At 39.2% G+C, this 72,089-nt stretch overlaps 1 protein-coding gene across 2 annotated transcripts; it reads right to left on the bottom strand.

Annotated features, from left to right (window-relative positions):
* Window positions 1–45,079: 45,079 nt before the first annotated feature.
* On the bottom strand, window positions 45,080–71,743 carry LOC306875496 (midnolin). 2 transcript variants are annotated; one of them, XM_079426116.1, is made up of 8 exons: window positions 71,462–71,743; window positions 68,951–69,182; window positions 66,484–66,571; window positions 66,330–66,392; window positions 59,881–60,339; window positions 59,626–59,773; window positions 59,202–59,507; window positions 45,080–48,207 (listed from the first exon to the last, which is right to left on the bottom strand). In XM_079426116.1, exons 1-8 carry the CDS (start codon window positions 71,535–71,537, stop codon window positions 47,945–47,947), a joined length of 1,635 nt encoding a protein of 544 aa, XP_079282242.1. In that variant the 5' UTR covers window positions 71,538–71,743; the 3' UTR covers window positions 45,080–47,944. The 2 variants fall into 2 exon arrangements, with proteins under 2 accessions (XP_079282242.1, XP_079282243.1); XM_079426117.1 differs by having other exon boundaries at window positions 59,626–59,746.
* Window positions 71,744–72,089: the final 346 nt, after the last annotated feature.

Genomic DNA, 72,089 nt, shown 5'->3' with positions numbered 1-72,089 from the left:
GTCCTGAAGCATTTCCGGTATAGCGGCATTTTTAAATCTCAGATCTATCAAAACCTACAGCGTATCCTTTTTAAGTCTAGCGAAAACGCAAGTTATGCATTTTTATTATAATTACCCTTTAAATATGACTGAGGTGAAGTTACAAAGAACATTAAAAGTAGTGTTCCGGACGTCTCTGATTGATGCTGCGTGCGTGTACACGAGAGACAGCGGTGAACGCGTGTCGCAGTCTGGATGCTTACAATTAACTCCTGAGCGGAAAAGTTGGGATCATATGTTTGTACAATGGATGACATCAGTCTTATGTTCGGTTAAACTGAAGCAAGACAAACAGTGTTACTTACGATCTTATCATGGTTTGTGCTAAGATGTCCGGGGAGGTTTTTGGTGGACATTTCACTTCCATTGCTGGGTCAGTCTGTATACGCATTCATTTTTATTTGTACAGCACTTTTCACAATACATATCGTTTCACTGCAGCTTTACAGAACATGCATGTTTATTACAACGATAAATGAATGCTAGTAAGCTAATCACTTCATGCCATCATCAGTGCATGTTGGAATTAACATTAGACAAGCATAAGAATATATATATATATTCACAACCTAAAACATTACAAATTATTTTGAGCTTGCAAGGCGCTGTAATTAAGCTCTTTCATTATACATCAATTTGCTTTTCTATAAATGTCCTCTGGTAATGAATATTGGCACTACACTGGTTTGTGAAGTAACATGACTAAATTAAGCTATTGAATTTCATGCTGTTTGGAAGTCTGTCCGCATTGGATGTCGGCACCTTTATAGAGGTTTTCTGAGATGTCAGTTGTAACCTCAACCCTACAAACTTGGGAAATGTTTCCCAAACGCATTTTAAGATTGCAGAAATCATTGGCACCAGTGATCTAAATAGTTGTGGGAAATGCAGCCTTGAACATATTTGTTTCAGAACCCATTTTAATAGGATATAGCATTCACATTGTCAATGTAATAGCATAAAGAAGCACTGCAAGTACAGTTTTGGCTTTACGCCTGTTTTTATTGCACTGAAAATGCTTAAAGTTTAAGTTTATTTATCAACATTTTTTTTAGCATAGGCTCTTTTTAAATAAAACGAAACAACAAAATTAACTTCCCATACCCTCCCACTTTTTTTGCAGAAAGTCTGACAGAATCCAACAATTTTATAGCTTAAAGCTACACTTTTAGGATTCTGTTCTGTGTGGATGAATTAAAACTTGGATACAAATACGACATCCCTCTAAATGTAAATTAGATTTCATGACAATCAAGATTTGATCATTCTCAGTGGCCCACATCTGATAGCATACTTTAGTCAGAAAGTCAGAAATCAGGTCGGTAAGTCAGAAATCACTTTATTTTCTGTATAGATCTGATGTTCAGTTATGCTATCTGTGTGGAAACACTGTGAGTCTTGCCATTACACAGGCAATTATGTGCTGCTTACATTGTGGTGTGGAACAGCTCCCCCCAGATCTTCATGAAAGCAACTAAACATAGCTAGCGTAATCAAAAACTTGACATAAAACAGGCAAAAAGGAGAACAAAAGTTTGTGGTTTGAGTAACAACAGCGAAACTTTTAAAACAATAATTCCTTTCCTTTGTTTTTCTTTTCACTTCACTCTTTTCCGCACCTCAGCCGCAGTGTTTAAGTTCCCGTCATGTAAGAATTCACCACAACCCTCCCTGGAGGATGAGTCTGTTTACGCTTCACACCAAAGGTGCTTTTGAACCACCCCGATGACTTTCTGAACATCAGTAGACGTATGTACACAGAACTCAATGCTGACTTATCAGTATGTTGTGTTTGTTTGGTAAATAAAGCAGTTCTGTGGCAGGATCCTTCTAAGCCAGTTCTCATTTCTTTTTGCATGAGTAGCATTGGGTATATCTGGGATGACGCTCCAGAATAGTGGTTTTTACATTAGACTCCAAGTAGCGACCCAAACATAAAATTCATTAGCAAACAGAAGGAAACAAAATAATGTCCTTAAAATCAACCATAAAATGTATTAACACTTTGATGATTTTCATTGTTTATGAGCTGGTTCTTTTTGGTGAATCAAAATGCAAAGCATGTGCAGTGACAACAAGACTAATGTAGTTTTGATTCTTGACTCTTATGAACTGTCTTTTAGTGATTCAAAAACGTTTTAGTGAATCTGTCTTAAAAGGTAATTTTGTCCATTTAAAACCAGCTTTGTACTGTTAAAAAATGTCAGTAGTTACGTAAAAAATTAACAATGCGCATTTTTTTCTCCATTTCACTGGTCTGAGATATTCCCGTTTATTAGTCCGAAAAAGACTTGACTGTGAGGGAACACCACAGCTCTTTTTCTCTGTTTTCTTTAGTCATGTAGCATTGATTTCCAAAAATCATTTTGCCTTTCTAGTGCAGCCAATTTTATTAAAAGTCCATCTTGCCTGTGGTGAATTAGCACTTTAATCAAATAACCTGAGTCCCTTAACTGAACTTATTAGCAAGAAATGAACCAAAGAATACAAGTCCCATCCCTAATTCTCTTATTGTCTGACAACTTTCACCCATGTAGGCATCTACCGAAATTGATCTACTTTATAGTGTAGTGTTTGATTAGATGCACAGTCTTTGACATCAACAACAAAGTTACAAAAAGCATTTTCTGCTCCCTTTTAAACGTTTTAGAGATTAGTACTGCAGTACACAACATACAACCCCTTTTGTGGGTCTTGTTAGAGAGCGTCACTCTGATGATGGAAAAGATTTGGTGGCGAAAAGAAAACGTCTTCTAATGAGCTAACAGCAACAAAATGCATGATTTTGTTTTCCTTCCTTTCTGCGACTCCTCTCGCATTTCTGAACAAAAATAAACCCTTGTTAGAGGAGTTTGTCTAGCAGAATACACAAGCAAAATCCTCCAATCAGCCCACAGTGTTTTGAAAAACAAACAGAGGAGACATGCTGAACTCCTAAAACGTGCAGATTTTGTCACGCATAAGTCAGGGGTCGAGTTTGAAAAGGCTTTGGTTCATGGTTGACTGGTCTTCTGTGGCTGACTGTTAAAAACACACTAAAATTTCACAAAGAAGAGGTCTGAGAAGTGGGCAAACAGATGACTGCTCTTTCAAAAAGGTTGAAGGGGGCATTTCGCTGAAGCTGTGCTCCAGGAACCAGCTTGAAGGTCAAACCGAATTGGCCATGTGCCGGCTGCTAATGCCTGTGGTGTGTGGTCAGCAGTATTGCGCCCATTCACAGTCTTCACACAAAGGGAATTGCCTCAGCTTCCTTTGCTGGGGACAGTACCCGTTTTCTGCTCATCTGTCTTTTTTTTTTCTTCACAGGTTTTTTTTCTTCACAGAATGGTTGTTCTGGCGGCCTTTCTCAGCCTCTGTGGGTTGATGTGTCAGCGGATGAAGCGCTCTGGTCTCGACTACAAAGGTCAAAATCTAACAGGAGGAAATGGCCTTCATGTACATGTGCATGGCTTTGTTCTAGCCTGCACTAAAATTAGCACCCAGAACTGGATAATACAATGCTTATCTTTACTATATCAGACATGTAAATTCACATCAGTGCCACGTCACGGCTGTCCTTTGGCTCGCCGGTAACGGCCATTTACATACAGTGTGTCCCGCTTATTTGCCTGCGGGCTGTTTTAGCTTCTCGGCGTGTCGTCACGGCATGCCATCTTTTTTATTCCCTTTTTGAACAGACACTTTTAATGCTATGGCTTTCCTCCCAGGCCTGGCATGCCTGCAGCTCCCTCCTATATCGCCACTGGCCAGATTCCCAGCCTGTGTACTCTGGCAGATTGGCCCTGAAGCGTCAGCCGCTTCCTTGCAATAGTAGCAGCCAGAACCGTTAGTCACCAGCCCCGCAGTGACACAGTGATGGCTGAAAGGGCCTGGGGCCAGGCCTGAAGAGGTGGCTGCTCGACTGTATGTGTGCGGCTGATTTCCGGAGGAGGGAGCTTGGCACGCCGAACACCTATATCAACATTTTTCAGAAGCTGGGATGTGAACAATGAGGGGTTTTCAGCACCAATTTCTCCTGTAAAGGCTGACGAGGTGACAATGAGTCACTCCGCATCCCCCCGGACAAGTCTAAGCTTCCAACGCCCTACTCGGCCGTTGCTTTGAAACCCAAACCGCATATGATGCGGGTGCTTTGTAACTGCATATCCGCTGCGATGCGTTTTGACACAGCGAATCTGAGAAGAAAGAAAAACAAAAAATGCAGCGGGGCAACACGTAATGCAACGAAGTTGTGTCAACGAAGCCGAAGGAACAGCGTCGAATGGAGGCGCTGGGCGGGTTTGTTATGACACCAAACAAGGGGCCCTCTGGAAAAACAGATAAAAAGTGCTGCTAATCCAGCTGCTAGAATAATATCCACCTATAAATTCTCAGCACTGTCTTGGTAATTAATTTATGTTAGCAATAATACAGAACTGGAATGAATGGTTGGTCTGAAAAAGGTCGCTTTTCAATATACAATGGTTCATTGTCAAGCAAATTCATATTATCTAGTTTGGTGTAGCTTTCATGTAAAGGAGTCAACCACTGAACATATTTTAGTATTTTAATATTTAAAACAATGGGTCTCGTTCACTAACCGTCCATACACAGACATTTGTGAATGAAATCTGTGTAATAACTTTCGTATTAAATGTATTTAAATGTACAATTTATTTATTAAGAATTTATTAAAGAATGGGCAAAAATCACATATTTTGGGTGGCCTTATATGTTAAGATAAAATTTTATATGTAGATAGATGTAGATAGTAGATAGTTTATATGTAGACTCTATTCATATACAGTACAAGAGTAAGAAAAGGCTCCTCCACACTAAAAAAATAAGCCTTTTTAAAGACTTACACAATTTAATTAATAGTGAAATTCCATCAAATTGAATTTAATCATCCTTACGTATTTTTAATTGAAAAATGGAACAATCCTTAATCAGTTATTCAATTAAAATACATAAGGATTATTCAATTTAATTTGATGGAATTTTACTATTAATTAAATTGCGTAAATCCTAAAAAAAATGATTGTTTGTTTTTTTGAGTGCATAAAAACGCAGATGCACAAACATACTTGCTAATAAGAGGTCTGTGACCTGGATCTATATAAAAGTTTGTGTTTGAACTGGTTTTGAGGATGGCACATGTAGTATTGCTCAACGATCTTACTTATATGTTTGCTGAATGTGACGAAGAGAAAGATTGTGTGGAAGACCCTTACATGGATATGGTTTGGCTGTGTTTTATGTAAATGACTAACCTCATGCACACGGCCGCTCATTTAGAATATTTCAAATTCATTAACATTAGAACAAGGTTGAGAACAAATTCACGTGCGCACGCATGTGTTGCGAATTAGGAGAAAATTGTTCATGAGAAGTTCTCCTGTGCGTGAATAACCTGTCATGAATAATCTACGCAACTGTTAGTGAATAAGACCCAGCGATTTTAAAGTAATTACAAAACCAAACACGCCGACTCGAGCCCTTATTTTTATTGCGTATTTACGATTTCACATTGCCGTCAGATATCCAAATTAGTGGGACAGTGTATAATGACTTTCATGAGGGTTTGTTTAAGGTCAGGACCCTTGTGTGTGTTGACACAGCTGTCGTGGAGGCACTGCGGAAGAAAGACATGGGGAAGTTTATGTAAAGCCAGCCGGAGTGCAGGGTCAGGGTCAATCATTGCATGTATACGTTTGTGCATTAAATGCGAATTTTGGCACTTTAGCTCCTTCGCAACAGACATATTGGCCTCCTGGATTTGGTATTTCTGTTGCATTAGCAAAGTAGGGTGGATAAAGCCGGACTCACACTGTGCGATTTTTAATAGTCTTTTGCGATTGTTGCTTGTCACACTGTACGAACATGATCCCCATGTCAGACTGTAGGATCTCAGTTGTCTTAATGTCAGACTGTACGACAGTCAAGACGCGACAAAAACGGACGTACTCAAGAAGACTTCTCCGGAGTTTTACGTCATCAATACGTGACCCGCGTTCTCTCGCTATAATAGTAGCTAGCAAACAACAGCAACGTGTAGCATTAGTTTGATTAATTACATGCCTTGATGTTAAAAAAAAACCCCGAAAAAGACGACGTGTGTGGAGCAAGTCATGGCTGGGCAAAAGAGGACTTTATGGACTTCCAGTTCTACAGAGCGAACTTGAGGTAATTTTGTTATTCGAGTTTAAACATCCTGCCCCTTAATAAATAAACTTTAAGTAAACTTTACTTTGTACATATATTGTTTTTACAAATAACGAAGTTGAAGTTTGAAGTTGTCGCGCTAATAGCGTCATCAAGTTCAGTGCTCCTATTGGTTCTTGGTTTGATGGTCGTCGTAGGAGATGTCACACTGCAGGAAAGTGTCTGAAATCTTCTGACACTGCCAGAATTTAATCGGAGGAAAAAATTGATCGTAACGGCCATTAATCGGCTGTCGGTGAACATGTCAAACCAGCGATCTAGACAACCGATTTTAGCCTAGGATTATAGGAATCTTTTAGGATGTTAGGATTTTCAAAATTTGTCTCAGACGACCAAATCGTGGCCAAAATCGCACAGTGTGAGCCGGGCTTAAGGTTATGTTTTTGTTAGGTTTGCCAGACCACTTGATGGGGGTAGGGCGGTTGCTACCTGCATTTCAAGGCTCCTTTGTCCAGATTCATCTCTCAACATGGCCCTCAGAGCTGTCACTGGAGCGGCGCCTGTCTGTAGTGTTACAAACTAAAGAAGGGAAGTGAGGATTGTGTGCTCATCAGTTCTTGAGCTCAACCACTAGTGACCTTTGTCCTTCACAGATTTCCTGTAGGTGTGTGCATTAGAATATCTAGTCTCTTACATGCAAAATAAAAACAAAGTGGGTCTTGCATTAGAGGGAACTCTGAATTTCTTTGCTAACTCTTGTACAACAAATTGTTACAAAGGTAAAGAGTTTGTTTTACTTTGCATTACTGTTACATCATTTTAGTGCTCTGGATTCCAAATTCTAATCACACAATATTTGCTTGTAAGTCTTTTTTAATTTTAAAAAGCATAAATCTATATCTTGAATCTACAAATCTTCAATGGCAGTTCAATTTCACTTGCATCCAAAATGCTAATTACACAACTGTTCCTACACAGGTAGCCATCCAGACCCGGTCATATCAATCTTAATAGCAGGCCATCCAGCGATCTATTCAGATATATCAAGAATCTTCGTGACACACTGTAATTATCTTTTAACTTTAAGCCTGATGATGCTCGACTGCTCAATCGTCTAGATGTCACAACATGATGGGGCTCACCTACGTGAAATGGTCCATGAAGACGCAAACTGATATGTGCTGTATCTACTGATCACTTTGGCTCGACTGACATTTCAGTCCCTTTGTCTGCGACTGTCTACGATGAAACGGATGGGAAATTTCTGGACTTGGCAGTGATGACATTTGGATGAATGGAGCTGGCTTTGCATCTGGTGACTGGAAATATTCAATCGTTTCACGGCACTGCACTTTTAGAGCTGTCCACTGCAACTAAAGCAAAATTCAGTTTTGAAATGACAGACAGTATTAATAATAAAAATTTGTCTTTTCCTTTTTCACAGAAATGTTATTCTACAATATTTTGCAGCAAGCACGTCTTATATTGGTACTGAGACAATCAAATCCCTACTGCCTTTCAGTGTCAGTTGAACTTGCTTTGAACCTCTACCCTCTTAACGAAAAAGCAATATCGTGTTTATCTGTGTAATCTCGGTTTTCACACTTTATGTATGTGTGAGTTCAACACACTCCCGGTGTTTTCACCTTTCGTTGAATTCACTGTACATCCTTGCTTGGAGATACTACTGTGTCATGTGACCACTGATAGATGGTGACGAGAAATGGGAGATGCCCGATGTCAGATGTGACCTAAATGTTAATCATTACATATATTTAAATCAATGATTTGGGTCAATTCTGTTTATTCATTGGTCCTTTTGACAGGCGGTATTTGGGCTGTGTACAAAGCGTTCAATGGACTGTACTGTTGTTTAATAATAATAATAATAATAATTAGTTTTTATTTGTCACATACACAATTATACAGAGTATAACCAGCAGTGAAATGTGTGCTCTGCATTTAACCCATCCAAGTGTACACTCAGTAGTGAACATACACTCGGAGCAGTGGGCAGGCAACGCTGCGGCGCCCGGGGAGCAGTTGGGGGTTCGGTGCCTTGCTCAAGGGTCTCACCTCAGTCGTGGTATTGAGGGTGGAGAGAGAGTTGGTTATTCACTCCCCCACCTACAATCCCTGCCGGACCTGAGACTCGAACCCACAACCTTCGGGTTACAAGTCCAACTGTCTAGCCACTAGGCCACGACTGCCCAAACAACATACTACTGTAGTATGTTGTTACCCACATAACAACATACTACTGTTCAGCTGATGAAACGTCTTTCTGAAAACTTTCAGAGAACTCCATATAACAATTTTGTGGAAATGAAGCCATCTAGGTACTTTATACAGTACGTGCCATTTTAAGCCTCATTTTCATCAGCGTTAAAATGGCCTCTAACCTGATTAAGATCTTTTTACTCAGACTTTTAAAGAACATCCTGGAAACTCTTTTCGATGTAAATAAAGTAAATGAGGCCTGGGACTGTCAAGTTGTTCTTATTTAGAATGTTCTTCAAAATTCCTCCTTTTGTGTTCCACAGAAAGAATAAATGATGGTGAGCAAAATGATGACAGAATTGCCATTTTTGTGCGAACTATCCCTTTAAATATCTTAAGTATTTGTTTGCTGTATCTCAATTGTGTAATTATTCCCTCCTAGACGTTATTTTATGCATATACTGTGTGTTGCATTCAAATAATTGTCATCTGAAGAAGGATTTTAGGGATTTCTGTCTGTTTACCTCGAGCCGCCTTAGTGTAGCATTCCTTTGTTGTCGGACCTTGAAAGGGAATATAAATGGTTGCATTTGAGGATTAGAGGCAGGGATTTGTTTAGAGCAGCAGCATGAGATAGATGGCAGTGCTGTGTTCCGTTCTCCGTGAGGTGATGCTTCCCCTTATGACGCACTAGCCGGTGCGCTGACGCGCTCTCTGAGATTACAGTCACTGAGGTAAATGGAGGAAAGAACACCAGGCACGGCCAACAACAGCGAGTGCGTGGGCGTGGATGGCGAGATACACACACGGGACTAGCGCGGTTTGTGAACGCCACGAAGGGATGGATAACAATAAATCCGTCTTTTGATAACTTTGCCTTTCTCTCTACCTTCCAGCCGAAAGTGAGTCACCGTGAGAGATGTGTAAATGTCAAGAGAATTAGCTGCCGCTGCCTTATTTACCGGCACCCACGGACGAACCGCTGACGTAGCTGCGATAGGACAGGTTAAAGATCTTTACAGAGAGAAAAAAAAAAAATAACAAAAACCTCTCCACTCCTTCTCCTGCTGGGGAACGCAGAACAAACGTGTTTCTCGTGCCTCTCATGGTAAACACATACCTGGAACGTCATTATGCATCACAATAGACATCCTTCAATAGACATCCATGCTTTTATTATTGCTTTTAGTTGCATTAGGCAATGTCACCATGACAAATCACCTACTTTTAACAATAGTAACAATATGCATTAGGCTACTTGAGATGCAAAGTAGTTGGGTTTTCAGAATATGTCTTTATAGCCTAATTTAAACATGAATCTGACTAAATGTTGTTAAACAAAGGATTAAAACAAGGAAAAAACATTGGCTTTTTATTTCTTTACTAATTTGTAAATTGTATATAAAATATTTTATATTTAATGTTTTAACATTTTTAAACTCATCTGGCTAAATGTTGTTAAATGGGCTTAAAACAGGAAATAAAAAATACAACTTTTGCCATTTTTATTTACTTTTTTATTTTAATAAAAATAATTTAAAAATGTAATATTTTAAAGATATATTTGACTATCTGTACCTTTGCTACTCAGCTATTAAGGATGTTTAAAACTGACTAAAATAAAAAATTCTGACTTAATTGTCTTTATTTAAGGATGTTTAAATATTTTTACTGGAAATCAAGAGAAAAATGCTCTATCAATAAATCTGTGTGGGTTCATATAGTTTCAAGTGCATAGATGTTATCTCGTCAACATGTTTGCTGTGAACAAAAACGAGCCTGACAGGATTTTTTTCATAATTTGAGCCCAGTCGTGTGCAAGCATGTGATGTGGAGGCGGAGGGGGCTTTATGGAAGATGATCAGGGGGTTGTGAAGAGTGTGAGTTCGGATCAGACACAGCTTTTTACAGTCTGATATTCAAACCCTTTGTCCTAATGTAGCTCTGTGAAAATTGACTCAGACTGAGGGCTGTGTAGGCAACTTCCTGGCCTGAACTCCACTCAATACGCCCACACAGCCAGCCGGCTCTTTTTAGATACTCAACATTAGGTCTGGCCAAGACTCTTCGCAGAGTGTGGACTGGAGGAGACGGAGGTAGGCTGGAAGTGTTTACGAATAACTTTTGTGGCCCCGACTGAGTGCTTCGCAGACCTATCAGCGTAGTGCAAGACGCCACGAAGAGCTGAAGTACAAGTAGATTAAATGCCATTGACTTGTAGTTTTCAATTGGCTCAATATAAACATGATACAATAGAGCAAAACTATTCATGTGGTGACATTATCTGACAACTGTCATCATTTACTCACCCTCATGTCCTTCCAAACCAATAAAGTCTCAGTGTTTTTGTCAATACAATGAAAGTCAATGGGGTCTGATGTTGTTTGGGTTCCACTGACTTTTTATTGGGGTCCAATGATGATTTGGACCCCATTGACTTTCAGTAGGGTCCAGTGTTGTTTTGGACCCCATTATCTTTCAGTAGGGTCCATTGTTGTTTTGGGCCCCACTGACTTTCACTGGGGTCCTATTTTGTTTCGGACCCCATTGAATTTCAGTAAGGTTCAATGTTTTTTTTTTGGTGGTGTTGTTTTTTGGACCCCATTTACTTTCAGTGGGGTCCACTGTTGTTTTGGGCCCCACTTACTTTTAGTGGGGTCAAATGCTGGTTTGAACCCCATTTACTTTCAGTAGGGTCCAATGTTTTTTTGTTTTTTTTTTGGAATCCATTGACTTTCATTGGGGTCCAAAGTTGTTTTGGGACCCAGTGACTTTCAGTGGGATCCAGTGTTGTTTTGGACTCCATGGACTTTTATTGTATTGGCAGAAAACAGTTGCAACATCTTTTTGGGTGGACCATCCCATTAATCAGCTGACAATATCAACATGTTGATTTGTAAGCAGATACTAATCACTCACTGAGCTTGTTGGCTAAAAAAACTATCTGCATTTGTTACTGCATTTAAAAGGCCAGTGTGTGCAGTGATTACATCCACGATTGTTCAAAATAATTGCTTAATAATATGTAGTCTTTTTGTTTGCTAATGAACAGTTATGACATCAAGGGCATTAGGTGCTGTTTACTTATGGCAGTTATGACGAAGATATCACAATGTTCCAAGTGTACAACATTGGGTCACTAATGGGCAAGGCTGCATGCCGTGTATTCGGATCGACTCGTTGTGCAAGTGCACCTAACTAGTGATTGTTTTTGTACTCCAGACATCCTGGTAAAGAGCCCAACTATGCATGGCTGATGAAGCACAGCACTTCCTCAAAGACAAGATGATGCCCACTTCTGTATCAAAAAGAGCATCTCAGTCCTCTAATCAAGAGGACTTCTGATAGTCCTTGTTTTGAGGGGCTCCGATGAAAAGATTCATTGAATTAAGGTGTTTTTCTAATGGAACAGAATGCACATGGATATGCTCATGAATAGAAAAGCTCAGCCAGTCACCATGTTAGTTTAAATTAATGTGAAATCTGCACAAACACACTTGCTTTTAGGATAATTGATATTTACACTGGCTAGTTCTGTGTATAATGTGTGATCATAATATTTTATAATAGAATACAAATGTAGAAAATGGGTTTGAAATAATTAAAAGCCTGTGTACAAAGTAATATATTGAATTATATACTAAGATATACAATAGTTAATAGTTAATCAGTTATCATATTTACAGACATATCACTCAAGACTTACTGATATAAATTTGGAGTACTACTTGTACACAATGCACATTTCGTAATATTAAGCCTAAAATGTGTTTTAATGTCACTATTGATGAGGATTGTATGATCTTTGAATAATATCGGTTTTTAAATGCAAGTGTACCTGAAGTATACTTGCAATAGTTCCACTTTAGCACAATCAGATATACTCCAGTATATCTTTAGTTGGACCTCAGCACTACTTCCACACAATTAAAGTGCATTAAGCACAAATATAGTCGTTCCAGTTCAGCACACTATAAGTATACGGGCTTAGTATACTAAAAGTAGGCCAACAATTGCAGGGTATTTTTATTAAGAACATAAATGTATGTATTTCAAATTCATTTTAGTATATATATTTTTCACCAGGGAGGATATTTATGTATGTTCAATAATATAATGTATATTCAATACTGACTATATTGAGTATGGGCAGTATGATCAGATGACTAGAATCAGGAAACAAATACATGGTGGAAATAGGCTATTTAAAATAAGTTTTAGGGTTAAATGGGAAAAATGGCTGCAAAACTCCAACACATTCTGCATTCTTTGTATTTAACTGATACTACATGACTAAGCTTTAAGCTTAAATCACATGCAGTAGTAATGTCTATAATGTATTGTCTCCATGGGCTCTTTTTGGCACAGGTTTCATGCTTATGCGGGCTGCAGTTTTTAGTCTGGTTATGAAAGCCGGTGAAGACAAAGACATGCTTTGAGCCAAGCCATTTGGAAATTACCCCTCTACCTTCATCCGCCTGCCTAAGATCCCATCCAGAACGTAGTCAGCCCCCACACAGATCTGTGAAAAGCGGTAGGGTTGCAACAAAAGGGCAGCATAAACTTGAACAAAAAAAAAAAAAAATGCATAAACCTGTATAAACTGTATAAATTAATTATTGTATATAGGCTATTGTACATTTTTAGATTGCTAGACAGACAGATAAAGAGAGAGAGAGAGAGATAGACAGACAGATAGATAGATAGATAGATAGATAGATAGATAGATAGATAGATAGATAGATAGACAGACAGACAGACAGATAGATAGATAGATAGATAGATAGATAGATAGATAGATAGATAGATAGATAGATAGATAGATAGATAGATAGATAGATAGATAGATAGATAGATAGATAGATAGATGACTCACTGCACAGAACATATCAAGCCGTTGGACGTTTTATAAAAAGCAACACAATGTTCCGACGGCGGAGCTTAAATTAAACTGGCTGAACAAAAGCATGAATAAGCACGATCGCACACAGCGTTTTCAGAGAGGGATCCCTTTTCTTTTCTCATGCCGGCTGCTTCTCCTCCGTTGCTAGGCGACGGCACTCACGGCCCTCCGCGAGCTCGAGGTGCTTGACATCTACGCGAGGGCCCGTCTGGCTCCTCAGCTGTCATTTGAAATGTAAAGCAAATGAAAATAGACACAGGCATTCTCAATTAGCACGGCAAGGTCTGTCCTTTTTGTGAAATGGCATTAGTCATGAAAGGGCTGTTGTTTATCCTAAAAGGTGATGAAAGCGGCGCTTGCTTCAGCGACTACAAAGGGCTTTTTATTTGGGTTTATTTGATAATGTAATGAGAACTCTTGTGCTTTTATGTGTCATTCTCTGTCCACGTCATTATTAAAAACACCTTTTGCAATATTCATACATAGCTTAGCCTATAAATGCTCATAAGGGAACCCGAGGATAGTTGTCACACTATATTGTAGAGCTGCACGATTAATCGTTAAAAGATTGCGATCTCAATTCAAACACCCATGCAATCTAATTTTTAAATGACAATATTGTCATTCATATTTCTTCTTCAGAGTTTTGAAAGTCAATTTTTGTATAAAAACTTACTTTAAAGTCTTAATAGCAGGGGGTATGTTGTCACACTATATGGGGTAGGTTGTCACATTGTCAAATTTAAATTTAAAATCATTGTATTTTACTATATTGAAAGTATACAATATATAATTAATACATTTTAACATATAAAAACATTTAAAAAGCACAGTTCAAGTTTTCATTTACAATCTGCCCTTTTTTTCTAACCCAAATGCTTTAGCAAATATATGATATGGAAATTTTAGCTGAAAAACAAAATTCTTTAAAGTTACTTTCATTTAAAACTGTTTTAAAAGTAAATGTTTGAAACTGACACGCAAAACCAATGCTGCAACATGCAACCCTGGTCTTCACCATATAAACAGCTAAAGCACATATCTTCTCAACTCCTTGTATTTCTTGTATGAGGAAGAAATAACATGTGGTACCATCACTGGGTGTGACATGGTTACAAAGTGACAGTTAAAACACAAAGGATGCATACATACAGATAGGCGTGATATCCTGAAAGTTCACCCCAAAATAAAAACCCTCAGGCCACCCAAGATGTAGATGAGTTTGTTTCTTCATCAGAACAAATTCGGAGAAGTTTAGCATCACATCACTTGCTCACCAACAGATCCTCTGCAGTGAATGGGTGCCGTCAGAATGAGAGTCCAAACAGCTGATAAAAACATCACAGTAATCCACAAGTAATCCACACCATACAGTCCATCGATTACTTGTCTTGTGAAGTAAAAAGCTGCATGTTTCTAACAAACAAATCCATCATTAAGGCAATTTAACTTTAAATTATCATTTCTGGCTAAACTACAAGTCCATATTCCATAATATAACACTTCCTTTATTAAATTTCTCCAAATTTACATCTTGTATGGCAAATTTTCATTTTTGGGTGAACTATTCCTTTGCATTCAATTAAAACATCTCTCTCACACTCACTGTAAGTAAGAAATAAAACACAAATGCTAACAAACACACAAGTGCTAGCCTGCTAACACACACTAAATCCTGTTCAAACAATCCTGCCACTCTAGAAAGGCCATATTTTATGAGGTCAGGGTCAAAGCCCCAAAAGACATGTCATTTCCCCTTTTTCCAGATACAGGCGAGTGAGGAATCAGGAGAGGAGTTGGTTTCAGTCGCATGGGACAGTAGGGAGTTGACTTCCTCTGAAGTTTAAACGTAAAGGTGATTTAAACCAAACAACTAAACAAGGGAAGCTGCACATTCTTTCCTCTGTGCTTATAGCTCTTCGGAGAATCCAATCTCCCCTTTTGGCCTCCTACTACCTTGCTAATTTCTTACATGGGTTTACCTGCAATAACCATTATATGAAACTGTCAATATTTCTTATTGTTTTACGCTAATGAAGCCTTTGTAATTGCATCAGATTTTTTTAGGGAGAGCAGCAAATTTCTTCAATTTAATGGTGAAGTAGAAACAAAAGTGGCACCAAAACAAAACAGAATCAAAAAAAAAACAAACTAGATTTTTCCATTTTGTTGTGTGTCCATTTTGTTGTGTTTTTCCATTTTGTTTATATGTAGTACATATAAAATAGATTAACTTCAATTAAACATTACAACTACAATTTAGTTAAAAAAAAAACACTTTACATGTGCTTAAATTTGCATGTGCATTTAAAAAAATGCACTTGAGAAACAGTCATGGAAGTGTCTCTATTTAAGTGCACTTAAGTGGCCTTTTATTTCATTAATATTCTATTATCTGCAAGTGCCATATTTAAAAATATATATATATAATTACAAAATTTGAAGTACACTCCAAGGGCACATTCAATAGAATTAAGCACACTTATTTTTCACAAGTTTTATCCTTTGAAGTACCAATAATTGGGAAACTCAAGCAAGTTTTGGAGTCGACATAATAAAATCATGATTTAGTGATTTAGTCCATTCATTGCAGAAAGCCGTGTGTTATCATGTCCAGTCTCTCAGGCTGTTGGCTTGTGTCCAGGAGTTAATAACAGACAGGATATCTCATAAGAAATGGGAAACAGGCCCGCTTGAGCAAAACCAGGGGCTGTAGTAAACTAGACTGCAGGAGAGTGGCTCGTAAACATGAGGGATGGATTATGCTAAGGGCCCGAGCGGACCAGAGGGTCAGAGGTTTGTGCAAGAGATAGTATGGAGTGTGAAGATTGATTGCTGTATTTAGCCTCAGTCATTTATCAGTCAAGTCCTTTATAGTTATCAGATGCAGTTGGAAGGCACTAGCAAAGGGCATCAAATTATAAAGACTGGAAGTAAAAGGCTGTCACGGTTTGTGTGTGCGTCTGCATTTGAGAAGTGCAGATTTGGTCAGCTTCACCCCCTGCGGTGCGGCCAAGTCCCTATCTCACCCCCGCAGATGCCAAAGCGACAACCCGCCTCCACGTCTGCGTCTTCAAGGGCTGCACCACCTCCTCAATCCTCCTCTACCTAACACCTTGTCACATTCCCTACTCTTCTACCTCATGGTCATCTGAGTTCAGGCGGCTGCTTTCAAAAGTTCACGTGTGCTTGAGTGTGCAGGCTCTGTAAATAGCACTCGCTATTCTTGGTTGAGGAATTAAAGTCCCAGATATTGCATGAAGAGTGTAGTTTTATTTCCTATGTTGATGTATTTTGTGTTGAATCAGGATGTTTGGGAGTGGCATATCATAGAGATGGTTTATTTGAAGAGCTAAAAGCCTTTTGCTAATATCAGTCAGGAGTTTATAGACAAAAAGTTGGACACGCCCCTAAGTGCAGGATGAGTCATCAATATTTTTTCTCTTTTACCAATGTTTTTTCAGCTTTTGGGAGTGTATTAGCATATAGTTGGCATCAAAGCTAAGTAGCTATCTGTCTACAATCTGTCAAGAAAATATACAGCTCATTTTAATTAACATTAGTATTATGGCAATGTATTAATATAATCATGCAATGAAAACTGTGGATTTATTTTTCAGTTTTGTTTACTTCAAACTGCACATAGTTAGCTTCAAAGCTAAAAGATATATTAAGTACACTACAAAATTGTATTTTTGTCTTTCTTGAAAACAAGAAAAAAAATCTGCCAATTGGGTAAGAAAAACTTACTTGTTTTCTCTTTGATTTTTTTATTTTTTTATTTTTCTTAACCCATTGACAGATATTTCTTCTTGCTTTAAGCATAAACATGAATAATTTTGATACATTTTTCAGAAAATAATGTAAGTAATTATTCTTCTGAAGTAAATGTATCTTGATTTAAGAATGTTTAGATATTTGTGCTGTAAAACAAGAAAAAATACTAAGAAACAATTTTTTTAATCATTGCAATGTAGCTTTAATAAGTCTTTATAACTGAACAAGTATTATGCTAATGTATTAATAATCATGTAGTGACAAAAGGCTGATTATTTATGTATTTCTTTTGTTTTCCGTTTCCCTATACTTGCTACTGTTTCTCTGAAAAACGTTTTTTGTAATTTTTTTTTTTACATTGATTTTATTCATTCTTTTGCTTGTAATTTGTTTCTTTGTTCATTTATTACTTACTGTTTACTTGAAGTAATTGGAACTTAAATTGATAATTAAATGAAATGAAAAATCTTTAAAGGAAACATTCCATTGTTTTTATTTAATATTTATATCAGTATTGAGCTTTTCTAAACAAAGCAGTATGCTCAATAACAGTTCGTGACAACTCTACTGCTGCGTTCCCCTCGAATGTTGAGAGAAGGTTGCGCCGAGGTTAAATAAGCAGCGAAATCCAAAGAAAGGCAGGGTTGTATAACCAGCGAGCAAACAGTTAGTATTCTGCCTGGCTGCCCTATGATTTTAAAAGTACATCTCCAACATTAAGAGAATGCTTGTTTGTTGAGGGAGAGGCTCGGCTTGGTCTCTCTCCATTCGTTTTTGAGAGAGAAAGACAGTGAGAGAAAATGCCTATGGGATATCCAAGTTCCTCTCCTCTGCAGCTTAACCGTGCGGCAGCCCACAGAACCACAAGTGGCCTCAGGGCACAGGGAAAGGATGGGAACTTCTCCCCAGAGGCCCGCAAGGTGGGCAGCAGACACAGCAAATAAACAACCCACACTTCTCGTGTGTACAAGGCTTGGTAAGGTCCTTAAGGATGGTCGCACATCTCCACAAGTCTCTCTCTCTCCCGAGTCTCCAAAAAACAGCGTTGCCACCCCCTTAAAAAAGTCTCCCAAGACAGGAGATCAAAGGCTGCCAGCATGCGATCTTTGTCATTCTCTCTCTCTGCAGCCCACACCGTGGTGTAGTTTCTTGTTTTCAAAGTTTTTTCTTTAAATACAATAAGAAGAGCACAACAACAATGAACAATGTGGGGTCTGTCGCATGTGCTTATCCCGAAGGGGCTTAAACTCAGACGGGAAATTTCATTAGGAGTGGGGAGGAAAACGAACAGATAAACATTGTTCAAAGAACCTCATAATGCCACAAAAGTGCATTCCTGCAACTTTCTCAAAAGTTGGACAGTTACTTTGAAAAGGATTCTGTTAAATGTGCGTGCAAGCTCTAGATCTCTCTCTCCCTCTCTCTCTCTCTCTCTCTCTCTCTCTCTCTCTCCAGACACAGCAGGGTTGACCCACTTCTGCACATTTATACTAGTTGGCCCATAAAGACTTCTTATAGCTGCCTGTATCAGAGCTATACTGATGAATAAAACATTGCATCTTGACATCCTAATCATTGTAGTAATTAGATAGTAATTGGTGCATGGCATGCAAGTGTATTTTCAGCTTTAAAGCTGTAGAACAATGAAATCTTCAACTGTTTAAATCTGTTTACATCTATAGGCCTATATTAGCAAACAACAAGCTAACTTGTCATTAACTGTATGTTACGAGACAGTGACATGTATGAAAAAAGCATTCAGCCTGGGTAATTTTCTCTGTATGAGCTGTGCACTCATCACTTCTTATTATACCAGTAATAACCCTTAGGTGCTTACTTGTCATTTAGCAGACGCTTTATATCCTAAGCAACTTATATTATGCTAATTGCATGGGAAGTCCCCTTGGATCAATTTGAGTAAAGATTCCTGCTCAAAGGCACACAATGATGATAGAGTAACTAAAAATATTAAGTTGATCTTGTTAACAGGACATTTAATGCATTATATGTATTTATAGTTGCCTGGTTCGGAGTAATTGTATGCTATTCTCTCCGTCTTATTTTAGACTGCAGTGCTGTAACATAAGAAGCGTATTTCTCTTGGGTTTCACTCCAGCCACAGAACGGGGAATCTGAAAAGCCACAGACACAGTCATGTTCCACAGAAACTTTAACAGCTAGAAATATCAGTACCCATGAGACCGCAAGTGCCTACAATGCCACTCATGAGAAGCCGCAGTGCCCACTGGACCACCCCGAAATCCTGTCCAGAAGCTATAGGATGTTGTGAGAGGCTGTTTCTATACACTGATCAAATTCGTTATAGAAACCATCTTCGTTTAGAAATTGCTATTGAATTTTCAAATGAATTACACAAAAACAGCAAGTAACAAATTGAATTAAAAGTGAAATTTTAAGTAGAAAGACTGAAATTGTATTTACTTGTAAAACATACTTTAATAATAAACTTTGCATTTTTTTTCCAATGTATGTAAATATGCATTAAACAGCCTTTTTAGCAGTGATGTTGCTTTTTCCTGGGGTTGTTTTAGCGTCTTACGCCATGATTTTCACATTTTTAAAATGCTGTGTCTAGTTTAGAGTTTGAAAATCAGTGCAACAAAACAATTTTAGACAATAAACAATAGACCAATCTGATGAATCAGGGGACAGGATTAGCATATTTACATATATAATTAACATATTTACATCATTTATTTAATATTATCAATAGAGAACTGCTTTGCCTTAAAATGCAGCTTGAATGTGGTGATGTGAGAACAGATGATTATAACAGAAAACTGTCTTGTCATTGTCAAATGCGCCCTGATGTTAGCACAGTCTCCTGCTAAACAAGAAGCAAATATGCTGCCCAGAAACTCTGCCCAGCAACCACCCATGCTAATGACAAATGACGAGGGTCAAGTAGTCGTGCCAACCCCACCCATCAGATGTCATGTTGATCAGCACTTCTGATGGCAGGCGGGATTATCGAGAGAGCATGTCAATATGTCTTTCTCGTGCACCCCCACACACTGACACAGCAGAAGCCTCCTAGTACTCCACACAATTGATTTGAGCAATGCAAGGGCATCACTCACGTGGCAGGAGATGAAGAGGTTGCCACCATACTTGAGCTGCTCTGCACTCTTAAAACAATCCACGCATAGGTCAATCACAATGGGTGCGAACTTCTTCTGAAAAGACGGTATATGTAGTCTTTAGCATGCTAGTTTCTCTACTAAACTTGAGGTTAGCAAGAAGGTCAATAAGTCTCACTAGAAATGCCATATTCTGTTTGGCCAGCATAGGTTTGCTGTTTCTATGCTGGTCCACCAGCATAAACCAGTCTGGACCAGATTTGAAATTGATGCTGGTCTAAGATTGTCCTTTCAGCAGGTATTTGAGTTTTTTTTTTGTTGTTGTTGTTGTTGTTGTTGCTTTTAAGAACTAGAGTTATTATGGTTATCCAAAATTAAAACCATAAAATACATTTTAATTACTTGAAATAAAATATTTAACAAAAGAACATTTATTTTATTTCAGCTAGTTGCCAAAATAGCTTTTCTCGTTTTCATTTAGTTTAATATGGTGTACTAAAATGACTAAAACTAAAACTGAAATAAAAGTTAATAAAAATTATAGACATAATTGGCAAAACAACAAAATGTGTATAAATCTTTTACTGAAATTAAAATGAAAACAGAAAATTGAAAAATAAAAACTCAAAACTGTTACTAAAAACTAAATGATACTAAAATAACACTGTTAAGAACTTGACAGAAGTTATTATAAAAAAAAAAAAAAACATCTTAAAATTACTCAAAGTATTTTTGGGCCAAAATGACCTGCATCAATCCAGCATAAATAAAATGGTCTTTTCAAATGGTAATTTCAGGTTGTTTCTTGTTTTTAAGAACCAGACAGGAGTTGTTTCCTTTAATAACATCTTAAAACTTTTTAAATGAACTATTTTTGTCCTTAGTGTGCAGCTGAGACGTGTAGTGTAAACAAACACGTCTCACAAATATTATGCAATATTATGCAACACTTGGAACATGACAAAATAAACATAACTATGCATAACTGGAAATAATGAGAATGTCTAAGTTTACATCTGTTAAGGGATTTCTTTCTTTGCTTTTAATCCACACCCTGTTCTTCCCTGCAGTTTTCTTAATAAAAGCAGGGGAATGTACCCTCAGGGAAACATGCTGCTAAAAACATTCAAGTGCCTCACGAACCGAAGCTGAAAGGAACACCCTACCCAAGAAGCATGATGACGCATGTAAATGTTTGTGTATTCTTTTAAACAAACGAGACCATAAGGGTAAGAGGTTAGGACAGTTGTTTGTTATTCATTTTGACTAACAAGAGTAGGCTGTCAAACTCCAGACCACTCCGATACTTTCCGATAAGTTCAAATCTAAATCTTAAGTCATATATTTGTTTAGAATGTATTTGTCTATTTCTTTACAGAGTATGTTACAAATAAATAAACGTTGTGCATCTTAAAAAAGACTGAATAGCTGTCAATTTCATAATTACCGCATGGACAACTGGTCACATAGAGCTCCATGAGATGCTGTAATATGAAATGCGTCTCATGAACTGAGCTCACAGCCTTTGGGAAAATACATAGAGCAAGTGACAAGCAGAATAATGAGGACAAAGTGTTCTCTTATATACGCATGCAGGGATTTGTGCATACATGCAAAAACAACACACACCAACACTTACCTAATCAATTCTGTGTTGCATACCTTCTCGGCACGGCCCTCGTTCAGAGGAGTGGCCTTTCTGTTATTTGTGCTGGCGTGTTTGGATGAGCCCAGACCCTTGTTAATGTACATAATTTACCATTACCTTTATCCTGATGGAATCTTAATTGTGCTTTTACAGTGCTTTCGAAGAGCCATTCATCAGCGTCACAACCGCACGCCCACATTCACAGGTGCGTACGCACAGGCTTAATGACATTTCCTTGAAATCAAAGTGAATTTGCTGTTTTCATTTGGAATTTGCTAGCCCTCTGTTGCTATCGATCTGTATCCCAGCATGCCCCATGAAGCCGAAAATATCACAGCAGTCCAATTCACGTTGTGTTTTTAAGCTTTATCCATGTTTATCTGCAAATCTAAATGCTAAGCTTGCTTGACTAGCATAATTATTTGCAGCAGGGTGAAATAGAGTTCAATGTCAGAACATCAGTTTATTATAGTCGGAAGTTATTTAACTTGTAGAGCACACTGAGACTCAGCTGTCCATTTAACTGATTAAAATAGAAACTACTTTTGAACTTATCACAAAAGGCCAAACGGCTACATAGCTTTGGCAGAAAAGCACCCTTTTAACCCATGACATTTAGATGAGTTCAGTTCATTCAAAACTGCTGCTACTAACTGCTACTTCCATATTACAGGTGAGTTACAGGTACAACCTCACAACATTTTTTCATTTTTCATTTTTACATTTTCTATGCGAAAAGTTCTTGAGTGTTTTTTGACTTGTTTTCCAATAAAAATATTGAAATATCCTTAAAAAGCTTAGGAGGCAACATGGCATAAGATATTATGACTTGTTTTCATAATTCATCTTTACTAAAAGTTTACTTTTGTCTCCACTGACAGCTTTGAACAATGTAGTAGTTGCCAGGTTGCTCTGCAGTATCTAATCCATGTTTGCATGTTTTGTAGCACACTGCTATATGGTTGTTGCATGGGCGGATTTAGTGAATTGGGGGGTCTCAGGAAAATATAGGAATGGGGCCCTATACATTTGCACACATTTACCTAGATCAACCTAGAGGTTCCTTTTTTGTCGTGATGCTTGCTGTTGCACAATGGTGCCCCATAGTTGTGTCCAGTGTTTCTACATTTTTCATGTACATGTTATAATGGGATTCTTTCATTTACATTTACATTTTTTCATTTAGCAGACACTTTTATTATTTCATGTTGTAGACCACTAAATAGCAATTTACCATTGAGATACAAGTAAAAAAAAAAAAAAAAAAATTATAAAATGATAAACCTCACATTTGATCCGTTAAACCATTTTTTTTTTAAGAAAAGAGACGAGTCAGAAGTATAAATTATTATATTATTTAAAACGGTTTTATGTGGGTGGATTTTCGCATTGGTCTGAACAAAAACTGGGGGATCACGTGACGCTTTCATGAGCCAAGTTGCACATTAGCTGAGCTCTGTGTATATCACAGTCTTTCACTGTTGTCCATCTTCTTTTTCTACATTTGGGGTAGTTTTTTCGTTTGTCGTTGGTCTGGAGATGTGTAAAACTCGCTTGTCTCTCGCCATCATCCTCGCCAATTAAGAAAAAAATAAAACCAGCAGCCACGGCGGGCTGAGCCGACATTGAAGGTAATATGGCGGTCACTATAAAGCGATTTGAGGACATTTTGAAGGCTGAATTAGCAGCAATGCGCACCGAATTTGCCTCTCACATAACCACAATCCAGAATATATGCTCTAAAGTTGACTTTTTATTCAGGGAACAGAGAGAGCAGAAAAAAAGTGATCGGCGAACACACTATGCGCCTGGATGCCCTCGAGTAGCAGGTGACTGATTTACAAGACAGCAGCAGATGCAGTAATCTCCACCTGCTGGGACTACCTGAAGGGGCCGAGAAGGATGACCCGACTGGCTTTCTGAAATGGTCACTGCCGATCTGGATCCCATCACTTGTGGGCAGAGATATCGAGATATCGAGCGTGTGCATCGAGTTTACTCCAGAGCTTCAACGGATCACTCCAAACCGAAGTGTTTCTCTTCAAACTGTTATGCTACAACGACAGGAATTTGATTCTAAATGAAGCAAGACGGTTCTGTGAAAGCAGGTGACGGTGCAATGTTGAGCTTCTTCCCCGACTTCTCTCCCGCGATGGCAAAGAAGCGAAGCTCCTTCAGTACAATACGGAAGGAATTGGAAGAGGCAGGCCTGCAGACCTTTCTTCAGTATTCAGCTACTCTGAAGGTTGTCATGAAACACGGCGAGACCAAACTAATGCACTCACCGGACGAAGCGCATCAATTCCTGAACTCCATTCCTGCTCCTCATTCTCCCGGGATGGATGTGGCATAAGGGTTTGATTAATACCGAATGACTCGACTTCTGATTTACTGATCTAGAACTTCATGTGTCAATCGCTACGTTCTTCATGTAAGCAAGGAAACTTGGTATCACTAATGTACAGTTTTCAATGTACATGATACAATTATGTTTGTTTCCTCGTTATGGAAAGTACACATACTCTTTTTTGTTTGTTTGTTTGTTTGTTGTATCAACAAACTGTATCACTGTATCACTCGTGTGAATTCAAAGTTATTCTGTTCTCTTATAATAGGGCTAATGGCGGTGTTCTAAAGAATGACACTGGCTGTCATGTTAATGTCACTGATTAAGACAGGGGAGGGTGGCAGCCTGGGGTTTTTACCCCAGTCTCTAAAAGTTTTATGGGGTGGATTTTCTTTGTTAATGGGTTTTTAAAGGCAGACTTGAGTTAGTGGTACAACTTTCTCTCATTTGTTCAGGTCACTTATTTGTTTTATAGTAATGACTGAAATTAGTATAATAAGTTGTGATGTCAGTGGTTTAAATGGCTCCCATAAATGTACAAGTTTTTTACAACTACTGCGTCAAAAAAAGGTTGACATTGCTTTGATCCAGAAAGCTTGTTTGTGGATGGATGATGTTCATAGATGCAATAATAAATATTACGAGGTGGTCTCTTTTGCTGCGACTGACAATAAAACTAAAGGTGTTTTGATAACTGTTTGAAGAAATTTAAATATTTCCATTTTAACAGAACAGAAATGGTGATAATGCTGACAGAATTGCCTGTACATCCCTTGTGAAAAGTAATTCTCCCTGATAATTCTGTTGTTTCTGCTTCAGTTGTTTGCTCTTTTCTCCTCGTACAATCATGCAAACCATTGTTGTTTTTGTATTCATGTATGTTTTTGTTTGTTTGTTTCTTTCTTTCTTTTAATGTACTTGAGTTTGCCTTTTAAATAAAAAAAAATTGTTCACAAAAAAAAAAAAACTGCAGACTGGATTATTGAAAATGCACATTCATTCTCTGCCAGTAGGAGGTGCTTTTGGAATGTCAGAAATATAGCGGTTGCCCGGGTAATGGCTGCTCATCTTATAAATGATATCAGGTAAAATGAAAATGCCATTGAAACTTTTCTGAAGGCAATCAGTTCCCTTCAGAGGTTCATTCTTATAAAAACTTGAATTAGTGAGAATGAGAAAAGTGTGAATATAGCCTATATTGATGAGGAAAGTCCACTGATTAGTTACCAGCGTAAGCCTAAATTTAATTTTAGTCATTTTAACTTGGGGCTGTCAATCGATTAAAATATTTAATCGTGAATTAATTGTCATGAGTTAACTCGCGAATAATCGCAACTTAATCGCATAGTTTTATCTGTTCTAAAATCTGCCTCTGGGTTGTTGGGGTGTTCTTAGTGGTTTCTAAGTGGCACAAGTGAAAAGAGCCAAGTAGGATATTCTGGTGGTCCCTAGACCCTGTTGAATCCAGCATATGCTGGATAAGTATGTTTTGAAGCATGGCTGCTGGTTCAAGCTGGTTAGGCAAGGAGCAGGGAGCAGCTCAAACAGCTCAAATCAGCAGCCTGCTTCAAAACATACCTAACCAGCAAATGCTGTTTTTTTCAACAGGGGATGTAGTCTAAGGAATTGTTTTCACCTGTTTTTATTTTAAGTCTCATTCCTTAGACAAGTAGCTCCTTTCACAAGCAAACTTGTTAAATCGTTCAGGTCTGTAAGTTTAGGAGTTTTAGATAAAAGAACAGTGATGCATGCTTTAGCAAACACCACTAATGAAAACCAGTCAGCATCATTGTGAAAGCTGTTCATTTTTCAGTTTTGGGAAGCACACTTCTGTTTCTGTTATTTTCCTGCGGCATAATTCAGTTTCAGTTGAAACTACTACATATTTAATGAAACTCCAGTTGTACTTCCAAGATTTTTCGGGAATTAATTCAGTTGTAGAATGTGGTTGTCACTCCCATAACCAACCGTTGTGTATACAACGATTAGCACTGAGAAGCGACAACTGTGTTTAGCTGCTGTGTCTAAGTAGCCATGTAGCAGCTGATAAGGACAAGTTTAGGAACAGGTGACCTCTTGAAGGGTGAAATGGGTGCAAAAAGGTCCAGCTGACCCATATTTTGGCTTTTATAGTGTCAGGGATACTCATTGATCTCAACGGTTGCCATTGATCTCAGGTTGCTTGACCCAAGGAAGCACCTCTCTTGACTCTCCCGACACGGTAACCCCAAAGGCTATCATAGTTTCCATCGGGGCTGTTCTTCTTTCTTCCAATGTTCTCCACGGGTGACAGCACACCTGTTTTGGAGCCCAGACAAGAACAAACAGTCATTTGTGTGTTCTTTGCTGAGAGTCAGTGTATTGCTAAAATGCTTGTTCTTGTTGTCTGGCTGCCTGGTCCATCTAAACCTCATGCTCACAGCATCTGCCAGGCTATAGATCAGGCCTGACAGCACTTCCTGAATGCTGTGACGCTGCAATACACTGTAACCTCCCTGATCTGCTACTGCAGGTGTCCTTAGGGGAGGGGTGTGATTCTTTTACATAAGCAAATATTTGGTCAAACATGCAAGCCCTTTGGGGTATCGCTGAGAAATGAATTCTATTGATCCTCAAATCGAAAATGTAGTTGGTGACAAAACTGGAGAAGGGGATGATGGAATCAATATTTAGGATGGGTCACAATGGACAACTAGTCGATTGTTTGTCCAACAACCAGCTAGTCAATTAATGAGGTCTGACAGTATACCTAGATTTTTTTCTTCTAATATATTGTAGTTTTGCGGGTAAAAATCATAGAAAACTGGAAGTACAGCCATATATTATTGTCAGATGGACGTCTTTAGCTATAATGTTGCATTTAGCATCTTACTGGTTGTTGCATGCTTTTGAAATTTTCTTGCTTTTGATTTTCTGTGGAAAAACAACTACAAAAAAAAACTATAAAACTGCAAAAAAAGTATACAACTACAAATAAATTCCACTAAGAATCTTCACCAGATGATTTTATTTTGGAGAATTGCCAACAAATAAATATATGTGCTTCTGATTTTAAAGCAAAGCACAGAAGTGTGTTTATCAATGATAAATGTGCAGCTCATAATACATTGTTTCAGGGTCTCAGAGCAGCTCGATTCACAGTAAATGAACAAAGCATGAGGCGATGAAACAGCGGATCATGACTTGCACACGTGTAAATGAACACAGTGATGCGCTTCACTACAAAACCAGAATTTTTAAAAATGAAATTTGGGATGAAATTTTCATATTAAGTCATAATGTGACTTGTGCAGGTCTTGCCACAAATGTTTCAAAAGATACTGTTTCAAAAAACTGCCTTATGTAAACAGCCCAATCGAGGTCAGGTGAATCCAAAACCAGGCTAATTATAAAGGGCTTTCTGTTAAAACTAATTAGTCGTAACTAATTAGGCCGGTTTCACGTTCATCTGGCTCCATATATTGAATTTTTGTCGTTTTGAACGAACCTATTCTATATGCACATCCAGTGCCTGTTAATAGACGTTACCACCACTAGCTCCATTGAAAGAAGACCTGTATTGGAGACCTTCTTTGGCTTTTGTTGCCCTTGAAAGAATGCTTTGCACAAGGCCTGAAAGAGCCAACTGTTTCTTTGCGCATGCCCCCAACGCCCCTTACTCCAATAAGGAAGGCTAGTAGAACTGCAAACGGTTCACATATTAGTTCAAGGTATCTGGTTGCCTGGTATCTTGTTTTACAAAAAGCCTGCAAAAGACAGATTGGTTATCAGGACCAGCTGTCTCAGACACGACGGCCCTGCTCTCCGGGAGGCCGGCGGACTTGTAGATGCAGGCCAAGAGCAGATGGACAGAGTCCAGGATCAATCCGGTGAATCAATAGCCGGCGTCTGACTTGAGGAGGGGGGTTGGGGGAGAAAGGTGAGTTCAAGCAAGTGATACGAAATTGAGAGGATATGAGCAAGAGGCACTGATGTCACTACCTGTGCATTTCAATAGGGGGCATGAGATGTCAACAGCGGCAGTGGGTTTGTAGTTTTCAGTGGCTTACAAATAAGACATACATTTTCAACAGTTTGGTACAGTTTCTTTAGAACAAAACAGACACTTTGGAAGATCAGAATTTCTGTGAGAATGATATATTGCAAAACAGTCAGAATCTTCTCAGAATCGTTGTCTTGTTTTCTAGTGAAAATATCTAAATATTCTTAAATCATTGAGAAACAAAATTAACTAAGATACAGAGTTTTGCTTTCAGATTTTTTTTTTTTTTTTTTTTTTACAGTTGTATGAATTTATGCCTAACAAGAAAATAAATCTGCCAATAGGGTTTGAAAAATAAACTTAATTCAAAGGGAACACAAGATTATATTTCTAATATAATTGAAATAATCCACATATGAGTGGATATTCTTGCTTTAAGCAAAAACTTACTTTATTTTAATAAATCTATCAGAAAACATCAGAAGACTTTTCAGAAGACTTAATATCTTACATCATTTTTTTCCCCTCAGGCTATAGTTTTCTTCTCAGTGTATCTTGCTTTAAGAATATTTAGATATTTGTACTGGAAAACAACAAAAATACTGAGTAAGAAGATATTTTTGCAGTGTAGTGAGGTTTTTGTCAAATTAGTGACAGCGTACTTATTCAAAAACTAGAGGTAAAAACAAAAAAAAATCCCCCAACTTCCTCTTACATTGTTTTTTCTCTCTCTCACGCTCTCTTTTTGTATGAATACAAACCCTCATCCGTCTTGAATAATCTGAAAACTAATTTGAATCACAGACAGAGCAGAAAACAGGGTCTGGAAGCTAAATTGGTCAATAGTCCATCCATCTTCCTGCATGGATATGTTGCCTCCATGAAACAATAAGAGACTGGGTCAGACCGGGGTGCTCCCGAAACCGGGAACAAGACAACCTGGTTTCAGCCTTGTCTGCTCCCCTCCCCCTTTTGCAGTGTCATCTGTTTTGTGTTAGCCATGTTAGCTGCCCAGACTCTTCTCACACCAGCAAAGACTCACTAAGCTAAAACTCTGTTTCATAAACTGACTCACTAGTCAGTTCAAAAGTTAGTAAAAGGAAAATACGCTTTGACTGATCGTAAACTTCTTGTGTGTGACTCTGAATGACACAAACTTAGTTACCGGTCACTAGCAGGGCAAGAAGAAAAATACAGTTTGTGAGGCGGAAGTCAGAGGGAGGGCACTAATGCACAGGGTTTCCTGTTAGGGTAATGAGTACCCACAGTTCCTTGCTGAGAGAGGAAGTAGTGTAAATAGAGGGATTCCCACTTCGGCAACGCAGTCGTTGTCATTGAGATAAGAATGGAAATTTCACAATGGCTGTCGTTTGGGGATTCCAGCCTCCCTGTTCTCTCCCAGACGCATGCCTTGCCTGTGCAAATATCTTCTGGGTTTGCCTGCTTACCCGGTGGGAGATTCTGCTAATTAAAATTGGTGAATGCATGAGAGTCACGAAGCACAGGAAATTCTGGTGTTTGTTTTTATAGTTAGTCTGACACAAAAACATTATGCGTCTGATTAAGTAAATGGGGACATAGTTGCTAATAAATGATTACTGAAGATGCTAAAGTCTGCATCAAATAGAAATTAACCCTATTTTCTAAATTAATCATATTGACCTTATTGTGAATAAAGGCCTGTTCACACCAAGGATGAAAACTATAAAGATAATGATAAAGATATAGTTCTAAAAATCTCTCTCAATATTAAAGAATAGCAGAGTCCACACCACAGCTATAACAATAAAGGCAAATAATATAATTGGAATCACATATTTATGTCTATCTAATATGTAGCACCGTGTCCTGCGAGACACAACATTTAGTTCCACTATATGTCCACACATGTACCAGAATGACAATAAAGCTTGACTTGACTTGAAATTTTAATAAAAAATTCTCTATCATTTTGTTGCTTAAAGTCCACCTCTTTCTTAAAATTGACTGCAATCTTGCTTTCAGATCTTCCTGCATCCAATCAACAACCGAAATATGTGCCCTACATTTATTTTTCCTTTTTTTTTCTCAATAATTAGTTTGACTTGGATGCACAAAAAGAAAGAAATTGTCACTACTTCAATTTTATCGTGACTTTAAATGAAAAGAGTGTATTTTTTATGTTAAATGCAGTGTTTTTGCTCTTTTTTTTAGCATCACAACCAGCCCGGCACAGCAGCAATGACTCAAGCAATGGTGTGAGATTGGGGCGGGGCTATTTGTTTGACCCACCAATGGAAGACAGGAGAAATATTCAGGAAAACATTTTAAAAATGGCGCACGTGGCACAGAAATGACTCACTTCAACTTTAACAAAAGAGTTCATACATAAAGAAAAGCAGCACTAAATTAAATCGCAAAGCTTTTTAAAGCTCTATTTATACCCCTCGGCAACAGAATCTTTGCAGCTTATTAGAATGGCAGCATATTATGATTTAGGGGCCTTTTCAAACATGTCAAAAGAGTCAGCTGGTGCTGCTATAACACCTAAAAGATCCAAATCTAAATCCTTTGTGAATTGATTCAGCTCTTTTGAATATTTAATGTTAATGTAATGGCTTGGTGTAACAAACCAGACCCAAATCTCTATTTACCGTGTCAAGCCGTCATTGATTTAATTTCAGGATTTATAGAAACATTCTCCTCTCCTGGAGGCAAGGATAAACGACATTGCTGTAAAGAGCAGGCGAGGCGCACTGTGAGATTTTCTTTCTCCTTTTTACATTTCAAAGCATCTATCTCATTTGAATTATTTACTCGGGCACGTGATGGAGAGCCCAGCAGAAGGGTATTGATTGGACTGATTTAGGACCTGCTGCTTGGCTAAATGCAATTCTCTGCTGCACTGATGCGAGTGTGGGAGGTCTGGCCATCTCGGAGTCCATCGTAAAAAAAAAGGCATCAATCAATCAGTATGTAATAAGGTATGGGTGTGAAAACCTGCTCTGGTTATTTAGCTAAACACAGGCAGCTAAATGGCTATGGCGGTATAGTCATTTGCTATTCTATAAATGCACACAACAAAAGGATTGTACAGTTTTAGGCTCCGTTCCAAAACCGAGTTAGCAGTAGGCAGATGGCTTTTAAGCAACCTAACTAAAATTAAATTTGGAATGCTCACAAAATTGATTTCAGTAGAGTTTGGTGTTAGCATGTTGCTAAGCTAACAATATTCTAATAAGCATAATAATACACCACACACAAATTATATTTTTAAATTGATTAAACTATTTAGTATTGAATGCAACGCATTTACAGTTCATGGTAATGCATTCTCAGATTGCGTTCACTGCAAAGTATACAATGTCGCCTTGAACTTGGCCAAAAGAATTATGTTAAAATTTAGCGTAATTATGTTAACTGCCTACTGGAACAGCATAATGCCTTAAAATACTGCATATTGGAAAATATAGTTGACAATTCTTCAAGGGCACTTTGGGAAAACAATTCTATAGTTACCGAATCGCAGTTTGCACTGAGGGGACGGGAGTGATGATTAAGAGAATAGCCAGAGTGGGTCAAAGGATCATCTGTCCCTCTCCCTTCTCAGGCCAATGTGCACAGATCAATACATAATATCTTACAAATTGAATTCGACCTGGATCGACCCAAAGAGGCGGGAGCCTTGCTCTGCGATTTGTAGACAGCTTCACTGCAAATCCTGCTGATCAGCAGGGATGAAGTGCATATGTGCGTGTAAATGTTTGCGTTTTGGAGAGTATAAATAGGTTTGTGACATATGGAGAGTGTGAGTAATGGAAACAGAGAGGGAAGTACGGCATCAAATGCACGCATTCATAAATACTCTTGATTATTCACATAGCATATAAGCTGCAGTGCTGTGCTGGAGAGTTCCTGTTTCTGACTTCCTCTTTTAGTACCATAAACATGCCTGTTTTAAGGCTAGTTCACACTGCTTCAACAAACACCAGCAGGGTTAAAAGGCTAGTTCGCTTAAAAATGCGAACTCAGTTATCGTTTACTTACTCTCATGTCCAAAAGCTAACAAAAAGCATGATAATTGAATTACAAAAATGGTCCACGACTTGTGTGCAAATATTCCAAGTCTTTTGAAGCTATATGAAAGCTTTGTGTGAGAAACAAACTGAAACTTAAGCCATTAGCCAAACTTCTGCAAAAATTTGCAGATAAAGTACTTCCATTGTCAGTAGTGTATAGTGTACATTTCAGTCTGTTTCTTCCTAACCAAGTGGCTTTATATTGGTTAATGTGGTGAATTTGCATGCTAAAAAGTTCCACAAACGTGAATGCAATGCGAAATCGTGTCAGCAATTTTTGCCTTATAAGTGAGGTTTCTTATTGAAATGACTGCATTTTGCACAATACAGAATTTCGCTGTGCAAAGGAAAATGTGACTGCACCTTTACTTATTGAAAGTCTTGACATTAGTGTTATCTTTCCTTTTGCATTTATGGAAGCAATAGCAATGTCCAATTCATGAACAAACCATTCTTTTGAGTCATATCTTTGAATCACTTGATCTGGTGGACAAAAATGATCTAAATGATTCTTTTATAAATCAGACTGATCTGGGCTGTATTTCTCAAACATTGTAAACTTAAGTAGACCATGGAAACTGTTGACCCCAAAGGTGGCTATGATCCACTTGAGCTCAAAACATCAGTTTTGACATGAACGCCTCTCATAAAGCTATCAGATATTCAGTCACTGCAGCTTTGATGCAAAATTGCAAATATATCGCAAAAATAAGACAGAAAATTCTATGTGCAACTTGTGTAAATTCTTCATTTTACAGGTTATTCATGGTGCTCTCAATGCATATGTGGTTTCAGTCAGTTTCAGTGCCAAAGATTTAGTTAAATGCAGTGTTATGAAACCAAATGGGGGCAAAGCTGCAGCAACAAGGTCAACTGAATAAACGCAATAGTATCCCCGTCTATACCTATATGTGTACATATATGTGCCTTTATTCCAGAGTGCGTGTCAGTGTGTGTGTAAATGTGAAACTAGCTCGGTTCCAGCGACGCGTCTGATGAGCTCTTCGGGTGAGATGACTGTTTCTCTGAATCTATTCAGATACTTACCAGAAACCATTTCAAAAACTTAAAAAAGTTTGTCGGACATGATTTGAAAGAAGGAAGGCACATGCTCACTTATCTCTAGTACGACACTTTTTGTTTTTTCAGAAACCACAAAGAGTCATTTCATAAATAACCGCATGATGCATTTCTCAGGGTTAAAGCGCAACTACGATAATTGTCGCAATGCTTGCAATCTTTGCGTCACATTAGAATAAATGGGCTCTCATGTCGGCGTTGGCGTGCAGGTTGTTTCTGCATACGCTCGCCAAGGTTAAAGGCATATTCATTTGAGTCTATCCAATTGACATCTTGCAATCAATGGAACAGAGAGGCTCTTGGCCAAGCAACACACCTACTCCCATGAGTCTTGGCGCACAGTGTCCGCCACCCCATCGGTCACACGATCGCCAATGTCTGAAAGACCATCTCCACATTCTGCACCGACCCGCTTAACAAAATCTCTATTGATTGAACCCTCCCCCCTTTCCATAGAAAGGCAAAGACAGCACTCCAGGGTTCTTGAATGATCCCTCCATGAACAATTAAATCCAACTGAGAGATGTTTATTTTGAAGCCTGGCGAATGTTCCTCAGATGCTAGAGGACTTTCTTGTTGCCCAGAGGGACTGAATATGGTGGATATTAAGTCTCTGATGGAGACATGTCTGAAAGTAGGTCATCAAAATGATGTAGCAACAAAAAATGGTCTGAATTTACATCTTCCAGTCATTTATTATGTGCAGTAGAGGCTGATGCAACAAGCAAATCTGAGAAACTTTGAAGGGTTCCTCTGAACAAAGAGATCTTGAAAAGGAACAAGATGCACACAGTGAGAATAGATATATGTATTGCACAAGATTTCATTGAGTAAACACACCCAATAATTTGAAGTTTTGAAGGTGTGAAAATATTTTGACAGCTGAATATGCCTAGGATCTAATTAACACCTGATTTTTTTTTATTAGGTACTCATAATTCTTATAAATGGCAGGGCGATTTAAACAAATTAACTCAAAATCCTGAACCTATTTACATGAATACACATTCCTGCTTTTACAGCATACACTTTGTTGCATGTTATTTCAAATAAATTATTATTGTAATCATTCATCATTCTCTGAATCAAGTCCTTCTTTTCAACCCTCGCCTCCAACCACCTGGCTCCATTCTGGTAGGTAACGCCCACTTTTTATGATCCAATCAATTCCTGATCAATGAGTCAAATTTTGGCCAGTTACCACGAGCTGGTTAGTGCCTGCTGGTAGGTGTTGCAACTACAACATCTGGACCAAAAAAGCATGTTTTTCCATTGATGGACTTTGTTTTTTTTTAATGTAATGATAATATATGGCAAATATTTCTACATTTTCTTATTAAAGCCTATTTCCACCACAGATTATCTCACAATTCTGACCTTTTTGTCAGAACTGCAAGTTTCTCAAACTTTTTTTGTTTTGTTTCCATCATGAAATAAAAATATTAAGTTTATGTCTCACAATTACAAGAAAAAAAATCTGAATTGTGAGAAAAAAGTCACAATTACCTTTTTCTTTCATTCCGTGGCAGAAATAATCTTCCATAGAGTAAAAGCAGTCATAAAATGACATAAAATCTTTCATATCAACCTTAAACTTGAAACTTCACTGAATTCAATGATGAACTGCCTTTAACTAAAAATTGAGTGTTTACTATTGCCCTTTGCATTATTGACACACTATTTTCCTATTTGATACTGTAAAGCTGCTTTGACACAATCTGTATTTTTAAAAGTGCTATATAAATAAAGGTGACTTGACTTGACTTGACTTAAACTTGAAGTACAAGTAAGCCAGTCACCAGTCTTAACTATTAATTTATTAATATAAATGACTTGACATTAGATGCTAAGTATTTTATTTGTTTACCCAGTGGGACATGGCTACTAGTTCTTCACACATCAAGCGAGAAATACTTTAGTATGTCACTCAACGCCCAAAGCCTTTACACACACAGCACCTGTCCTTAGTCCTTCATCAGCATATTTCTGTGAGCTGAAGTGGGTGGGTAGGTGTTAAGACAGGGCTGTGTGGGAAGCCAAGATGTAAGATTATCACAGAAGAGGACTAACCTGCTTGGGGGGGGGGGTTGCTTAACAAGGAAGGGGGGTTGTGCAGCTGACACATAAACATCAGCTGAAATCCAGACATACATACTCACTGATAGGGAGGAGACGGAGGGGCCTCATGGTGTGGATGATAGTGTTTTGGTTCCCTCTCTCAGCTTCTCTTTCAGTCATCGGCAAACACACAACACAACAAATCATACCTCATTTCAGTACCCAGAAGTCTTTGGCCAGATGACATTTCTTTGATTGCAGCTTGAAAGGAAACCATTGACTCATATTATTCATTCAAATCAAGTATTGTCAACAAGAATCTAGAGCGTAAATTTCCAGAGGACTCGTGATCGCAGCGCTGTTCTTCGAGCCGCTTGGTTGTTGAGAGAAGACGAGGCGGTAAAGGTCAGAGGAAGGTCACTGGGAGCGTTGTCAATCAGGTTCTTCTCATTGATCGAGACTGCAAATAGCTTTCAGCTCTTTATGACACTAACACAGTACAATTAACAAGCAAACATTCAAAATCACTAGTGAAGATGACATTTAAAGCCATTTACTACAGTCTGGTAATTGCATTGTAATAGACAGCTTTGAAAAACAAACATTTCTTGGACAGTCCAACAACAGATCTTCATATTTTAAATATATTTTAAAGTATATATAATATATATATACAGTGCCGTGAAAAGGTTTTTGCCTCCTTCCTGTTTTTTTTTTTTTTTTTTTTCATATTTGTCACACTTAAAAGATTCAGCTCATCAAACAAATTTTAATATTACACAAAGATAATGCAAGTAAATACAAAATGCAGTTTTTAAATGATGATTTCATTTATTAAGGGAAAAAAGCTGTCCAAACCTACCTGGCCCTATATGTGAAAAATTAATTACCCCCTCCTGTTAAATCATGAAAGAACTGTGATTAACCACATTATTTTAGAAAGCTTGGAACTGTGGTGAACCTTCCCAGGAGTGGCCGGCCGAACAAAATTACTCCAAGAGCGCAATGACGACTCATCCAGGAGGTCGTAAAAGAACCCAGAAAAACATCTAAAGAACTGCAGGCCTCACTTGCCTCAATTAAGGTCAGTGTTCATGATTCAACATAAGAAAGAGACTGGGCAAAAATGTCTTCAATGGTAGAGTTGCAAGGCAAAAGCCACTGCTGACCAAAAAGAACACAAAGGCTTGTCTCACATTTGCCAGAAAATATCTTTATTATCCCCAAGACTTTGGGGCAAATATTCTATGGACTGATGAGACAAAAGTTGATTCTTTTTGGAAGATGTGTGTCCCGTTACATCTGGCATAAAACCAACAAATAATTTCATAAAAAGAACATCAAACATTGTGGTGGTTGTGTGATGGTCTGGGGCCGCTTTGCAGCTTCATGACTTTGACGACTTGCCATAATTGATGGAACCATGAATTCTGCAGAAAATCAGAAAATGCTGAAGGTGAATGTCCGGCTGTCGGTTTGTGACCTCCAGCTCAAGCGCACTTGGGTTATGCAGCAGGACAATGATCCCAAACACACCAGCAAGTCCACCTCTGAATGGCTCAAGAAAAAGAAAATTAAGGTTTTGGAGTGGCCAAATCAAAGTCTGGACTTAAATACAATTGAGATGCTGTGGCATGACCTTAAACAGCCTTTCATGCTCGAAAACCCTCCAATGTGGCTGAATTAAAACAATTCTGCAAAGAAGAGTGGGCCAAAATTCCCCCACAGCGATGTGAAATACTCATTGCCAGTTATCACAAACGCTTTATTGCAGTTGTTGCTGCCAAGGGTGGTACAACCAGTTATTACATTTAGGGGGCAATTACTTTTTCATGTAGGGCCAGGCAGGTTTGGACAGCTTCTTCCCTTAATAAATGAAATCATTATTTCAAAACTGCATTTTGTATTTACTCGGGTTATCTTTGTGATATATTAAAATTTGTTTGATGAGCTGAATCTTTTAAGTGTGACAAATATGAAAAAAAAAGTCAGGAAGGGGGCAAAAACTTTTTCATGGCACTGTGTATATATATATATATATATATATGTGTGTGTGTGTGTGTGTGTGTGTAAAACAAGTGAATATAGATTTACATCAATAGTTTTTCATTTCTTTTAAATATATGTATATTTTCCAAAATATATCTTCAGAATACATTTTGCATCACATAAAATTCCTCTAAGCATATTTATATTTTCCAAAATAATTTTCCATTACATACATTTCATCAAAATATATATTTCAGGATTAGAAAGGAATTTTCTTGCATTTTGGCTACATTTTTGCATGGTTTCAACAAAATATATTTTCAATTTGAAAAAACATATTTCCTTAAGCTATGCCATTTACAACATATATTTAGCATTCATTTTAGTCAGAGTCAGAAAATATAGATTTGCCGCCTGAAAGTAAACTGAAATACAATTATGAAGCTCACTATGTCAGTTCATTAATCAAAGAATGCTGTTAAACAGTCTTAAAAGAGCACCATCTGCTTTTTAACTTGTGGTGGAGGTTATGCCAGAGAAGTCCCTTATATTTAAATGCCTGACCTGAAAAAAAGACTTTCTGAGAAGACAGTGCCTTTCCAAACATCAGGCCATGGCTCTCGTGTAGCATTTCTGAGCGAGCAGTCTAAAGTTCATCCCCTCCTTTGTTTATTTTATGTCTTTGGCAGCTGTTCTCACTCGCTCTCTCTGTGCGCGAAATGACGTCAAAAGACAGCGATTCGCGAGAGCTCCACCAAGGCTCCTTCTTTCAGTTCGTTACCATAGCAGCCGTTCCCACTTCCTGCCAGGGTGAGGTTTCCTGTGTTCATTCATTTCTTTTCTCTCTCTTTCTCTTTTTTTTCTAGGCCTCAGCTGGATTTAAAGCACTCTGTTTACAGTACCATAAAAGGACCTTGATGCATTAAGTCGAAGGATCCTGCTTCAGTGGAATCTGTAAGTCAGATACCATCCATACTGTTCCTTGGCATAGATTGTAACAAAAATATATTTTTAGAGTGGCTCTGACTGTGCAAAAGCTGCCACCACAATGCTAGAGTGCCATGGGTGGTTGCCAGAGTTTTGTTATGTGGTTGCTAAGGTGTTCTGAGTGGTTGCTAGGGTATTCTGGGTGGTTGGTCAAGGGTAAATTAAATTATGCTATTTTTCACCAATTTGTTTAACAATTTATGCAAAAATTTGTTAAAAATAACTCGAATACACTTCTTCTGTGGGGCATAAAGTCAAAAATATATTTTTATGTGTTCAAGGTGCAACAATCTGTCATCTTCCAGTTGAATGTCGTGAGTCAGGTTAGAAAAGTACCTCACCTCTCTTCAAAAAGCCACACAATTTGAGGTATCATTCATGTCCACAAGCACCACTAATAACTGACATTTTTCGTGCAACCTGCAGCCCACTTTCATTAAACGTGACACTTCTAGCACTTCTCAGACACTTGTACCCTTCAAGCACAGTACAAGGGACGGCACCTTTTGAACAATACAGGTCACCCCTGATATCTATTATGCAGATGAAGAAACCGCTGAAGGGAGAAGCACTTTATGACAGCCTTCGGCAATCCCTTAATCAACACCTGCATGTGTCGCATTAGTAGCTTCTTTTCCCAAGGCCACAGGATCCAGCTGCACAGATAAAGGGTTTACGTTACAACACCCGTCTTTCTTGGCTTGCACTTCTCCTCACAAGCGGAGTAGACGTGTCTGTTTCAGGTACGCGTGGGTTGTCTGTATTTTCCACTCAGTCAAACCTCAAGGATGTCGAAGTCTCACCGTGAGAGGCACGAGACTACAACCACAGGGTTAGTTAAGGCAGTTGCACAAGTTCTCTTGGATCTTGCACAGTTGGATGCTGTATGAACATCTTTTGCAGGGGTGTTCCCGAGGTGTCAGGGAGGGCTCCATGCCAAACTTTAAATGCCAAGTGTCTTTAAATGGCACATGAGCAAACTAACAAGGACGCCAGCTGTTCTTCACAAAGTAATGATATCCTTTAAGTTATGTGCCTGTAAAAGTTGCTCCTAACTGATGATCTGAGACCAACTTCCCAGGGCTGACATTTAACCAAAGAAGGTTGAAGACGATTCTTGGAGCCGACAGTCTGAAGACCCTTTAGGAGATGCAGATTGGTCATCTTCCCACCTGTTTGAGACTGCAAGGATGCCTTGGCCTTTCTCGAAGAGTGCCACGATAAATCATGTCATTTGCAGAGCAGGCCTTCAGAGGCCTTGAGCAGCAACATGTTACCCTATTAGTTTCGAAAGCCTGTAATTAGACTACAGATCATTTGGCGAGCTTCTGCCTATAGTCGAGGAACAGGTTAGGTCATGACCAGTAAATGAGAGGCAGCGATTATTAATTTCTAGGGTAATGTTTGTGGTGTTCAGTCTGCATGCTGAAGCGAAGCGGTTTTGGCCTGCCGAAGCATGTGTCATGTCATCACGCCTGTTAAATGTCGCATGCGAGGGGGCTCGAGCAGAATTGTACTAGAAAGACGAGGACAGACCACACTTAGCTCATCCCACATAGGTGTGACACAAAAAAAATCTCCCATCACTAATTATACAAACCACATACTGTTAATTTAATGTCATGGGAACTGGGGTAACAAGGACAAAGCACATGGGATTTTCATGCACGGTCACTGACGAAATAAATGCCATCTGATATATCCATTACCACAACACAAGGTGGTTTTTACAAGTCTGGTTCCATGCTACAGAAACACTCACTGTTAATTCACCATGGTGGTGGACCAGGGTCAAAGGTTAACCCTGATGTTGTGACTGGACAGCTGGAAAAGCATGAGAACCATCCAGAACAGCTTAGTGGAGTCCAAAAGCAGTAGAGAAGGACAGAAAGGAAAAACTATGATGGTATTAAAGGTCCATTCAGCCTCAACAGCTGCATAAATAAGATGAAATTTTAAACAGATCACCGTTCTTCTCTTGCAACTAATCAGGAAACTAACAGACATGGATGGAGAGCAACAAATTGCCTGTCAATAAATCACTTGAGAGTTTTCACTTTGTGTACTCACAAAGCAACCGTTCTGTAAACATACTGCAAAACTCCCATCATACATTTCAGTCTTGTTTCACATATAACTGAATAATAATAATAATAATAATAAACTTCAGCATGAAAAATGGGCTAGTTAATATGCCTGAACCAAAAATGAGTAAAAGAATTATCTTACAAGTGGGTGGTGGGTGACAAAACATGTCAGCTAAATAAAATAAAATAAAACATGAATATTAATTGTGACAAATGTAGCAAAAGTTATAGTGACAACCAGTCATTTTTCATGCAATGTTTGTGTTTTACACAACCCCTTTTCCTTAAATGCAAAATACAATGATTATGTCCCAAAATGTGTGGAAATGCATCTAAATGTACACAAATCACCATTTCTGTATCGATCAGCTACGCTAAACATCGCAATGTCAGTGTCACATGACCTGTCTCAGCTGTGCCCAGTCGAACCATGGAAAAGTGTTCATAACTCAACCTCATGATCTGCAGTTTGTGGTTTAGGTCTGTGGCCACAGGCTCATCTCTGTTCCCCATTGCTAAGTTTCGTTTTAAATGCACATCGCTAACATGCACTAACTGCAGTTTTCTTCTCAACAGCTGGGTGTGGAGGCAGATGCAAAGCTAAGGCAATACATAAAAGGGCTGTCTGCTTCTGGGAAACTCATCTGACAGAATAGTTTTAGCGTTACTGGAAACTTAAAAGGTTAGCCTTCTAGCTTTGCTTGGGCAGCAGTTCTTACTATGATAGCAGTAGGACGTACATTGTTCTTGTGCTTGCATGCACTTGGACTCAACTTTTTATCTCTGTACATCCTATTAATTGCCAGTGACAATTTCACATGAGTTGCATAAGTGGAAAATGTATGTGAACCATATGCTACTGTCAGATGCTAAAAGTGCTACAAGACCACGGATATCAATGACAGTGGTTGGCTAATAGCATTTTGGTGGCACAGCTTACTCGAATTCATTTTGAGTTCTTTTTTTTATCAGTTTCTCTTTTTTATTATGATTATTTTGAATTACAAGGAAAGTGGTTCCAGAGTAGATGAATCATCTGAGTTGGTGCTGAATGAATAAATGAATCAAGTTCAAAGTAGCTTTGAATGAATTGAAATGGAAATGTTAGCTGATGCAGGCAAAAGGGTAGGAACTATTAAAAGTTGGATTTTAAGATTAGTCCATGGAAGGGGTTAATGTGTGCTAATGCTACATATGATAACTAGCCTATCTGTAAATATCATTACTGAGGGAAGACCATAAGGAACTTGGGGAATTGGTGGGTTTCCCTCTTTTGTCAACAAAAACTACACAAGTTGCTTCTGGCACACCACATATGTAAACAGCCATAATTCTTTTATCATAAATAGCAGCGGCAAAAGATAAATATATAAGCAGATACGTAGGCCTAATTTAGCAGATTGGGTTGTTGGCATACAGTGTATCCTACAGTGTGACATTTGTTATGCTTCATCTATGTACCTTGATCTATCTATCTATCTATCTATCTATCTATCTATCTATCTATCTATCTATCTATCTATCTATCTATCTATCTATCTATCTATCTATCTATCTATCTATCTATCTATCTATCTATCTATCTATCTATCCCATCCATCCATCCATCCATCCATCCATCCATCCACCCATCCATCCATCCATCCATCTATCTATCCCATCCATCCATCCATATACCAACCCACCCACCCATCCATCCATCCATCCATCCATCCATCCATCCATCCATCCATCCATCCATCCATCCATCTATCTATCTATCTATCTATCTATCTATCTATCTATCTATCTATCTATCTATCTATCTATCTATCTATCTATCTATCTATCTATCTATCTATCTATCTATCTATCTATCTATCCCGTCCATCCATCCATCCATCCATCCATCCATCCATCCATCCATCTATCTATCTATCTATCTATCTATCTATCTATCTATCTATCTATCTATCTATCTATCTATCTATCTATCTATCTATCTATCTATCTATCTATCTATCTATCTATCCCGTCCATCCATCCATCCATCCATCCATCCATCCATCCATCCATCTATCTATCTATCTATCTATCTATCTATCTATCTATCTATCTATCTATCTATCTATCTATCTATCTATCTATTTATCTATCTATCTATCTATCTATCTATCTATCTATCTATCTATCTATCTATCTATCTATCTATCTATCTATCTATCTATCTATCTATCTATCTATCTGTAAATGGAATAGAGGTAGGGCAGCAGTTTAGGACAAACTCAAGTCACAGACTAAAATATATGAACAAGAAACAACATGGCAGGTATAAATGTAAATGTATCCATATTCCTACCTTATTTTTAGATGAATAGCTACGTTATATCTACGTTTAACCCATGTTGCCAGATAACGTTTGTAAAAAATGTGGGGGATTTGTTGTCTATGGATTTACACTATGTTTCAAAAAACATGAAAATATATATGTTTTGTTGTTGTATTAATCTGATTTAGTTGAGCTAAATCAACGGCGTTTAGGTTCTTTTTCAATTCAGGTGCAGCTTTTCTAGCGCATTAATTCGCCCACATGGCAACCAACCAATGAAAACGTGGAATAATAATGACAGTTATAGAAATATATATTTTATTTGGTAAATAATCTTTATGTTAAGCGTTGTGCACCTCAGGTGACAAGGAATTGTACATTAATATCAATAAGCACTCTTTGGAATGGCTTGGGTATGCAGCTATTGGTACATGGGCCGCACACGCTTTACTATTAGACAGCAATTAAAGTCTACTTCATTTGTGAACTTAAGACTAAAAGGTGATTCATGGTAATTATCAAAGCACACTTTTACATCCGCATAATTTAGATTCATAATAAATAAGTTGAACCAAAAAGTTTTTAAATTTGCCTTGACCTAGAAAAAGTGCAAAGTATTTCTTATTCATTTTACTACGCATCTTAAAACTATGTTTATTCAAAGTTTTAATTCGATTTCGAGTCCCATATTTTCAATTTGGTTTCACACCTGACTGTAAATATAATCCATGGATTTACTTGTAGCAATAACAGCAGAGCTAAAAACACTCAATGAAATATAAAAAAGATGTTTTATAATTGTGTTTGGCATTGCAGATTGAAGAGACCCAGATGGAAGTCACCCACATACTATTTGTGAGATGACCCCACTCACTGGTAGGGATTTTAAATAGAGTAGTAAGAATTAGTGTGCGTGGTGTGTGCTAGTAATCTTCCTCATTTGAAAACCAATTTGAACTCCAGTGTTCTTGTCTGTTGCTTTTATTTTTCTGCAGATGGCTTCCTCTTATGTTCTGAGATATTTTATTCTCAGTTCTTTGGGAAAGAGTGGGAGCTTTGAGCTGAAGACTTCTCCTTAAAACAGCAGGTGTCTGTGCACCACTTGCCTACTGTACCAGCCAGTCCTGCGTTCACCCTCAATCTGTTATCTCGTCTCAGCTCTCGGGAGGACGGACTGCCTGACAGATGGGTGGAGCGTTGGGGGAGTCTCAGTCGCCGTCACTTCGCTCGATCTGGCTCTGATCTGGCACCCCTGCGGTTGAGTGAACAGCAGACACATATAAATCTGTAGCTTTCATCAGGAAACCGCGCAGCCGCTCTGAGACCCCACCATACAGTACGTAGATATACACCACTCTGATTATAAACTAAAAAGAAGTGGTTAAAAAAACATAATTATCCTGTTCCTAAACCTAGTGCCCTAATATTAGCATTTTATTTATTTTTTTGGCAAACAAACACAACATTTTAAAGCATGATGTGTGTGTTCTTGAAACAAATTTCATTCCAAAAGTTATGCATTTTTAGCTATTCTACCTCAAGATATCCAAGTTTGCCTTTCAGACAACGTTATGTCAGTATTAGTGAAAACATGAATAAAAAATTTCAGACAAAGCATAAGTAGCCTACTTTGGATTATATAAAAAACCTATCATTCAGTACTGAAATGTATCAATAAAGTTAATGAAAATTATTTTACCAAATATTTGTGTGTACAATGCATTTTTATGCTTATTAAGAGTATTGTGCTTTTAGATTAATGTCAAAACATGATATTTTTTGACATCTAGAGTAGCTGCTTATGTAGAGCGGCCCAAATCTCTCTCTTATGATAGCGTTTCATTGTAAGATATTTATGACCCTGGACCACAAACCCAGTCTTAAGTTGCTGGGGTATATTTGTAGCCATATCCAAAAAATACATTGTATGGGTCAAAATGATTGATTTTTCTTTAATGCCAAAAATCATCAGGATATTAATTAAAGATCATGTTCCATGAAGATATTCTGTAAATTTTCTACCATAAATATATCAAAAGTTAATTTTTGATTAGTAATATGCATTGCTAAGAACTTCATTTGGACAACTTTAAAGGCGATTTTTTTTGCACCCTCAGATTCCAGATTTTCAAATAGTTGTATCTCGGTCAAATATTGTCGAATCATAACAAACCATACATCAATTGAAAGCTTATTTATTCAGTAAATTTAGAAAAATTTACCCTTATGACTGGTTTTGTGGTCCAGGGTCACACACACATATATATATATATATATATATATATATATAACAACTGCACATGGGATAAAGTAAATGAGTCACACATACACAGAAAAAATATTTTTTCTTTCAATTTATTACCTAAAAAAAGAAAATGTCCTATCACAAGTCACACTGAAATGTATTGCTTAAGAAAAAAATATATTTAGATATTTTCAATTTTTTTTTTACTTGATTATTCCATTATATTCCACAAAAACAAAACAGGGCAAAGCAACGCCCTTTTTCCGCCTTCCGCCCACTTAAAAAAAGCACAAAGAAATACATAATTCACAGTTACCATTTTGGTTTCATAAATTAATACAGTCACACATGTGCTACACCGGTCTATAGCTAGAACATTGTAAATTGTTTTTTTTTTTCTCGACTCTTGTAATCAGTTTTCATTGGCTACAAGAAAGAACAGGCAACTTAAATGATGTGATCAGAACTCCAACAAACTATTGAAAATGCCCCCCGTTCCCTCCCTCCACCCTCATTCAATTACCCTATCCTAAAACTCAGATCATCTCCTATGCTTTTTTTAAATTTTCACTTTTTTTTTTTACTGTTGTACATATAGGTGAGGCACACACAGAGTATATTTCATACATATATAAAAATTAAATAATGATTTTCTTGGGGAAGAGGGAGAAATAGTCCACTGAAATCATTTAACTGAGAAGAAGGGAAGTGCATGTTGTCAACGTGTCCTTTAAGGACATCTCAATTGGCACTTTGTTGCTATAGCACTGCAGTTGAAACTTCCTTTTTTTTTTTTTCAATTAAATCAGTAAATTTGTTGCTTCTTAGTAGGACAGCAGGGTTCAAGGGACGTAATCAAACAAACAATGGAACACACTGATGGAACCTGTTTGAACTCCAGGTCGTGACTTGTAACAATCAAACCATAAAAAGCACAATATTCTACCAGAGCTCCTATAAATTGATAAAAACCTGCATAAATGCGAATAATTTGTTCAGATTTTTTCGTACACACCGAAGGGGCAAAACTTTAAGGCACTGAAGCCTTTACATAATAGAGCCTCCACCTCCTAAACACAAAAATTGCCCCCGAAAAATGTATGCTTTAACAAAAACACAGGACAAAAACAACAAAACATCCCTATGTTGTCCACCACTCTGCAAGTGTTTCGATAATGAAGGTTAAGGCCACTTGAACAGAAAAAAAAGGAAAAGACAATGTTCCCCTTCAGGTAGGTAATCTCATTGCAAACTCAGTGAGTGCAACATCGATGTGGTTCAGGACATTTTGACGTTTATTTCCAAGTAGTCATTAGGGACGAACGTCGGTTTCTAACATCCCTGTTAGTCTGCATCTGGACAAGGTTGATGGGAGTGTTGGGGTTTGCTCTGAGGATCCCTTGAATGTTCCATTGTTCCTTAGTTAGTCCAGGAATGATCCATGTACAGTAGAATTCCAGTCCCATTTTGGTTTGCGACTGATATGTAACATTACGTTCCTAATTCGAAAATCCCAAGTAGCTGGAGCAAATGTTTTTGTTTTGTTTTTTCATTTTCACAAATTCATGCTTGTATATCTTTTCTTTTCAGCACCAGTATCTCAGTATTGTTATTATTATTATTTTCTATAAAAAGGATCAGGATAATTCACACTTTTGCATGCAAAGAGAAGTCCCATATAGCAGCAGAACCGTCTGTTTGTGGAACGCCTGATAGAATATGTCAGTTCGTCTATGTATGAGGCACTATCAAGAGTGTGAAGGCGGGGGAATACGTGGATGTTTACGTGGGAATCTTCAAAGAGGTCTGGCCAAATGGACAAATAAATATTGTTAAAACTGTATCACAACTGTAAATGTTTACTGGGATAAAACCCTTGAATGGTGGTTTGTTTTAGTCAAATGCATAAATGAGAGATTCCACTTTGGCAGAGCAAGCCATTATAATGCACAATTGTAAACGATTCCTCTGGCACCCCACCACTCTCTCTATTATACACATTTAGACAGTAACAGGAGAGATACAGTGTGTATTTAAATGATTATATAACATCAGATTCATTTCACAGCTTGACTCGAGCCTTGCTGAGCAACTGCCGTTTTACATTTGGTTGGTTTGTTTGTTTTCGCGGAGGTAAAAAAAAAAGAAAAGTCACTTTATATATTCGAAAAACAACCGACTTCACAAGCCTCGTGTCTTCAATCACATCAGTATATTTTCCTTTCGTTTCATGTTTTACTTTCCTACTTGAACCTCTGATTCTACACTGAAAGCGCGTTTTTTGTATTTCTGAATATATTTATATACTAAACATGCACTGTGCCATCTCTTGGTTATGTTATGATATTTCAAATCACAGGTGTGTGTGCAAATGAACCTCCTCATCTACAAGATAAAAAACCTGAATGCTTTGTGGGTAATGCTACATATTTTGTTTCATAAATCATCATGATTCAAGAAAAACAGGACTTAAAAACAAAGAAGGTAACCCCCTTCAAATGATTCTTGAACTGTGAATGCCCATTTGTAATGAAAAAAGGAAATGTTTTTGTTAGTTCATCGTGCCTGTATTTGGCCTGTATGGATCTTCCCCCCCCCGGGGTGAAAAGAAAAAGAAAAACAAAAAAAGGAAATAGAAAAACAAATCCCAACACCGATGATGTCTGCTATGCTCATTTGTGTTTACTTCTTGGACGTTCTGAGTCCAAATTCTGTCTATTCATCAGTCCAATCCATATCCAAACATCGTCATTTAGAAATTTAGTCTATTCCAAGATCATAGTCTATCAAGGACGTAAGGTAAGTAAAAGTCTGTGAATCTTCCTTTGTGTAAAGTCTTTGTGGTCACAGGATAGACAAGGAGTGAAACCTACGAGATTCTGTGCGTCGTCGGACACAGTCTTCGGAAATTCTCCTCTCCAAAATGTAAACCCCGGTCTTCCTTGATAAGGATGGCGCAACTGTTGCTGCTTTAGGCCATGATGAATTCTGATTTCATATCAGCTTTGACATCGGGCTTCCACACAGAGTCCTCAAAGTCCAGGTCCAGGGAGCCTTCGCTAGACATACTGCTGTTACTGTTGCTGCGTCCAGCCTTGCGGTTGGGGAGCCAGTGGTACGGGGCACGGGAGTCTCGCCGGGCCTTCCTGCGCAGACGCTTCTGCTGCATGAGCAGCTGCAGTCGCTCTACTTTGCAGCGTGTGGCTCGGTTCTCTGTTTGACGCAGTCGTTCACCTGAGGAACCAAGAAGAAAAAAGCAACAACAGTTAGAGTTGAGCCTTGAATTTTTTGGTTCAGGCTAACTGATACTGGTAGTTTAAGCTAGCTAAAGATGCTAAGAATGTGCAAAATTACATTGTTCTGTAAACAAAGTTTCATAGGGTTTGTCTAAACAACTAGCTGATTCGAACTCAACAGACTAAAACAGAATGCAGGCGTCTTGAGATGGATTACACACGATTTTAAAATTGCAACAGTTTTGAGACTCAACAAAACATTGTGTTACAACAGCCAAAGATGCGGCAGCACTTTTAGGGGTAAGAAACTCTGGGAACTGGTTAACCACTGACTCCTCCCTAGCTGGCACACCAAGGCTTCCTGGCAAAGCTGGTTGCCCAAGAAAGACTTGAAGGTTAAGATGTCTTGTGTGGACAGAATCTGCATCTGAACATTCCATGCTAATGACTAGCATCCAAAACACAACATAAGGTGGTGACTATCTATGCTAGCCTTTTCAGCGGGGAAATGCTGGTGCAATACACATATTTGGTCTAGGACAGAATGACTCAGTGCTTTGGATCTCAACTGCTGATCCTGCTGAATGTTATCAAAGAACGGGCGTTGGATAAATAAACTCAAGTCTGAGCGGTGACGCTGATGTTCTTAAAAAGGCATGCTGCGATTACCCCACCCCATTGCTCTCTCTCTCTGTCTCTTTAAATCGGTACAGAAATAAGCACTCTCCACTGCCGTCTCATTTCAGAAGAGAACATCCCAGTATGTGGCAACAAGTCCTCTCTTCCCTTATCAGAAACGGTTCAAAATGTGTGGCGTGCCCTTGAGATACGCAAAAGGGAAGAAGTGCGTTCTCACAAAGGAACCCACACTCCCGTGAGGAGACTGACGCCCACACGTGCATGCGCACACGTATTCCCAAGCGATATGATCTCGACTTTGTTGTTTCTTTAACAGGAAGCAAATACCTTGCACTTTCTAATCTCACAAACAATGCTAGGGTTTTAGCTGCTAATGTGCCAATTAAGGGGAAAAAACACGAGGGGGTTTTCCACTCCACAGCGCAACCCTAAACCTTTCATTTATAAATATATTCAAGAGAATGGAAGAGAAAAAGAAACCACAATCTATTAGCCAGCTCCATTAGGAACTATCCCGGAATTAAATAATGAAATAGCAGGCTAGAATGTCAATAATCCCGAGCATAGACGATCTTTCATCGCGCGAGCTCCACCACACATACACACACAGCAACAGCAGCAGTAGCTTTTAACATGGATCGATGGCAAATTAAAAAGACCTATTGATTAAACCTTAGCTCTAGCGCAGCAATCCATCTCCAGGCGAGGACACTGCTATTGGCTTTCAATAGAAAATGCAAGCGAATGGAAATTGTAAGCGAAGTAAGTCGGGCCCTTTTTTCCCCCCTTTCTTTTCCTGGCCTGAGCTCATTGAACGAGTAATCACCCACCCAACCCCCCAATACCAAGACCCCCATACGCACACACAGTTCACCCCTCCCCAATGCCTCTGGAGAGCAAGACAGACAAGTAGGTAGAGAGAGAGAGAGAGAGAGAGAGAGAGAGAGAGATAGAGAGAAAGACATGCTCTGGAATTCCACCCAGAATGCAATAGAAAAAGAGAGCTGATGCATATTCTCGTTCGCTAATCAATTTCATCCACCTCTCCATATCAAAATGAAATCGGTATTTCGTGTGGGCTCAATTTCCCCCTTTACTTAATACCTTTCCATGGTGGGCAGGTTTGAGCCATCTAGGAATGATTTGCGCTATAAATGTAAGTGGTAGTTTTAATCATTTGGATATTCGTAGAGAAAGAACAGGCTGTACAAACAACAACAGCAGAGATCTGCCAAACAGTTCCTTCTTAACCTGGTTAGACAAATGAGATTTGGAGCTTGATCTGGCATTTTAGCATGATTAGAGAGGTTCTGGTCTAATAGGACTTTATGGGTTATGAAGGTCTTTGCTTGACTGCACAAGCTCGACAGTTACACTATTCAGAAAGGGTCTCTACGCTAATGCTTTTCTCCTTCATCTGCTCTCTCAAAGACTCTCCCTGCAACTCTAGTCCTCAAAAGTAGGGCAGCCACCTCACCTTGCAGCCTGTCAGCTCTTCTGTGCATACCAACTGGAGCTGGTGAAAAAAAAATAAGGGACCGAACTACAGAAATTTGGGAGAAAAAGAGCAGAGGAGCTCATTAACAGCACTGGGCACGGCATGCCACTGTCAAGGTATTGTATGAAGCTCACAATGGTTTCAAAGACATTAAGGCAGAGCCTTGGCTACTAAGCCAAGTTCCTTTTTGTTCTTTGTGAGAATCTGTGGCCCCAGCCAATGTCCTTTCCCACACGGTTGCCCTTCCAACCAGATCCACGGACACTGTAAAAACACATCACTGCTACTTTGGCACGGCTTGGGGGCTGTGCTGCAAGGAAAAACTAACTTAACCTGAATGTTTCGAACAACCCCCGCATCATTATCAGGATAAACATGGCTGCCTGAGGGGGAGACTCTGTGCACCCGTTTAGAGGGTTATTATTAGGCTATGGCGTGGCTGGCCGGCCTAAAGCCATCCCAACAGATCCGCCTGAGTTGTCGTGAGTGCAAAAAGAGTGAACGGCTGTGGTGGGGGGCTGGGATACACTAGGAACAAAGGCAGAACAAGCAGTGCAAAAGCTCTCCCTTTTCTGTCCCTTGCTTCCAAGACCGCTCCCTGCGCCAACGTTTGGACACATACACATACGGGGGGTGAGTTGACAAGAACAGAGAGTTATTTTGCTGCCAGCAACGATTGCAAGTGAACATCATGGACAGAAAAAGCCCCTCCCCCCTGCATTCACCCTCTCTAACCTTCCCTTCCTCCCCTCATCCTCCTTCGCCCCTACGCCAATGATGCATTGTCTCAGAGCAAACCGTGTGCTGCAGTGTCCTCACTGCAAACTCAACATTCTCAGGCCTGCGGATCACTTTGGGGGGGGGGCAAAAAAAGGCTTGTGACAAGCTGCCCGAGCCTCAGGGGAAAGGAGTGGGGGGAGGAAAGGACAAAACAAGCCCAACCCCGTCTCCTGCCGCACAGCTGTTTGGGCCCGTACATGAGATATACACCTGGCCTTCCTTTCTAACCCCCTCCCCCAGCCCCCGCATTCACTCACGCCCCTCCTCCTCAATACGGCCTCATGACGGAGGCCTCAGAGGAACATAGAAAAAGAGAGAAAGAGACAAATGAGAACAAGCCACAGAGGATAGAAGAGATTACACAAAAAAAATCCCCCTGGAATCTAAAAAGTAGCAGCGTACTGGTGAACAAAAGATGGGATGTTGCACTCGGCTCATGCTTTTTGAAGGGACTGAGCTGATGTATGAGAATGTATTGATTCCCACATAGAGGAAGAAAGATTCAGACTGAGTGTTGATGGCCATGTGAGGGGGAAAATGGAAAGGAGGAGGATTAAGAATGAGGAGAGAGAGAGTGAAACGGAGGGAGGATTTTTACCCAATCGATGAGGCTGTTGGTCTGTCTGCAGGTATTAGGTCAGTTGAGCAGGGTTTTGGGTAAACATTAAGCCCAACCCAATGTGTCGGCCCACACTACAGTGATCAGGCAGTCTCTACAAGCTTCCCTTTTGCCATTGATCCATTAAAGATCAGCTTAATTAACACTTGTCTTTGACTTGTTTATTTGTTTGCCTTGATAAGTCCTGTGATCTTTTCGAGTCTGGGTGCTGCAATCACTCTGCATCAAGGGGAGATGTCTTGGCAGCGGAGGAGGAAGTCACACAAAAATATGTCTCAGAGTTAGTGATCGACCGATATTGATTTTTTATAACCGATACCAATTATTTGCATGTCTATGTGCCCGATAACCGATATGCAGAACCGATATTTATTTACTGTTATAGAGTAAATAAATTACTGCGTGAAGTAAGTCCATACTTCACTTTGGTTTTTCCTCCTTTCAGTCATCTTAACAAAAAATGTTTTGAGAATTAGCAGTCTTTCATGCAGGGCTCTAGACTCATTCTTCCCACTGATCTCACTTTTGCAACAACATTTGATTAATCAATGCATGCTGATGAACTTTTATCATAGTTTATAGTTATAGTTTATAGTTATATGTTAACGAAAGTTTTCAACATTCAACTCGTTCTTTTTCATCTGTATTATTTGTGATTTAAATTTTGTGAACAGGAATTCCTTTTTTCGTGCGCTTTTTACTTTCAAATTTGCGATCTTGGGGTCACATTTTACAAGAAAAGATCATTGTCTGTTTTGCTTATATCTATACACCTTTAACTTTTTAAGACTAAAACAAAAGATGGATTCATTGTTATTCTTAATTAAAAAGCGCAACAACAATAAAACAGTACGTTGACAATGACAAACTCTTACATAACATTTATCAACAAAAACGAATAAGACGAGGCATGGTATAGGACACACCACATGCTGTACTATATACCTAGTATATTACAGAATGTTTAGCAAACTCTGAGGAAGCAAATAAATATTAATATATATATTTTTTTTAATTAAGGAAAGCCTCCATAGCATAACCTGAGGTAAACAGCAAAGATAACAAGCTTCTCAAAACGAAAACAAAAAGAAAAGTAAAACTAAACTGGCTGTAGCTGACAGGACTTGCATGTTTTTTCTACAAGAATACCACCACGTTCACCTTCTCTGGTTTAAGAAGCGATCTTTTACTTCAGTTTGAAAACAAATCCATCCGTTGCGCTCCATCCGCGACGCGCACCTTCACGCTCGTGCTGATGCGGCGAGTATAAACCAGGCTCTACCCACTAAGCGCTCGTGCTGAAAGCACCTCTCTTCACGTGATCAGTGAGATCTGACTCCTGCTATAATGTGCTGCGGCTGGCAGCGCGTGCTGTATGAAGCAGACGCTTTGGAGTAGCGCAGACCTGGCACTAGTACAAATGCGACCACGTCAATTTTTAACTCGCAAACAATTACCATTTTGGTCGCAGTCTAGAGCCCTGTCATGTTAAATTTAATCTTCGTATTACAACAATAAAAAACCTTTTATTTATAAAAAGCTTTAGTAGCAACACTAATATTAGCAGTAAGCAAAATGAACATAGAAAGTCTAATGTTTTCAAATGGAGAAAATAAAGGAAAGGAGTCATATCAACTTCATTTTTAACTAATGAAGTTTTAGTAGGTTTATAAGCTGTTTAATAGGATAAAGAGTGAAGAATAATTCACTGGATAATGTTAATTCACGGAATAATATTCTCTGGAATATTGGAATATAACAAGCATTGTATTTTATTGAATTTCTCAACTGGCATGCTCTAAATTATGCTGCTGACAGCGTGGTTTATCTATGCCTTTACACAGAACTATAGGCTACTCAAACTGCGATCGATCGCGGAGATAATAAATAATTAATTTCCATAGAGTTGTATTAATTTAGATGTTTATAAACGAAATAATGGTTATATAGTAAGTGTTAATACAATTTAGGGTGCTTCAAAAAAGTGAATCTTGTTAAAAGTTGCATGCGGTGTCCGAGCTGGAGCATTTCTTGAGCATCAACCCGCTGAGTGAACTGCAATATGAAAGCGGCTTCACGAGACTAATGATGAGCATATAGACAACAGAGAGAGAATTACATTCAATGCTTTTCTTTCCAACATGCAATCATTCATGGCTGTATTATTTAATTCATGCAAAGTTACGTCTTTATTGGGAGAGGACTTGACGGATTATCTATGTGACTCCGACTTCACGAGACTAATAGACCACAGAGAGAATTAAATTCAGCGCTTTTATTTCCACCATGTGCTAATTCATGGCTGTGTTATTTCAGGCAAAGTTATAGCCTATCTTTATAGGGACAGGGCTTGACAGAGTATCTTATTTATCATATTTCTTAGAGCCAAGTTGCATTTAAACTATATATCAGGCATTTATGTAATACATCTAATTTGTGCATTAATGCCTGTAATATTAAATAGTTTACTAACTACAGCAAATCAAGTACCTGCACGCCATTGCTGTCTCGTCTCCCCTCAGATGCGCTGCAATTGCGATCCTGCGCGCAATTCTGAAAACGTCCACAAGATGTTTATCGGGGAATCCGATATTACAAAACCGATATTCGATTATGGAAAAATGCTTAAATATCGGGAAAAATATCGGTAAATCGATATATCGGTCGATCTCTACTCAGAGTGTCAGACATCAACCTTTGGCATCTAATACTTATTTTTCATCCAGATCATTAATTTACCAAAAAATATATTTAAAATGCAATTCACATGTACAGTAAGTTAAATACACCTTCTCTATGATGAGCATATTTTTAATTTTGGAATTAAAATGTATTACAATATATTTTTGGAGGCATATAAGTAAAAACTGTGAAAAAAGAAAAAAAACTGTCCAAAACTATTCTGATATCAAAATACAAAAGTGTTTTCTAAATATGTCAGATTTTTAATAATAATAAAATAATAGTAATTTTTAATAATATTGATACTTCCTAGAAATAAAAATGTTATTAAATATTACAACAAAATTACTTAACTGCTTATTAAATTGAAAAACTTTTGCCCACAAAATGTAATTCATGTTGTGTGAAACAAATAAGTGAATTGCCATTAAACTGAAACTAGATAGATAGATAGATAGATAGATAGATAGATAGATAGATAGATAGATAGATAGATAGATAGATTACATTCTTAAGAACGTGACACTAGGGGTGTGCGATATGACGATTTTTGATCGTGGACGATAAAAATGTCTCCACGATCTGCTTTTTAAGAAATATCGTAGTATCGCGCTACCGCGCACATTGTCAAATACAGTTCTGGCGCCGCCGTCTCTATGTACTGTACAACAGGACATACAGCAGTAGAGTTACTCAGACAGGACACTGCACTTATTCGCGATCGCAAAAGTACATTATTTGCATACAAGCCTTGCTGGTTAAATGTTTAATTCGCGCGCTGGTCTGACGTGCGCTTGTTCTGAGCGGATACACCTGAAGCACGCGCGCTAAAACGCCTGTCTAACAGCGCCTGATTACTCAACTAAGTTATATTTTGCGCTAATACTGTCAAAACACACAAGGTTTACATACAGACTGAGTTGGTTATCTCTAAAATGAAAGTAAATAGTTAAGAGAGAAACGGATGCGTGCCTGTACTATATATTAGATGCGTGCAGCTCTTAAAGGGACAGGACACTAAACGTGCTGTCGACTGTCATTAAAGGGATAGTTCACCCTAAAATTTAATTTCTGTCATTATTTACTCAGTGGAAAACCAAACAGTTGCTGGTCCACATTGACTTTGATAGTAGGAAAGAAAAATCCTATGGAAGTCACTGAGGACCAGCAACTGTTTTTTTTTTCCACCTTCTTCAAAATAGCATTTATAAATGTTCAGCACAAGAAAGAAACTCATTCCGGTTTAAAACAACTTTTGAGTAAATGATGATATAAAAATACAACATTATGACAGAATTGACAGACAGATGACAGAATATTAATTTGTGGGGGAACTATTCATTTAACATTAACAAAACAACAAAAGCAAAAGAGAAAAATCACTCACTATTCTTGACTGAAAAACTTTAATACAGTTGCTTTAGGAATCAGTCTATGTAGTGTTTTATTTTTATATTTGTTCATTCAATTTCATTGAATGCTCTGCTAAATACACCTAACCTGGAAATAAAGCACTGTTTGTTTTATTTGTATATCATGTGTATTTGTAATGTGTATCTTTGTTCTTATTTTTTAATAAGAAAAATAAAATAATGACAAAGATTTTTTTATCTTCGCCCACTTTGGCCTAAATATCTGCCATGCATCTTTGTCTTTCTAGTTTGGCTGTAATGCTCAGACAACTTGTAAAACCAAAATAGTAAAACTAACAAAGAATCGTGATAAAAATCGTGAATCGTGATATTTCTATAAAAAATCGTGATATGATATTTTTCCCATATCGCCCACCCCTACGTGACACGTGTTTTAAAATGGATAAAAAAAATAAAAAAAAGATTTTCAGGTCCCACTTTATATTAATATATATTAAGTGGCCTTAATTACTACGTACTTGCATCAAAAAAATGAGTACAATGTACTTATTGTGTTCATATTGTATACGCAAAACACTCCTGCTGCTACTGAGGTGGGATACAGGTAAGGTTAAGGACAGGTTTGGTGGTATGGGTAGGTTTAAGAGTGGGTTAAGGTGTAAGGGATGGGCCAACAGTGTAATTACAAATGTAACTAATAACTAATGTAAATTAATTACCTGATGTAATTTCATGCAGGCGTTTTTTATTAAATAAGTACAAGTATAAGTATTGTGTACATTTGTATGTAAACAATAAGTGTACATACAAATGATTAATTTAAATGTAAATACATATATTAAGTGGCCTTAACTACTAAAGTGGGACCGATTTTCTTTATTGTGGCCACTCCTTAACACATTTATAGCATTTGCTCTGACATAACTTGCTTTACTCTCCAACAAAACACACTTTTACTGTTCTCAAGCCTCTGCAATTCTCCTGTTTAGATGTACTCGGTGATCAGTAGGTGCTCCTGTCCTATAAGCCAGCTGTAGCAAACTCCCAAAGAGCTGGGTTGGCTCTGGGTTGGGAGTAGTGGGTGCACAACACAGGACAGACATTGTGTTTGGCCATCTGCACCCCTAGCAAGAACTAAACCAGGGAAGCGGTCAAACCCTGACATCTCCATTGCTTTTTTGATACGATGGCATCAATGACCCTGCAGGGAGCTGTGGTCTCAAATGACCACAATTTGCATACTAAGAGCAATAAAAGGCATCGGATATGGCTTGCCATGGCCCCCGCCTGATGAGCAGCTAAGGATAGTCGGCCTGGGGGGTTTCTTACATGCTTGTTGGCAGTGAGCAAGGAGGGGGAATTAATTATTTAACCCCCGGTCTATCTGGGCAGGTTTGAGCACCGTAGTGACATGGTGAGAGCCCTGGGGCATTTGATCAAGCAATCTGCACAGAAGCAAAACTGTCTCTTTTGGGTTAGGAAAAGAGCTTGGCAGTGTTTAAGCACCAGGGAGGCCAGGACAAAGAGGACTGAGATCTTGACATTTCACATCGCCCCAGTATGTACACAGCAGCCGGGAGCGTTTGCTTTCGGTTGGATTAAATGATCGAGGGAAGGAATTTGAGCACCCTTCCTTGTTCTTTCTTTCTCACTCTGCTAAAATACAGCCCCACCCTGACGCTCTTGCACAGCCCAAACTAAACTAATCTGAGCTGACAGATGCAGAATGTTGAGGGGTGAACGCATTCCTGCACTATTCTCTCCCTACCAGTTTAAGACCCGTTTTGCCCCCCTTTCCTCCCTTCATTTAGTGCAGTGGCCAGGCAATACCAAATCTAAAGGCCATCCCTAAGTTTTACCCTACAGGCTTTCATTCTTTCTCTTCATCTACAAAAGGCAAGGCTGATGTACTACTGTAGTATTAAAGCACACTAGGGCAAACAAAGGGGGCTAAGAGACCCCAATGAGCACAGGAATTTGAGTCAAGAATGGCGACCCTCTTCGTACCCTCAGCTTTCCATCCCCCATCTCCTCCCCAACCCCTCCGCAAATACTGACTACAGTCTGTCAAAGCCAAAAGTCTATAAGAATCTAAGAACAGTGTGCATAGATAGATGTTTAAACAAGTGTGGTGGGGATATCGGGTTCGTTTGGTCTGCAATCACATCAAGTAGACAGCTGCTAAAAGTATGTGACATTTCAAAGGGGTCATGAAAGTCACTGAAAAAGGTCTGTCAAAAAAGGTCTGTCCCATGTAGGCAAGTTGGTCACCAGGTGCCAAAGCATATAAGTCTTAAAGAGCTCAAGCACCATGGGTAGTAAGGTGGTTTTGTCCAGAAAATAGCCATAGCACCCTTCCCTTTTCTCCGTCATGCCCAAGAGGAAGCGCCAATTAATCAGTGGGCAGTCGCTGGCCGGATATAAACAACAATTTTATGAATGGACTCTTGGTATTATCCTCTTGCTGACTTTCAAACACAATGAGCATTCTCTTGGAGCTCATATTTCTTGCGTAAATCTCTATTTAAAGGCTGCTAGGAAAACAAGTGTCCATTGACTAGCCCTGGCCCTGACTGCTGGGATGGTTTTTGCAGACGAGGCAAGAGTGGAACCAATAGGATGGCCTATTTACTTTCAATGTGGGGGAAGTATAAAGACCAATGATGGAGCATTATGCAAGCGGAAGAGGGGTTATCACACAGGAAAAGTATGTATCGCCTCAAAAAAGGTGTAGGATTCCCTACCCTTTGTGAAAATCGAGTGACCGAAGTTATTCCACCCCAGTAGTTGATGATATGTTTTCATATTGTACGGCGTTAGCTTGGTATGCTTTTAATCTAGTCTAGATTGATAACAGGCCTGCGCTTTGAACAGCGCTAGGATGATATTTCTTCATTATCTCTGTACTCTCTAACAGTGGTGTTTCATGACAGAGCAGTTCAATTTCCTCCTCAGCGCTGAAGCGAGCTGCCCCAGATAATCAGTTTTTACCAGACAGAGCGGGGTAACTGCCACACGTCTGTGAGTGCTATCTCGCTTCGTTATCTCTCTCGCTCTGGCTCTCTGCCTCTTTCCTCTTGGTAACAGAATAGTCCACCCCCATTCTTTGCCTTTCAGAGGAAAGAGGACACCGTCAGCACAGAGACAAAGCCAGACATGCTGTGGCTGCTGGAGCATGACTACAAGGGCCTGAGAGAACAAGCCTAGCTCTTCCTCCCGCTCTCTAACATCTTCACTTTTCTTATCCTTGCACCCTTGTCTTGGACCTTCTGAAACTACGTAAACACTGCCTTGGATATGAATCTTGAATCTCTGGGCTAGATCCTAAATACTACTGGCTACAATAAATGCTCTAGGAAATGAATCTCTGCAGAATTTCTGACAAATGCAATAAAACTTACCAGGAGGCTTGCACATGCGGATCTGACTCTGGCACTGCACCAGTGGGTGGAGGGTGGGTTGGGTCTCAGAGGGCACTGTAGTAGGCAGGCTGCTTAGTCTGGGGGTGTGGGGAGGTGAAGGCGGTGGCGACGGTGTTGGTGAGCTGGGGCTGTTGCACTGGGTCTGGTAACGGAGCTGCGTGAGCGACGGTGGCATGCCCTGGTAATGCCGGGTGGCACTTAAAAGGTCATTCAAGATTTGAAGGATGGTGCCTATGTCTCGCCTGGGACGTCCAGTGCTGTCCTGACAGTTGGGATGCAAAGTGCCTTAGGAAAGAAAAAAAAAACCAATAGAACTTAGACATAAATTACAGATATATAACTATTATAGATATAACTGTTGTATACAGAGTCGTCAAATATTAAACTTATTGTGAAGTTGTACCTGAAAATGTCCCAGAAAAGACTCCAGGAGCATGGTTCACAAAACTTTCGATGATAGCCCCTGGCTTGCGGGATCGCGAGGGAGTGTTACAGTTGCCAGACGTCTTTGCTGGGCAGTTGGCCTGTGCAAGACATGGGCCAGTGGTCAACTGCAAGTATAGTTTGCACATCTTAATAGTCTAATTGGTAAATGTGATTCGTCACCATTTTTATACAAAATTACTTATTGGATAAGGTAGGACAAACAGTGACTAACCTCTGGACAGGAAGCTGCAGGGCTAGGGCTGCTTGGAGAGGTGGGACAGGCCGAAGATGGCTGCTGGGAGTGAAGAAAACTTCCAGGGAGTTGAGAGGGGTGCAGTGGAGGGCTACAGTGCCCTGAGGCTGAGGTGGGGTACATGGGGGGAATGGATGGGATAGAGGGGGAAGGTGGGAAGGCCGCTGGGCTAGATGGGAGCGTTGTGCTTGGATGATGAGGATGTGGGTGATGTGGGTGAGGGTTGTGAGAAACCCTTGCCATCCCAGAGGCAGAGCCTGAAGCTGGATGAGACTGTCCTGTCGTGCCCTCTGAACTCCCACGTGATATCAGATGCCTATGCTGTAACTGTGGGCCGCCCGAGTGCTGCGCTGCCAACTGCAGTTGGACAAACATCATATGATCGCCTACTCGCAGAGCCAGGGTTAAAGGAGACCGGCCAGACAGGAAGTCACTGACCTGTGAACAGGAAATGAAGAGGGGGTGGCTTTAGTAATTCCCTTTGCACTGCTCTAAACTGGAAAAGAATTTGGCAACATGACTGAATGCCTTTTTATGAATAAGCAGAAGTATACAAGAGGCACACACACACAAAACACTCTACCATTCAGCACACCCACAAAACGCTAACTTCTGTCTGGCCCCAGGCCTGAAAAATCAGCCATAGAAACAGGATGCAGACCCACTCAGCACACAGTCACATAATAGCTAATTGTTTGAAAGGCTGGACCGGAAAGGCCTGCCCAATTTAGGAGTACCCAGAATGGAAGTTGAGCCAAGGGGCTCTCCAACTCCTGGAAAACAAGGCGAGAAATACATAATGCTTGTCTTGACTTTGCTCTCCAAACACTTAAAACAACCTCTGCCTAGTTCGATATCTGAGACATTCTTTATTGCATCTGCCACATCCTGAGGATGTTTTAACTGTAGCTTTGATAACAATAAATGTCTGAAGATGCAGTATGACTATAATGCACAAGCATAGAAGAATTAAACGCACCAGAAAATAACTATGAAAGCCATGACGATTCCTTCAGGAGATCTAGTCAGCATCTGAGTGTGTGAATCACTGGGGCCTACCCTCCATCCTTTTTTTTTCTAGCTCTTTTTCTGATCTCTCGCAGTTGAGTGACCTTTACTATTCTGTGCATTTAACTGACCAGAAGAGCCAGGTATAAAGACCCTTTTCCATCTTTAGTAGAGATGAAGTTTTAAAAAAAAATCCTCTTGATAGGCATGTATGACTAAGAACTAATAAAAATACACTGCATACTCTAGATTGATGGTAAACCCTGTTTAAAGGTCATTTGTGAAATTGGTGGCTCACCCCAAAGTGAGGGTGGATCCCACCCCTGAATGACAGCTGTCATGCAAGTTGATTTGCATCTAATGCTCAATTCAGATTCCAACAAAAGGTCCCTGTAGTTACTCGGTTGCCATTAGCATATAGCGGAGCACCCCTGTTATAGGATAAAGGCTTTGAATATCTGAAGCAAGCAGGGCACTGAACATCCAAGCAATAATAATTAAAATTATTTGGGCCTACAAATCGTCAAGTAAAGCGTGCCAGACCCCACATTAGCCTTGCAGATCAGTCATCATGACCAAGGATCTTACTGACTCATTCAAAGCCCAGACTCATCCCACATAATGAGTGCGCGTGAACCCCCACAAACCAGTAAAAGTGCCTCTGAAAGGCGAGGACGTGGTCTGCAGAGACATTTCCCACAGCAGCCGTCAGTTTGAGTCACACAGACCTTTGTCAATACATCAGTTAGCCTACACTCTTCTAGTGTAATAACCAAATGACCACAAAGACAAAGACGCAGTGGGTTAACAGATCTGCAGTCTTCACTTACACAGCATCTAAGGAATGTGTGTGCAAGTATACATTGTATACTGTTTCTGTGTTGTTTAAGAGTTCATGACTTGACTGGAAAAACAAAGACATATTAACAGACCATTTTGGAGAGCTTTGGTGCTTGTGGAAGAAACCCTATATTTAGTTACCCTCAGAAATCTGCCTATAATCAAGAGTTTCAGAAGACTTGTGGCCAGAAATTCCACACTTCACCTAGCACAGCTATATAGAATCTGTCAGGTGTATGGAGCCTGAGGTGTCAACATGTAGTCTATATCACCTAAAATGGATAAGATACTCAAAAGAGACCGCAAGTGTACGTTTGCACACGTCTCTTTGTTCTTAAGGCCACTGACTCACTCTCATCAAGGCACACAGATCAAGTTCTATAACAGAACGCTCTTGACACTGGCTTGGAAAATCTTTTGAAGCCAGAAGCCTACCTGGATTCACCCTTTTTTCAGTCACTACATGAAAAAAAAATAAACTAGAAGTCATATTCTCTACAAAACAGCCTTACATGGAATGTGCAGGCACAGAAAGTTTTCCACAGAACTGGAACGGCAATAATTCAACATTTCTTGCAGCCATTTTTATGTATACAACATTTAGGATAATATGCTATCAATAAGAATGAAGTACAATGCAAATATAGTATTTTGTGAAGATAAATTATGCATTCTGTCTATTCAGTCTGCAAATTTTATTCTAAAATCAGTGCCGAAAATGCGGAAATCTGCCGATATTAAATCAACAAAAGGCAGATATGTACATCTACGGCAACAATGTTGCCACGTTGAAGAACTATATACTTGGCTAAGCCAACATTGGTTCACCTGACTAGTGCTACTCTTCCTTCATCTTTACACTTCGTCCATTTTGATTTGTTGGGGAGGCATTTTGCTCTGCAGTGGGCTGCAGTTGCTATGCAGTGAAGAGCGAGTGAAGGAGAGAGAAAGAAAACATGATAAGGGGAGACAGGGGAGGAGGGCTGGGGGAGAAACCTTGTAGCGAGAGAGAGGGTGGAGGGGTGTGAGGATGCCAGTGGATGCTGATGAAATATTCAGTGAGAGTACGCCTCTAGCTCCTTCTGTTTTTTTTTCCCTCCCTTCCAACTCTATAGCTGACGGTTTTATTTATTGGGGTCCCTGCGTTTCAAGGAACCCATTTGCAGGAGGTTTCTTCTGTAACACAGGAGATGCAGGGCAGGAGCTCGGAACAGCACCAGACTGACATTCATCCACAGCCTAAAGACACCCATCTTTGAGGGGTCAAGTAAGAAAACAGGTTCTTTTGATACCGAGCAGGACTAAAACACTACTGGTCACCTATCAAAGTCCCCAGCAAACACGGAAAGTTCAAACCCAGCTTATTAACCCTCACCATCGACTGGTGGGTTTTGAACGCACTAGGGGGCCATCAATATGGTCCTCGCAAAGAGGCATGAAGGGTGTGGATGCAATAACAAGCTCCTTTACAATAATCAATCACTTGCATCTTTCCTCAAACCCTGAAGAAAAGACTACCTTCAAAGATCTCACTCGAGGGGTTTGACCTACTCAAGGTCTACAAGAGATCGTATGGTGAGGATTCAGTGGGTAAAGACTAAATTGGATCAGTCAGAACTTGCAAGGACCCTCTTTCCATAATGTCTGTTGACCAAAACCAAATACTTAATGGGACGGTTCATCCAAAAATGATGTTGTCATCATTAAAGTCATTCCAAACCTATATGGCTTTATTCTTCTTATGTGGAGAACAAAAGGTGACAAGTTTTTTTCCATACAATGGAGTCTAATTTGGGAATTTTTTTTACACAGAATAAAGAAAGTTCATACAGGTTCAGATGGAAATTAGGCAAATGATGACGCCATTTTCAAGTTTTGTTCCTGCCATGGCCACTCTTCCTCATTCTCTGAGCTCCGGGTGACCATCAAAGATATGCACAGTGAAAGCGCAACACCTTTTTCCTCAGATGACTGCACCGATTTGTCTGGGTAGGCGAGAGACTGAGTCAAAACAGACGTGTCGCACTTGCAGCCAACAGGATTCAAAATATCTACAATCATGGGACTCAGCATTAATTAATGACTTAAAAAAGCATATAGGGAAATGTCACAGAATAAAAAAACACACCAAGAAGGATAAGTATAAGGAACAGTGCTAAAAAAGGAAACGGTTCAAAACAGAAGAGAAGTTTGACCCTAATTAAAAAAGCTGGTGGCTTGGTTATCGGCTAATGAGAAGTTAGCCCCCCCCCTCCCTTTTCAGTTCAGTCACGAAACCAAGCACTTCAATCACAAAGGCGGATGGGAAACAGGAACAGTCACGAATCCGAGTGATTGCCCATGTCAACATAGTCCCTCTTGGATTGGTAGTGCTCTACGTGCTGATCAGAGAAACGCAAACTAATCTCTCCTCCCATGTGCCAGCTGTTCCCACAATACACCGACACCCACGTTTCCTATTTCAAATATTTGTAAAGTCAAAAAAAAAATTAATTGTAGAAATGGCACAAAAGCCATCGGCATCCTGTGGAGTCTTGCCACTCAGCATGATGTGGGATCCCACCGCTTCTATTTTCGTCCTCAATCTATACCTGGGATTCTGACTCATCACTGTCCTTCCCGGTAATCACAGACCCTCTCTCAGACTTAGTTACTCTCCTTCCCTTGCTCCCTCTGGGAAGGGGGTTGCGTGGGTGGAAATGGCAAGGGGGTGACTGAGAGGTGACTCGCTCTATATTGTTGGATCCCATTATTTGCATCTGTCCATTTCCAGACACAATGACAGGCGCCCCGGCCCCATTTTAAAGTGGGTAGGTGGGAGTCTAGAGGGTGGAGAGTTATGACAGAAAAACATCTCTAGTGTATAGAACTGAGACCACGGAAAAGGCGCTTGCTTGTGGAAACAAACTGCTATGTTATCCCCCAAGGACAAAGCGAGCAATCTACCTGCCTTTAGAGGCGGGTTAGAACAGAAACCACTAATTAACAAACTTTGTCGCCTGAAGAATCAGACACCAGTCATTATTTCTACTTGATGGGCAGAGTTACCAGCAACAAAGTGGCGTTTGAATGCAAAAGTGGTGTTTTAATGTTCAAGAGGACAGCTGATCTATCAAGTGGAGTGCAGAAACTGGGCTATATTTTCCCTTGGAACTAAGAAACTCCTTGATGTCATTTCATTCTTCCTCTTTAACGGCGGAGAGGGTAAAACTGGAGACTATGGAGAGACAAGCGAAACCACAGCAGCTTTAAATTATAGGCCAGAAAAAAGCTGTTAGGCCAGAGTAACAAGGGAAAAATGGCATTCCAATAATTGCAAGCCTTCCCTTTCCATAAAACAGTCTGGTTACGAGGAGCCTGAGATAGATCTTTCCCTGGAAGCAAGCACCATAGCTCTTGGATTTCTGCTATGTATATGTGGTTGTCCACTGTAACTACAAATCCAACCTTATCTAGCAAGACGAGTAGGTATCGTTGCGCGGAGATCAATTTTTACATTCGTTGTGGTGGCACGATTGTGTTGACTAATTTCAATTCTGAAAGAATGATATGTCTCGCGTTTGACAATGTTACTGACTCAGTTGATGCCTGTAACCATGAAGCTACAAAAAGGACACAAATGATGACTTAAGATGATGATTTCTAAAAAGGGGCCATTTTGTAAGCGGCCAGATGACACAGTTAGCTGCCCACAAATAGTACATTAGAACAGAGAAAAAGCACAAGTAAGGTTTGCATGGTACTGCAAAAGGTTTTTTGATGAGAAACGCCAAACTCAGTCACTCTTCACAGGTTGAAAAGCTTTTCTACAGAAACAGGAGACACTGCAGCTGCCAGGAGAAGGCGCATTGAACGATAAGAGCGGTGCACTCCCCGGTCTACCCTTCCCCCTCGTAGGCACACAACCACACTCCTCTGTCGTCATTACAGATAGGCGCTTTCCTCTCCTACACACACACCCGTATCACTCGCACACAAACAGAATAACACAGGATTTCCCAAAATATCAGCAAGGAGATGCAGTGGAGGCATGTGGCGGACTAATTTCATGCACATACAAATGTATTTAAAATATATTTGTGTCAATATCCAGCAAATGATTGGATGACAATTGCAATTTAAAAATGTAAACAATAAGTTAAATGAGGGAAAATAACTGATAGCTAAGGTTTAACGATTAGCTAGAAATAAAAATACAAAATTAGTACACATGAAATAGTAGTTTCAGAGTTTCTTGCACATGAAAGGTGGCATCTCAATGAAGTGGCTTCTAGGTGGGGTTTGCCTCGGCTCACAGATGTTGCCTGGAAACTGGAAGGTGCTTCTTAAAATATGCGTAGTAAGTGTGTGGAGGTCCTCAAGTTAAAAGCTTAGGAGGGCATCATCTGTATCCCATTACCCTATGTGTCAGTGCAACATCTTGCCAAGTAGAGAGTTCAAAAACCTACAAAAAAGAGCCAACTGCGGGTGTTCACTCCTGCCCTGGCAATTAGGTTAAGTGTATGCACAACTGTCCAATGTAATGGGCCACTGTGTATTCAAACATCTACTGGGATGACCTTATTAGACTGAAACCTTACCTGTGTTTCCGTCAAGCTCTCCAGCGCCTGCATTACTGACTGCTCAGGTCTTGATGCTTGAGACTTTAAGAAGAGAGAAACGACAGGGTAAATATGTGTGACAAAAAGAGTTGGCGAAGTACAGCACATGCAATGAAGCTCATGCTATTTTTACCATTAGGCCTGCTTCAACTGTTGGAACCAGCGTTAACTTGCTCCCATCCGTTATTCCCAAATCTTGAAGTTTTCCTGAACTCAGGCGTCTAGAAAAAACAAGGAGATGTTAGACTTCAAACCTCAAGATGCGAAAATTGCCAAAACAAATCCGTTTTGTGACTTACTGACAAATACAAAAGATATTTTGAACAAGTTAAGTTAAGTTAAGTCGTGACGTATTGTCAAGTATGGTGACCCATACTCGAAATTGGTGCTCTGCCTTTAACCCATCCAAGTGCACACACACAGCAGTGAGTAGTGAACAAATCCACACATCTCTCAGTGAACACACACCGGAGCAGTGGGCAGCCATGCTGCGGCGCCCGGGGAGCAATTGGGGGTTCGGTGCCTTGCTCAAGGGCACCTCAGTCGTGGTATTGAGGGTGAAGAGAGCGCTGGACGTTCCCTCCCCCCACCTACAATTCCTGCCGGCCGGGGGCTCGAACTCGCAACCTTTCGGTTACGAGTCCGACTCTCTAACCATTAGGCCACGACTTCCCACAATGTTGAAACTGATTTTGTCCTATACAACATTGGACCCCATTGAATTTCACTGTAGACACTTTCCAAAATATTGTCTTTTTTGGTCCACAGAAGAAGGTCTTAAAGGTTTGGAATGACACAAGGGTGAGTAAACGATGAAAGAATCTTAATTTTATGAGTGAAATCTCTCTTTAACCATACATAAAACCACCGTGGAAATAATATTTTGGCTCTGTTATGATGTATGTTTTCTTTTCAATCTATACATATTTAGACAAGTTCATGAAACAAAGTAAAACAATTCTAGGCTACTACATTTGTAGCCTATACCAGCAGACCAAAAACCACAGCATATGTAAATCAGCATGCTTATTCCAAAAACACCCCCGCATGAATCCCAGTGTTTCAAACACACAGTCTAAATGTATTTTTAACCCACAAATCTCTTAAAATATCTGCCCTAGTGGCATAAATGTGTACACTTGTGCTCAGGCTAAATGTCACCACCTCCTGCCGAACAAAGGGACTGAGCACTTGGCCTGGAGGCAGCTAAACTAAACAGAAGAGATTAAGCGACTCTCTTCGTTTTAAAAAGATGATGTAATTTGGTGGTGATTACTTGTGAGGGCTTTTCAATCGGCCCAATTCAAAGCACAAACAATGCAACTGTTAGGGTCATTTGCAAATGACAAAAGAGCTTCTCTCTCACCTCCCAGCTCCACCACCCAAGTGCAATTGTTAGGCAATGTGCAAACTGCACTGAAACTAACATTGCCTCTTTTTCTCTTAACATTCACTCAGAATATTCTAACACCGCAGTGCGAGTCCCACTAGGAATGCTTTATTCCTAGACATTCAGTTTAAAATGACAATTACTAAAGCCATGCATATTCTAATCAAGCAAAGCAACCAGTTTAATCAAGAGATTAGGAACTTCTATTTATATGCATGCAATGCTGTCAGTTGCGCACACCTTTGGGTCCTTTATAAGCCGTTAAACTGACATCGCTTGCATAATGTTATGAACTAGTTGTACAGTTTCAGGTGTGATGCAGGTTTCTGCACCTTGCACATGGCCTATATTAAACTGACTTTCACAGCACACTGTCAACAGCATAGATCCCTTTCACTTCTCTATTGAAGAGGCTGTGGACTGCCACAGCAAAAATATCATGGTAGACATTGTAACATTGACTGCAATGTTGTTATGTATTAAAAACATGACCCAGGGCTCCGTGATGCAGGTGTCTATGGCAAGCCATTAAAATATGTATTCATTCACATGTATATTTTGTACTAGATGCTGACTACCTTTCTTTTTCATAAATACTAGCATTTGACTACTCCGGTAGTGACTACTATCTATTGAGTTAGTCAGCAACTGCTCATTCCTTGCATACTAGTGCTTACTGTTTTGCGAGTAGTCAATATCCCGATATTAGTAACCAGAACAGATAACAGTGACTATCTGAATGGTTCAAAACTACTAAACAATCAGTACTACAACCTAATGAAGAATTAAATTGGAATAGCTACTAGTAACTACTAGTCAGAAGTGAATAGTTTATATACATAGCCTATACATATATATATATATATATATATATATATATAAACAATAGTTGTCATTACTGAAACAGAGACTAGTTAAGGAATATAATATTTATTGAATAATGTTATTCATTGAATAGATGCCAATTGTATGTAATATTTTTCGTGAAATGGAAGATACACTAGTCACTACTGGATTAAGTACTAGCAATAAAAACAAGAACTCATAACATAAAAATATAAGCCAGCTAGTTAGTTTAAATGAATAAATGTTAAAACGGCTTGCCATCAGAGGTGGCTTAAAATCTCCATTCGGAAGCCCAGCCAAAACCCACCTTCTTAAAAATAACTAACCGTGCAGTCTCACAGGAACACATCAGACTACTACTCACGTTTCTTTGTGTAGCAGAGCGAGTCTTTCTTTGGGTACTTTCAGTCTTTGAGAGAGTCTTCGCTTTAGCCCTTCCACGGTCTCTTCTGCGGGAAGGGAGAGCTCAAAGCGTGTGCCGGTGGTGGAGTGGATGTACAAATTCATGGGGGGCTCGCCGGAGACGCTCTCGCAGGACGGCGCAGCTCCGCGACTGCTGCAGCTCCGGGCGCTCGGATGCTGGTCCATTCGATAGCCTACGATAGAGGAGACAGGGTCGGTGGAAGCGGAGGGATCTCTCTATCTGTAAAAGCTCTTGGAAAATATTCCCAATGATTATTCCCGTTTGGTGATCGATCCTGCGGTGATCCTAATAGCTTCTTTTACAGCAGTATTTAATTCTATCTTTCCGACAGTGCATTAAGATGCATATTCTGTAGTCCTTTGTCGTTGACAGTGTACTGCAAAACCAGCGCGACCTTCTTTTTTTTAAAGCGCAGCCCTCATCGCGAAGAGAAACTCCAGTGAAACACGCATAATAATGCTCGTTGTTTCACCGGATCTCGTTGCCACTGTGCCGCTTTGGTCACACCCACAAAAGCTCTGCCCAATCACATAAGGCGCAAGCAAAGACGTCATACGAGTAGCCAATGGGGGGATGTGCTGCTCACCCACGTGGAGCGCAAACCCCGCCTCTTTTTCTCTCCCCCACATCGCTTTCCTCATTGAGGACAAATCCAATCTGAGTGGGCGAGGAGCTCCAGCCCACTCGTACCAATTCCACTCCATTCATGAGGCAAACTGTCAAAGTAACAAGTCACCCAATATAACCTTGAATGTTTAATTAGCAACACTGAACGCTCTGTTTACAAAATACAACAAATTGTCATTTACATATATAGCCAAGAATAAGAACCAATAAGTTGCATGTTTGTTGCCCACTGTGTCAGTTTTTGCAACATCTTCCACAGCCCAAATTGTTTTAGCATTTTTGTGAGATATTTGTGATATGCCTATTTTACACATTGATATATGGGTGATTCTTATTTTATTTGTTTGGTTTCTGAAGCAAACTTTTTCTAGCAATTAACATTTGAATGCATGTATGTATCTAGTACTAGCAGTAATTATAATAATAATGTTTCCGAGAACAGTGATTTGGCTACTTGTTATAAATATATCTGTATTGCGTTCATTTGTATTATAAATTGAAACTGTATTCAGTTTAAAAGTTCAAATGCCTTGGTGTGGGACAAGTTCAATACTGAGAAATGTAACATTTGTGTCGTCTTTAGATATACTATAGAATGAGTAAGAGGCACAGTTAAATGTTTAAAGCTATAATAATCTACCTTTCAAAGCTAAAATGCATTTTTATGTCATTGCTAGAGGACAGAACACTCCCCATAATTGAAGAATCACCCATATGCAAATATATTATTATCCACGCATGCTCTAAGAGCTTGTAATCTTTCTACGTGTGCAGCTTACGTTTAAAAGCATGCATTACGGTTATCATTATCTCTATTCAAATAGTATGCTCTTAAGGAAATGTTGCGTCCCAGTCATAGAGTATAATAAGCATCTCTTGGGGCGATACACAAATTGACACGTACGTCACTCCCTATCACGATCTCGTGCCAAATGTGCTGTCTGCAGATGGTAGGGCAGCTGTGATATAACACCTTATCTGTACAACACAACTTGAGCTACTGATAAAAATATCTTGTTTTGGGTTATATAGCAGATCCGTTTGTACGAAATGCATGCCTCATGCAGATAAAACGCTGTTTGTACCTTACACCGGAATTTACAACTCATTCAGGTGATGCATGAGCATGGCCATCATTGATTTACGTTAACCTGTGTGAAAAAAAATCTAAGTGCAATTAACTTTGTAGTGACACTTGAGCGCCTACCAGTGGTGAAAGGATGTATTGGCAACACCAATTTCTAAACAAGTATGAAGCATAAGCATGCAGATCCATAACTTTTGTATAAGCGGGAAATAAACATCAGGTGGAAGCTTAGGAGGTTAATATTTTTGCGCTGCTTAAAGGAAAAGTTCACGGAAAATTGAATAGTTTGTCATTTACATATCCTTATGTTATGACATTCTTTTTTTTTTTTTTTCCTCCGTAGAGAACAAAATGAGACTTTTAGGTAGAATGACAACCTTAGTGACTATCTTAAGAAAAAAAAACATGCAATTGCATGAAAACTGTGGCTGTCAGATCCTAATATTTTCCTTTTGTGTTCCACCGAAGAACGAAAAGTGACACAAAACAACACGAGGATGAGTAAAATGACAGTATTTTTTTATTTGGAGGTGAATTAAACCCTAACCCTAACCCTTTTCAAATTCAATCAGTCCCAAAAGCAGTCAGAAACCAGATTTTAAAATGTGATTTTACACAGAAGTCAAATTAAAAAGTAAAGAACTCACATACTGCTGCAAAACTCAAAAACAGGTTGACAGCAACCCAGCTGTTGCTCAAAAAGTTCACTTAATAGATAATATCATTTTGACACTCACCAATTATTGTGGCGAAAACCTCAAAGTTTCGCGACAATGTCTCAGATTCCTCCACAAGGTTGCCTAGTTTTGGCATGTATAGAGAAAATGATAATGTAGTTCAGATTTGTTCTGAAGAAATGTCCACTAAGATGTGGCTACAACAGCCGGTCCACTTCAGCCGTCCCTGTACAGATGCCGGTTTAAATCCCAAGTCTACTCCAGTGCTCCTGCTATCCGAAACTACACCTTGTGACAGCATTCGAGCGCTGGAGTTGAAGTATAACACCTCTTTACAACAACAGAATGGGTGGAGACTTTGCTTCTTGCGATGTCAGCATGTGATTTAAGGTGGAGCCCTTGAATCACACGCTTTACTTGCTTTTTCATGGAGCTTTCTGAACATTGTCGGAATTTCTGACTGTAGTTTTACTGAGATTAAATCTAAGGCTGTAAACAAACTTCATTCGGTTGGAAAAAACACATGTAGTCAAACTATAAGAACCGAGCCACCTTAAAAGATGTTAACGTGGAGTAGCCTTTGATTTAGGAGGGGCGTGACTATGTCCTGACGTCATAAAGATGTTACTAGGCAACCAGTCAAGGAAAACACATTGCTTGGATACAAGATAAGTCTACTGTAAACAAC

This window comes from Barbus barbus (genome assembly GCF_936440315.1).
Source record: "Barbus barbus genome assembly, chromosome: 9".
NCBI classification, from domain to species: Eukaryota; Metazoa; Chordata; class Actinopteri; order Cypriniformes; family Cyprinidae; genus Barbus; species Barbus barbus.
This window is presented reverse-complemented; position numbering and strand designations above follow the sequence as displayed.

What these genes read in the sequence shown, in the direction of transcription:
- LOC306875496 (XM_079426116.1), bottom strand. Translation starts at nt 71,537, where the DNA reads ATGCCAAAACTAGGCAACCTTGTGGAGGAATCTGAGACATTGTCGCGA. An exon ending in GGTTTTCGCCACAATAATTG is followed by an intron (nt 69,183 to 71,461) that starts GTGAGTGTCAAA and finishes CCTCTATCGTAG; the next exon opens with GCTATCGAATGGACCAGCAT. An exon ending in CTTTTCTGGGACATTTTCAG is followed by an intron (nt 59,508 to 59,625) that starts GTACAACTTCAC and finishes TTCTTTCCTAAG; the next exon opens with GCACTTTGCATCCCAACTGT.